Raw genomic sequence first — 54,176 nt, forward strand, 5'->3', positions numbered from 1 at the left:
TGCTGCGCTTCGGGGAAATCGACACCGGTGAAACTTTCACAATCGGGTTCTTGCGACGAATTCAGGAGAATCCCCATCCTGGAAAACTCTCCAAGTATCCCGGCTGGAGCAACAAGAATGGGTAATACGCTCTCCAAGTGCAACGAGAAGATTCCAGCCGGAGAAACACCCACTGAGCTCGCGTCCACATTGTGAGCGAGGAGCTCCACCACAGACCCCGTCTCCTCCAGGCGCCTCAAAGCCAATAACTTCGAAGAATGAATTCGCCCGCTTAAAAAAAAAGAGAAGACAGTCTCTGAGGGTCGACAGTCGTGCACAAGTTTTGCTCCGGGCGGTCCGAATCGGCGATATCTCGAGATGGCTTGATGGTTCGCTGTATGATCTCAAATGGGAGCCCGCTCACGCACGGAACTTGTAACCTCAAAGATTTCGGACAACAGCCACACGCAGCCTTGCCAGCCACCCTCTATTTATTACTATGTATATAAAGTTCAGATAATTACTTTCGGGAAGGAGCAGGGTCATGCCAAGTAGTTATTTTTCACCTGTAAATGTCACTTGATCATATCAGAGAACCATGAGAGAGTATTCATTTTATTCCTTTAAGGTCATGAATAAAAGAACCATGGGTGTTTCTTCGAGCAGGTCAACTTCCGATATAAATTGCGAATCGAAGTCTACTGGAGCACAGAAAGAGAGAATGCGGAGACCCATTCACTCATGGTTGTAGGTAACTGGAAAAATAGAGGAGAAAACACATCATAAGGAACGTTCTATATTCTATACCGTAACTCGCTATCGCGCCCAAAAGCAGAGAAAAACACACAAAAATCCCATTCTGTCACAGAGAAGAGGTTTCGGGAGCAAACGCTCCCGGTCGGAGCCTTCCCAGCGCTCGCGTTTGAGAAATACCGTTCAATATCAGGAGGGAAAGAATTCTCTTAGGGCAATAAGGCAGAAATTCCGCGGAAACTGATCGAATGGCGCATCGCTGATTGCATCATCAGCTAACCGGCTGAGGTTTTCTTCAGACAGAATACTTTTTGCTCATCGAATCTTCGAGGCTTCCAGAGTTGAGCTCACAGTAAACTCACGTTCGAGACTCCTGCTGATCGATTGGATGACGGGTACTCTCCGGCACTACGAGAGACTGGATTAGAGACGCCGTGCGTCTCTGGCAAGAAAGAATCGCACGTAGCACGGATCAGAACTCTCTCAAGATTTCTCGTAGCTCCACCGCAGATATGACCAAATAGAATTCTACGTGTATTTTAACCGGCAGCTGTGACGTCACAACAAAATAAAGACATCCGTGGACGAACCGATAGAGTCTGCTCCCAGCTCACCGACAGGAACCTTCCGCGGGTCGGATAACCTGATCTGGCAGAACTCAGGTGTGATCATTAGTTTCTGGAGTTCGATAAGGAGGATGGAGCGCACTGAGGACCTTCCCCGCTATTCATAGAAGCTTCGCTCTGCCGGTGCTCATAGAAGCTTTGACAGCTGTCGAGGGAGGCTTGAGAAACCTATCGAGAAAGCCGATATACTGTTTGAAGAGAATCACCGACAGAGCCGAAGCCGATTTCCCGAACCGTCAGCTCCATGACATACAATTCTAGACACGATCGATGAGAGTTCTCAAATGTCTATGCGGCTCCTCCGCCCCGATAAGTTAACCACGGTTTCGACTGATGCTCCGCAGTACCTGCCCCTTTTTATGCTCTTTGTTCTCGCGGATATAACGGTATGAACTCACAGAAGAAGTGGTTTTCGAAAAACAATCGACTCGCTTACCTCTTTAGGGACCGTTGAGGGGGGGGAGTGACGGCTTCACGTCACGCGAGCCGTGGACCTGGGCTGGGAAGGAAAAAGAATCTGTCCTTAGCTTAATGGCATACTTTCCACGACAACTTTGCGCTGGGAAAAGGGGCATAATATTTCAAGCATGAGCTCGTTCTCTCGAAATACGGTTTTCACTCACCTCTCGGTGCGAACAACGCGATGATCACTATCAAGATGCAGAGGAGGAAGGGTCCGTAACCCAGGAGAGGCTGGAATAAGTTTGTGGTCGTCTTATTTCTCCACATTTTCAAAGTATTTGGGAACTTTTTTTCATGGAGGTGGTCTGTCGTCGATCATGGAAATATCTCGTTATGACAATTTAGTGTGCACCTGAGTCTAATCTCATGAAAAGATGTGAAGTCAATTGGGTATCCTATGCGCTCCGGAATGAGTCACCTCGGCATCCTACGGCTCCGCAATAATTCACGTGGGTGTCCGACGCGCCCCGCGAAAAGTGACTTTGCAGTCCTCATCGTCCTTGGATGGCATAGAAATCACCAACTCTTTATTAGGGGTCGCGACCAAAAAATGTCAAGCCTACCGAGTTCATCGTTGTAGAAAGCACTCTTCTAGTACCCGGGAAATCTTTGAAAGTAAACAGGCACGGCCTAATTCAGGTCCCCCGCTACTGGCGTCAAGTTAGGGACGGTTGGGTAGAAGGCCTGACTTATACTACCCGTAGCCAACAATTGAAGATCCGTCATCGAACATGCATTCATTGTCCTCCCCGCTCGAACGACGCGCGACGTTCCAACAATATCGGAAGGTTTAATCGAGAAAACTCACCGCTTCGCGGAGGCTCTTATTGACTGCCAGAGTTGTTGACATCGGCCTTGCTCCGCTGGAGGTGGGGGTTCGACAGACAGCGGCTGCATCTTGTTGGCGGCTGGTTCTCGGCATACTGCTTTGTATACTTCTCTACCCCACCCTGTTTCCGGCTCTACCAGACAGCTTCCTAAGCTTTGGACGGTGAAAACCCCGTACCTGTCTTTTCCTTGTAGGTAGAGGCACTCGGGAAATATTCGAGCAACGCTATCAAAGTACAACTCCCCCCTGGGGCCGAGTAGGATCTTATGGATTTTACAAGCATCCCATTCTGATGCCACGTTTACGCAGCGGACAGCTGCCTCTAGTCCCTCGGTTTCCGAGGTTTCTCGGCATACTGCTTTGTATACTTCTCTACCCCACCCTGTTCCCGGCTCTACCAGACAGCTTCCTAAGCGTTGGACGATGAAAACCCCGTACCTGTTTTTTCCTTGTAGGTAGAGGCAGTCTTGACGCCGGAGATCGTTGGTCTCCTTGTCAAAAATCGATGACCAAGGACCAAGGATCAACTTACTCATCACACTCGAGGGCTGCGCTCGCGACGTGTGCCTCGTCCGCCCGCAAGCGACAGAATGCGCGGAGAATAGCATTGCACATTGGTCGTGTTTTCCTGTGACTTCACCCCTGCTTTTCGCACATTCGTCGTGATGCGAGAGGCTCTCCTCCCGTGCACATGCGAAGGACGTGATCGAAGGTTGATGTGGGAATCTTTGTCGTACTTTCGGTCTCCACTTCTTACACCTCAGGGTGATATCTCCATTCGGTGTATGCATCCCGTAACTACGGCACTACGACCCGTAGTTTACGGCCGTAGAATACGGGCCGTAGTTTTCTTACTACGGCTCCATTTTCTCGGAAACGGCTCGATATCGGGGGAAAACATATTGAGCTTTATTGAAGGTCTCGACCAGACGAACAATATTGCCCATGGCAGGAGCGGATCCAGCTTTTTTTCTTGGGGGTGGCCAAGTCATATTTTCAGGGGGGAAAGAGCCGAAAATGATGACGCGCCACCTCGCGGCCCATGCTTTTGTATAGGGATCGAAGATTCTTGGGGGGGGCCATGGCCCCCTGGCCCCCCCCCTGGATCCGCCACTGCCCATGGGCCTTTCCCCCGAATCCGGGAACCGACCCGTGTCAATTTTTTTCCAAGTCCGGTCGCCCCTCAGAAAAGAACTTATACTCCGCGAGCGTTTTCTCGTTTTTCGAAATTATCTCGGAAACAGCTGCATATTCGAGGAGAAGTCTCATGGGTCATATTGTTCGTCTCGACGTGAACTTACCGGCTTTCAAGTCTTCCCGTAGGATTCTCCGAAGAGCCATCCTTGTTTTGTCCCGGAAATTGTCTCTCGTGAAGGCGATTACCGGAATCGTTCGAGCCTAGAGCGAGGAATCGGGAAGCGCGTCGTATCGATCGGCGGGGTTCGACGACGATGACTTTTGACGTAGGACTGCGTCCTATGTCGCACTTTCTATAGACCCCTTCTCCTTCCGAAAGTAAACAAATGCAACGGAAGTGGTACATGGTCAATAGTTTCGAAATTTTACGACCGTCCTTCCCCAGAAGAAAACTATGATTCGGTCTCGTCCTCCTTCGGTATAGACTACAATGAAGATCCACGCTTCCTTATGGACCGGGTCCAAATTCAGTCACGTTTTCCTCAAAGACACACGGAAAACCAATCACCTGACACAGTGCGGCACTATTGCGGTCCCCTGCTCATGTTGCGAATTTCGTACCACATTTCGAACCACAGCCTTTTATGCGGTGTTTTCGTAACTACTCGACGCTCGATAAAATCGAATCAATCGATAATACCGTAAGGTTCTGAACGGTTGATTGTATAGTTCGATACATCTTCACCTGAGGGCATTTATAAGCTTTCACGCGTCTGCCGCGTGGCCTGGCTCCCTAGTAGAGAGATTTCGAGCGAGCGCCTTGGCTATCGCCATTCATTCATATGTATCTCATTTTTTTTAATTCGAAAAAATCACCAAGTTACCGATGAAATTGCTTTTACGCAGTCCTACGGAAATTCACTCTTCGGTCACGGCCTAAGATACGCCTGCGATCTTTTTTTCTTTCTGTTTTCCAACAATTGCAATGGGCAATAGTGAATTGTGTCAGTTGAGGAAACCGCAGCGAAAGCCCTAATCATAGCCATTCCGAATTCCATGGTGGTCGAGCCGGGATCTAGCGCCGGGATGGCTAGACTGACCGGATCAATCACTTGACGAGACTTCCGATTCGGTCGCAAAAGAGGGTTGGCAGAGCGCAAAGCCCATCTCCTACGGTCGGCCAGAATGACGAGGACCTGCATATTTGGATTCGGGGCTGAACTAGAAGACCCGTGCACAGAATCGCTCGCCACGAAGCTGAACGAGCCGGCGCTGTTTCTCGGCCGAGGACGCGGATGCGGTACCCTTCCTTCTGCCCGACTCTCTTAGCTTCCTGAAATAGCTCTTAGCTTCCTGTGCCGCATCCTCAAGTGACTGAACTTTTGGGCAAGACTACAGTGGCTCGGTCACTCAGAGATGTAAGCGCTTGGGGAATCTCGCCGCGCGCTCAGTTGATTTCCCGTTTCACAGATTCCTCTCTCGGAGAACATCCATGACCTGCGAGTGTTCATTCCACCGCGAAAATATTGCGCGGCTCGACGGGAACTGAGTGTGGGCAAGACGTTTGAGCTCGGAGTTTCTCGCAGCCGCTGCGACAAAGGCTGCATCGCTGCACTATCCGATTTGCCTATTTCCTCTGTTCCGTCTCCCCTTGCAGCCAAGCTTCGCACTCATCCTCAGTGTCAGTTCTTTCGACCTGACACTCAGTACGTCAGGGTCTCACCGAAGAGCACCATCGTCACTATGAGGCACGTCGCACCTTCGGGAACGGAGGAGCTGTTTAGGCTGTTGCATCGAGCCACCTCCTTCCGTCCAAGCGAATCTGCATGTGGCGTTAGCGGTCACGGAAACAACTCGACGAGTGGAGAGATGAACGTAAGGAGTATTCATTCGCCGTCACGATCGTGAATTGATAATGGAGAAGAATTCCCATGCCCCCCAGAGCTCGAGAACCTACGCCCGAAGAATTTCAGGGGCGTCACAGGCAATCCGAGTTTGCGAATCAATTACGCGGGAAGCATCAAATCGAGCGCCCCGAGCGGATGCTCGGCCGGCGCGGGCTTGCAAGATACCTCGTCAGACCCGTCTATGAAGAGCGCATCCTCCCGGAACGCGGTCACTTTTACAGGCTGGCTGGACGTCGAAGCTCAACGTCTGGTTTCGTATTCGCGCGCCACTCGCCGCATTGGGGCTGTTTTGACTCTCTCTCAGGCGGGAACGCGTTGCAACTTGCAAGGCGGTTCTTGTCCTAAAAATGACTATCCAGATGTCGAGACTCTAAAAGCCAGGTTGAAGCTGTTGCGAGCTGCCCAGGGGACTAAGAACGGCCGATAAGCGTTTCGCGGTAAGGAATTTCTGCTTATGGATGAAAGGCTATTGAAGTTCCTCATCGTTCCTTCCTATGGAACCTTCCTTAAAAAGCTCGTCCGAAAGAGCGGAGGCAGACCACTGCATCTTGACATGATTCGCTTGAGAATTTGCCGCCGGTCGGGTGCATCGAAGACGCTAGAGTCGAAATGGGGCACTCAGATCCTCTTTTCAACGTCGCAAAAGCAGATTTTCCGGAAGCTGAGAGCTTTATTGAATACCGAGAGCTTGAGAAGCATGATGTCACCTCGTGAGTCTAAGATGAGACGCTGACTCCATACCGGTGACTGTCCCCTGGCGATGCGCTTCGCTTCAGTCGCCATGGGCATCGCGGGTGATGCCTCCAATCGGGGAAACCCCGTGTGAATCTTGCCATTGGTGAATGTGAAGTGAGGACAGTAACCCACAAAACATCAATAGTGCTTCATGTTTCTCCCGACAGGCATTCGAAATTTTCATTGATTCGTCCTCCCTGGAAAATCCTCAAAACCACCCCAGGTTCAAAGAGTGAGCTTCGGAAACCCTGCACGTCTTTCAGAGCATAACTTCTTGATATTGGCGTTGATTACCCCGATAATATTCCTCAACAGATGAAGAGATCCACGCGTGAAGTCCCGAAAAAAAGAGGGTTTTCCAGACCTGCTCGACCGATTCTAGAGGAAAACCCAGCGGAGAATGATCTCTTCCCGGAAGGGTGGGTTATACGTAAGCCCATACCTCACCCGATTTTTCGGGTAGCTCATATCATCCCTTTTTTCTGGGACCGTCTGTATCCTCGGAGCATGCGAAAAATTAAGCCTATCAGGAACTCGGGGTAGCAGCCTACCGAACTTCGATGACAGCGGTTCGAGCTCCCGGGGCGATTTCGATGTCCCTGGAGCTGCTGTCTTCTGAACACAGTGTCACTGGTAGAGGTCTCGATCAGCTCATTGCGTGGGGGGAGGACGTTAGATTTCTCCTGAACGGAAAAAGAGGGTCAATTGAAAACGAAAAAATTGTTGCAGACAGGACCCGTTCGCTCCAATGATCGAGTACTTCGCGGAGAAAAAAAACTTAAATCCAGAGCTCAAGGCTCGTCTGACCCAATACATTCATAACAACGTGATGCGATTAGTCTCTGCAAGCTGTGTATCAGCCTCGAAACGGAATGAGCGATTCCCAGAGCCGAGCGACATCGCCGAGGTGAGTCTTCTGGAAATTCTGCCTCGACGACGAACTTCGGAGCGCAAAGATGCTGAGGATAGCGAAATATACCTCATATCGCTCGGAGCCATTCGGCAAACGATTGGTCAACGGCTTCCGACCCCGTCACGAGCGCTCTCTAGAAGTGACAGAAGACCTTTCATTTCAGGCCGCTGAGGAACTATTCCATCTGAAGATTCCCGGTGTTGAGGGGAACAACGTAGATTTCAACGCTTTCCCCGCCGAGATCAGAGAGTTCATGGAGAATCATCCCTTCGGACACTTAGGCTCTGACAGTGATACGCGATGCTCTGATTCGGATTCAGACTCGGATTCGCCGAATACGGAGCAACCGACGATCTCCGACTTTCAAGCGAAGCTTCGACTTGGGACCGAAGGAGAGTCCTCGACTCAGAATTCAGAACCTGCGCTTGGAGAAGAAGGAGCCGAGAAAGATGAATCGAATGAAGTGAAAGATTGAGACATCGAAGAGAATCGGAGCGTAGTCTTCTGCCGCTTCATTCAGTCACCCTCACAGGGTTATTACGGCGACTCATAATGCGGCTCCAACTCCGAAGGAGAAGCCCTTCGGACTCCCTCAGAGCGAATGGATTTGTAATCAATAATCATTTCGGAAACGCACTCTCTTGAATAAATGATCGTTCTCCTGCGCAGTAGAGGGTGGAATGTCCTCGAAAAACTTCACGAACTATGTCTCTCAGTCGGAGAGACATAGACGAGTCCCCACTCGGAGGTAGTGGGGGTCTCGTAGGTTCTATCATTCGGGAGAGCTGAGCGTTTCGCTTGGGTTCCCACAAGAATGCTACTGAGTCTCATTTCGGCAGGCTCTGAGGCACTTTAAGGTCCTCAATCATCACTTATTGGATTTGAGGGGAACAACACGCGGTAAAGTAGAGAGCAGAGTTGCGACCCGATTTCACACCGGGCACTGAAGATGAGACTGGAGATGCCCCGCCGGCTGTGCTACTTGACGCGACCCTTGGCGTGGAGCCTCGATAGCACGTGGTGGTGGTCAGGGAGCCCTCGTACGAACTCATGAATATGAATCAATTCATATTCAAGAGATGAATTTCCGGGGATTCGTGAATAAATTACATGGTTACGCGTCCAGCCTTCTCCTCAGAGGAGAGTCATAGCCGGATAGCCCACGACTCTCGATGGCGAGACTAATTATTGTTGTTCTGTTGTTAATGTAAGGGTCTGACACTAATCATAACAGAAAATCTAACGGAGGCGCGCTTTCTGAGTCCGCGACCGCCCGGGAGACGCCCGCTCCGGCAGCGCTCTCCAGCCGTGAGCTCATGCTCATCATGCGATTAGATCTGATCCCTATACGCTCATTCCAACGATATTCTCGAGCCGACTCCGAACGAATTGTGTCGGAAAAGTCGACCTTTGACGATCGAAAATTGTCGGCGTCGAGATACGGAATACAGCTTCCGTGGAGCATGGACATCATATAATGTATATTTATTTCCAATACTCATTTTTTTAAATGATTATTTTTATGGATGTAGCCATATCCATGAATATGGATTCGACGAGTTCGTCGCCTCGCCATATCCGATTTTCCATCGGAAGGGAAGCCTTTGCCGAGAGCTCTCATTGGGTGTACCATACGTACGGAGACTCATACCGCATGATTGTAAGCCTCAGTGGAGGTTCTCCCTAGCTTCAGCTCTGGAGCAACCCACGAGCGAGGGCACTTCTTCGCCCTTGATCTCACACCCAGGACGGCACGTTGATGCCCCGGAAGGGCTACCCTGAGAATTCACGCCTACATTCCTCACGGAACGAGTCGCTCTCGCTCTCCGTGATCGTCTGTATCCGAATCGATTGCGCAGATCGGAACCGATTGATCGAACGCGGTTGTCATTTGCGCGGAGACATCGTTTCAGTCAGTCAGAGACGCGGCGTCCCAGACTGTTGTCTCCGGCCGGCACCCTGTATTGGCAGAAGACCGGCTGATCGTCGGCCTGGTCCGCTCCAGATGAGCGGAGATTTCCATTTTTGCCGGCCATTTTCACAACGCTGCTCTGATGGATGAGACTTCAGCCCAATGGGTTCAGTGCTGAGCCGCTTAGATTGCAAGGCTGTAAGAGCCATAGGTGCACCTTCCCATCTGATCGTTTCCAGGTATCTGAGTAGCGAGGGAGAACTTCACCATCCAGCGCTCAAATTGGCGAGTTCAGAAATCCATTGTGGGCAATTTCCGAAAGAGCCGCCCCAGGTCGACTTATGCGTCGTTCGCAACGGATATGCTCGTCTGTCAACGAGCTCTCCCATTCCAGGAGGCAACAGGCAATTTTCATGAATAAACAAATTCCATCCAAACTCTCTCTCGCATTTCCTTTTCCGCGGTATAATCCATCTCTGCGACCGTGTCCGAGTTGAGCCGGATCGCTATACGCAGGTTCGTATTGGGCGGGGCACCAAGCTGGTATTTCCGGTCTCCGTAGACGCGGTTCTCGGGACTTATCGGGAGAGTTCCCTTGGACGAAGATTCCGCGAATATTGGCCTCCGAACCAGATGGATGCCGATGTTTCTGGGAAGCCTTCCGCGGAGCTGAAAACGGTCGTTGAAGCATTGCACGGACCGGAGCGTCGGCTTGCTTTGACGGCCACCCTTATCGCTGTAATTGGCTAAACTGAATGGATTGGAATAGTTTGCATTCTTGAAGAATTCCATTCCGCAGAATTAAATTGAGTTCTCGCTCGTCTTCTATTACTCTTCCGGCAGCCGAGCTCTCGCTGACCTTCAGTGAGCACACCGGTGTTTACACAGTCTCAAAATTCCCATACACAAACCAGAATGCAAATTCAACGCACACGGAGGCGAGCGAGAATTGGTCCGACTCCATCCGGCCTGTCAAGGGCTGTCGAACAGGTAGCATGAGTCACTTCACGAGGAAGAATGCTCTTGCGCCACAAAGCAGTTCTATATACGTGTTCTCTCGGAGTGCGACGCGACGTCACGTTACTCGATCGAACCGAAACTCAACGCGATGATCGCGTACGGGTACGCTCGATCGGAGCTATTTGTTTCTTTTTCCCTGAGCTCAATGACGGATTCCCTCAGACTGTTCTCGCTTCCCGCATGAATCTGCCGACTCATTATGGAGAGGAACCTCCGACCTGAGCAAAAGAATTCCGGCGAGATAGCGAAGCCACGTGACAACTTGGACCTGTTCGGTAGAACAACTCCCCCAGTAATCGAAATCCCGCGTAGAACTCCGGCTCAGAACCTCCGCATTGGTGAGCCTCCAGATAGGCGTGGGAGCTCTGACTCTGGCTATCGCAGACCTCGCCGATCACCCGGAAGATTCGTCGCATAGTATTTTGCGATTAGAGTGGACCTCCGACCTCACAGTCGGACTCAGTCAGTTTGGTGACGTTCGACGCTGCGCTACAATGTTCTCGCCGACGACAGACGGGTGATCGTGATTAGGTCTGATCCGCAAAGCAGATCAAGAGCGAGCAGCGGTAAACATCGGGAATCGTAGTTGTTCACCAGCGTGACACATTCTTCATGACGACCATAGAGTGCTCTCCATGCGGTAGAGCTGCCGATGCTCATCAGATGATGTCACTTTCCGGGTTCGCCGAGGGGGGTGCTCTCCTTATGCCCAGCCTCCCTTGACACGCAGCCGTGAGGGGAGACCCCCAGAAGAAACAGATTCCGTGAATAGCGTCGCCAAACTCAGATTGGGTACTCTGCAAGGCTGAACGGCTGATCATTCGATCATCCCTTGATTCGCTCAGGAGGCCAATTCAGGAGGCGTTGTGGGAATCGATAATTAATAAATCAGTTCTCGCGGTGTCGCCCACAGTGACTTCTCTACCACATCTTGAACGAGCTCTGCGGACTTACGTTCGCACCGAGAAAAATGCTTGATCTGAAGCGGACTGTGTCTTATGCGCCAAATTTGATTTATCCGAATCAATCCGTGCGAAGAATCGGAGACCGAGTTAGAGTAGAAGCCCATCTCGAGACCTACAGCCGCTCGATCGCACGATTTTTTTGCGGGTCTGAGGGCTGTCCGCAAAATAATTGTAGCTTCCGCAGTACTGACTGCATTAGCTCAAAGTGCTCTTCAATCTCACTCCGCTGCTTCCAGAGAGACGTCGCGGCAGGCAAGGAGAAGTCCGTAATCTCTCTCCGCGGCCTACGCTCGACTAGGCTCGCTCAGACACACAACGAAGGCCACCTGTAGCCGCCATCGCCATGAAGGTCTCCGATGAAGCTCCGCGGCGGGGTCCCCTCGACTCCACAACATCGGGTTTCTCGGCTGTCTCTTCGAATTCCCGGCGATCAAACCTTGTGTCAGGATCGCTCGTTTCGCTCCAACAGGGAGCGAAGTTCATGTGGCGGAAAAAATGGCTCATACCAGTACTTCACTCACAGTTTTGGTTCTCCGCGTGCTTTTCCCTAATGGCTCCGTTCTTCCCGAATCTGGTGAGAAACATTGTATCGGAAGCGAGTGCTAGGGTATCTGATTTCAACGGTGGCTTCGGAGCTCACCATCTCCGATAGTGTCGATATTTTGAAAAAGCAGTCCTCGTTTTTTCGCGAGACCTCCATTGAACGAGACATTTGTTCCAGTACAATACTTTCTAGCGTCTGTACTCATGACAGTTGTGGTCTTATTATTGGATGTGCTTGGCTCGCAATGGTGGAGATGTTTTTAATGCGATCAAGACCGTTCGAACATCGTCGCCGACACCAATAAGCGGTGGGAGAGAAACCTTCATGTCGGATATCTCATGCTCAGCACTTGGTGTCCGAGCTCTCTGATTTTTTAATAATCGGTCGAGTAGTAGTTCTCTGGAATCCGAGAAGCGCTACCCAGGAAGAAGGCTCAACTCTTTTCCTCTTTTTGCGATATCTGGGATATCTATGACCCGCTGGAGCTGATATCACTGGGATATACCATATACCACCGACAATCCTCGATATCGACATCGGCTTAGATCCCATGCGGACACCCCGAAAAAATGCCGAGACTCTTTTTTCCAACAAAAATTGCCGGAGAGCGTTCCTTAACGAAGAGCGTTCCAAATACGTGGGGTCCCCTATGGTGCCAAGGGCACTGTCGGCTTAAAATCTTCTGGGATTCGTTTCGAAAATGATTTGATCGGGTGGAGTGCCTAAGAGGCTTCGTGAAGATGACGGAAAAAAATCTTCATGGAATACTCTGCTGGGGTTACGCTCTGGACGAAGGCCATCAGGAATATGCAGCAAAAATGCGCAGAAAACAAGTCGCGAAGCATGCAGACCGTTTCTCGATCCATCTCCAGAAAGAGATCACGAAGTTCTCCCTCTGCAGGCTCAAAAAAGAGGTATCCGACAGACTACTTGCGGCTTCATATTTTCCGTGTTCAAACTTTTCATGTTCATCGGATCCTTCAGTTCCGAGAAATTGGTGAGTTGGGAGTTGATTAGATCGACAATGGACCGATCTCTCGGCAGGGCACATGCTCCCATTTCGAATAATTTTCGGCTATTCCACTGTTCCAGATAGACAGATTCGGACCGGTGCCACTCTACGTAGCTGGACTAGTAGGAACCTTCATCTTCGATGTGTCTATCGGGTGAGCCTCTTCACTTATTGTTGAGGGACCTTAACTCCAGGAAAGTTTGGGGGAACAATGTCCCCTTCCGGAGCCTTCCCTGCGAGTCGAACCGAAGATGTCGCACGTGCAGAATTGCCACAGAGAAGATTCGAACTTGACGGCTCTTAAGCTTCCACCCGGTCATTAAGGTCATTATGCCTTCCAGATCTTTGTATTGGGTGGGCGATCCGGATATATTTTTGGGGCTCGCGTTCCCGCTGGCTATTGCTGGAGGCTTCTTGGCGTGCTCGTATTCGGTGTCGATGTACTCAATGGTGACTGAACGATTCAGTGAAAAGCCTGGATTGATAATCGTAAGCGACCAATGTATCGATTTGCATTCTCTCCGATAGAGCTTACAGGAGCTTATTCCATCTATTCAGGTCTGCCTTTATCTCGCAGGCTTCAATGGAATTCCTGTGGGGAATCGGGAACATGGTAGGGACAATGGCTGGAGGCTTCCTAATCGAAGTGAGTAGCCCCGTAACCGCCGCTCTCTCCTTACTCCGTAACAATCTTACCGGTTGTCCTGTGCTCGGAAGCGAGAGACCAAGACGGAACTGCCCGACCCGATAGATATCTGAAAAAATCGGTAGTCGCCTTTCCACGCTTCCTATCAGTCACGCCTGCAATTGAGCTTGTTCCATTGTTGGTATTGACGCGGGTGAAGGAGAGGAAGGATTTACGACGAGCTCTGACAGCAGCAGCATCACGCGGGCTCCCACCTAAGATCTCGCTCCCGAATCCTACGCTCTTCTGTTCGACGATAGATCCCCATTAATCTCGCTAACGGAATGCGGAGCTCGATCGTGCATTGCTAGAAAATGGAGCTTGGATGCAGCCGCAGGGATCCGATGAACACGAAAGGATTCCAACTCGTTCTGATAATTTCCCCGATGAATTCCAGTTCTGGGGATTTCCTTTCCCATTCTTTGCGCTCGGCGTCATCATGATTCTGCTCATTCCAACGATTATACGGAATGGTCCGCTGCAACCTTCAAAGAGTATGAGAGACCCAATCGAGGAACACTCGGAATTGAAATTTCGACCGCGGAACTCCATCGCATTGTTCCGATCTGGAGCTGAAATCTTGTGAATCCCGATTTCAGATCAAAAAGGAATAGTCTCTAGACCGTCGTCGACATCTCTAGGCCGACAGAGTGGAGTGTCAGTGATGTCCAGTATTTCGTCGCAACCTGACCAGCCGGTCAGATACAAATACATGATCCTCCAACCACTGTTCATAATCGATATGATCACAGTGATGTTCTCTTGGATTGTCATGAGCTTCAACGAACCGACGCTTCAGACCTGGCTGTCCGGGCAGGTATTAATTAATCTATCGAGGCTACACCGATATTGAGCTTCTGAGAGGTCAATCGCAGAATATTCAGACAAAAAGAAACGGGGAGATAAAACTTGATCTGTTTCCCAGTTCCGTCTGACAGACTCAGGTATCGGCATCGTGTTCTGCGTGCAATACGCTTGCTATGCGAGTGGAGCTCTCCTCTCAGGCTTCGTTTCGTCTTTCGGGGTGAGTCAATCGCGATCTACCGCCTTTCTCGAGAGCTCAGAACACGAGTTTATCCGAACTCATGGGCAATCGATACAGACGATGTGCGGTCGAGAAAAATTCACAGACTGGAATTACGGCGCAAGGACAGGCTCTGACGATCGTTTCGCAATCGAGCTCTAACGAATCCGTGATGCCTATTGAGTAGTTCCGCCGCCCATGTTTGCTTAGTCGTGATTGAAGCGAATCTGGATTTTTTCGGACACGAATCGCCCCAGCTGACCACATAGCTATCGACTATTTTGGCGAATCGATTTTTCTCCTCTCGCTCGAAATCGTTCGCGAAAATTGAGTTTAGATTTCATCTCTGACAAGCGACATCCTGCCTCGCGTCATTGGCGGAAACTCGATGGGTCGGCGAAATAAGTCCTCGTTTTCTTATTTTACAGCAATCTGTGAGTAAAATGTTCCTCTCCTCCGTCACTGCCGAGGAATCGGTGTTAGAACTAACAAGCTCTGCAATTTAGTAGCTTCCTAATATTTTGTTGCTCAGCGAAGTATCTAATCTGACGACCGATTATGCCAAAGTATCACCTGACCGAAAACCGACCATGATGGGAATTCAATGCGATCCTAATAGCATGATGATTCTCGCGGTCTCCCGAGAGGACTCCGAACATATCCTCGTGCATGATGAGCATGAAGACGATAAGCCTGCCTGGGAACTGCGGGATGACTTTGAGGCACGACCGGCCGATTCTGATTCCGTCTGACCGATCAATTTCATTACAGCACGAAGAGTTCCTGCTCTTTCTCGGCCAGGTCTGTACCGCTCTGGCGTACTTGCTCATCGGACCCGTCCCATTCATCAACCACGAACCGTGAGTTGACGGGAGGAAGGCGGGCAAGCCTCAGGAACATCGTTCCGCATGGATTCTTCCCAGGGGCACTTCTAACTTCAGAGATATCCCTTATTCTTTCCATCTCGACTAGCTCCATGAGCTTCATCTACCTGTCGCAAATTTTCACGGGATTCGGGATGGCCGCTCAGTTCGTATGCGGATTCGCCCACGCCCTCAAGATATCGATGTAAGTGCTCGGCATGCTCGTGTCAGTCGTTGCGTCCACGATGAACCCAGAATTATACCTACTGCTTCCATGCATTCCGTTCTCCAGAAAGGCGGGATATCCAAAGAACATCAAAACTTCGGGTGTTGTGGCGAGTGCAACGTTTGTTTTCATGGTTCTCGGGTAAGTCGTTAGACGAAGCTGCTGCCCCCCCCCCTCCTCCCAGGCCGATCCCCCGAGCACCGATCACGACACAAGGAGATGCATTGTGACCAGTGATTACTATTTCACTAAAGATATCTATTTCGGCAGCGCTATTGTTACACCACCAATCGCTAGTTTTGTCGTCGAGGAGTTTGGCTACCGCCAGGGAACCATGTTCATTTTCTGTCCACTTGCGGCATGGGTGAGTCTCAACGGCTTGCTGCCGCAATTCGATTCCATGACCGAAACATTGTTCTCTGCTTTGTAATTCTTGAACAATAGGCTAAGTTTGATGGTCTCAAGAGTCCCCGCATATTCACCCGGGAAAGAAATCCTTGCTCGAGAAGTTCAGCATCATCGATTCTGACCTCGCTGATTCTCATTGGGTTTCGAGAATTCAGCGGGACTCACAACATTAACATACATACGTACATGTGTCTGAGATCAGAACTCGCAAAAGGCTCCTGGCGTCCACGAATTCATCACGGTTCTGTTTGCAGAGTGTGGTGAATTTCGGTGTCTTCATTTACGGATTGAAGGATCTAGTCAGTCGCTCACCTGATAGTGACGAAGCGTTTGCTTGAGACTTCCAGCCGTGGGAAGCGAGGTAAACCAAACCGAGGCCGCGGCTCCGATCCTCGGAGGATGACGACAAGCTCATTAGCGGCAGGATACTTCACTAGCGTTCATGTAGTCGATTCTCACGGAAGCTCCACAGACGAAGACGCACGGGAGAGCCGCAAAAATCATCTCTTTTGTACCTCGTCCGAGTTTTCCGGACATTTGATTCTGCCCTTCTGCACCAGTGACGGGCATTCCGATCCCCGAGCTGTATATAAGTGAATACGCGATCCGAAACGTCCGACCTGTATATTATTATTGCAAAGATCTTTCGATAGCAGGCCGGCCGATCTCGGCTCAATCCGGCTCAGCGCCCCTGCCGAATTACTTCCCTCCCTCAGGACGAATGGTTTCACCCGCCCCCTCCCCCCGCGTCATGCCAGGCTCCGATGGAAAGAGAATAAAACACGATCCGGCAAGGGTTTAAGGCACAGGGATCACACGGACCCCGGACTCTTGAAAAAAAAGGGAATTACATGCAATCGAGCAATACTCCTAATCGAGGTCCGAGTTTCCGAAGCCCACTTGTCTCCACAATGGTGATCCAGCTACGATAAAGATCGCTCCAAAGTTCGGCTCGGCACCTGACGATACCAACTCAAGAACCTTTGGTGCTGCGGATCATTTTCTCCATGGCATCCCATTGTTCGGAATCGACCTGTGACAGAAGATGTCTTGATAGTCCCGCGCCGATGACGCCTGATTTGCATGAATAAATCACAGGCGCTTGTCACTCGAACTAACCTTGCTGAGCTGGTTGAACTCGGCAGCAATGTAGCTCATCATACCGCCATCAAGCCGAATGACTTCCCCGTTGAGCCATGACGCGAAATCGCTCACGACGTAGGTGGCGAGATTAGCCAACTCCTCTGGTTCACCGGTTCTCCAGTTCGGAGGACCTAGTAGATCGATTTGTTCTTTGAAGAGACCGGCAGGATCGAGACGACTGAAGGCTCCCTTCGTGGGAATCGCACCTGCAAGGCGAAGGTGGTCCAATCTTGAAGGACTGACGGCATGAAGACATGGATCCGGTCCAAGTCTACGGGAATGAACGGCACATTCTTCCACATTCTTACCCGGTGAGATGACGTTGAATCTCATGCCGTACTTGGTCCATTCGGAGGCCAGACTTTGATACAGAGTCTCCACACCGCTTTTGGCGGAGGCGGACGGTACTACGTATCCAGAACCGTGGTTTGTGTACGTGGCCGAGATAGCCAAGAAGGAAGCTGGCTGCTTCGCTGCGATCAGTTCTTTTCCCCACCTGCGGTTCGAGGATGGTCGTCATTGACGTCGGATAGCAAGAGGAGAATCAATGCAGCTCCACAGGATTTGAACCGGGGGGCATCTCACATCGAGAGTCACGTTCGCCGTGCCGATTAGAACGATATCCACGATCGTTTTGAAGGCGTTCGGTGATAGTCGCTCAGAGGGAGCGATGAAGTTGCCCGCAGCGTTGTTCACCACGATATTTGGCAGACCAAGCTCTGCGACGCAATGGGAGACCGCATCCGAGACTTTGGTCGGATCGCGCACATCGGCTGCATAGTACACGACCTGAAGAAGGAAGCGATTGGAAATAAGCGCATCATCATATCCGGAATCTTCGTCCATCCCGGCTCTGGGAGTGACCCTGCGCGAACCGATCGAATCAGCCATCGTGGAGGAACTTCAGGATCCGATCAACTTCGACTCACCTTACCGCCGGTTTTCTCTTGGAGCTCCGCGGCTGCTTGTTTGAGAGTATCCTCACTCCTGCTCATAATGCAAGCACTAGCTCCACATTTGAGGAACATCTCCGTCATAGCTTTTCCCAGGCCTGAAAAGGGTGTGGGTAAGATATGGGACGGTCTGTACTGATGGGATTCCAGTCTGATTTTCACCCGAGGGAAAATATTCCTACCTGTTGCTCCGCCGGTCACAAGCGCGACTTTGTTCTTCAGAGCGTCCTTGGGCATCATTGGAGTCTTCACCGCGGAGTAGAAGCTCGCCATCCTTTTCGCAGAGCTTGGTATCATATCTGTCATTTCGCAATGAACTTCTTAATTGTCGGAAGCGTCCCGCAGTTTCAGCTCTGCCTACTTCACCAGGTATTACGGCCGGTCGATGCTTCACGATTCTCAAGGAGAACAATGTGAGCACGAGATCTCTTGCGGTGAAAATTCCTTATGGACTTCAAAGATTCCGCCCGTACTGTGCGCGAAATCCAGCTGACTGCCACTCGGTCGCAAGTTGTCATTTGATAGAAGAAAGCAACGAGATAAAAGGTTTGTTTAGGGTTTCTAGGAGTGCTAGAGACGAGTTCGACAGCGCGAAAAGCATTGGGGCGGGCACGAACCTATGCTGCGATTTGCTTGTAGAATCGCAAGTTTCCGGGAACACCGTGGAAGGACGAGCGCCCGGCAGGTCCTGAAAAGCACTCCCGCAGCGACTCTTGAATGGTTGCTGCCTGATCGCCCTTTTGTTCGCTCTTCGCCTCATGACAGAGACGTCTTTAAGATGCGACATGCTCTCCACTCTTCAACTCTGGAGAAGGGCCTCGGAGGGTTCCGCGCGCGATTGCTTTTCACTCCGATTAATTCCGCAATGAGAGAAGCGATTCAAACTTTCGGCAGCGGAACGATCGGTTTGACGGCCGGCCGGTCGATCGGTCGGTCAGCCAGAAGGCGAAACAGCCGACCGGCCCGTCAACCGGCTCAGACCGGCATGGGACGGCCGTTCACGGCTGCCGTCGTACGGTGTCGCTCGCACCTTGTTTCACTCCCATGTCAGAATCGAGTTGTTTTTCCGTAATGAAGCGGGGTTCCTGCGAGACCCCAATCACAATCACGGGCTTCATCTCCGGTTGCAATGGAAATGATGTATCTACGAAACCGATGGTTGATGATTGATGACACATCAGGCCAGACCTTGCATCGATGCTTGTTTTCCGGATCTTAAGGATTTCCTCGAGGACGTGACGTTAGGAATGAGTACACGAGAGATGATGGAATACTAGAGTCTTCTCAACCTCGACAAAAACTTTAATGCGGTGAGACACGGGTCTCTATGTACAAATATTCAATAAATCAACTCGTAACGACGACGTCACTGATGAACAAACCGCTCACTATCTACACATAAGGTATGAGGGGAGCTGCACAACTTGTGTATCTTTATGTTGAGGGCACATACGGTGAGAGCACATCTCAGCGAGACAGCGAACCTCAGCGGAACACGTAGGAACGCGTGTCCGTCTTGAACTCGAACCACTTGAATCGGAACGACTTTTCCAAGTTCGCCGAACATGATTTCCATAGCAGCTTCAATATGCGGTTGAACGTCCTCCTTGGATTGCCACCGGGGCTCCTCGACGTGCAGATAAATGTACTCGAGATTCTTGATTTCGTGATCTGTCGGGATTCGGAGATCGACGTGATGTTCTTGCTGTTCAACGTGAACGAAACTTTCGGTGGATTCGATGCTTCCGCTGCGAACTCTCACGTTAACGTTGGGCGGCATCATGGGTTGCTTGGGCGAGCCTGGAAGAATGACTTCTCTTCTTGGAATGCAAGACCTGCGATTCCTTCTCGAATCAGAGTTTCCCGAGTGTTCCTCCGAAGAAGGAACGAGTGACAATCTTTGTTTACATCCCTCGAGAGCAAAACACATGCACGGGGACCGCCACACGCGCGCGGATCGGCAGCACTTGGAGGTCTTTAGGAATTCGGCTCTCCTCTGCAATTCCGGCATTGATGCGCGAATGGCGCTCTTCGCCGTCGCAGTCAGCGTACACCTCCGGATCGTCGATCATGCACACCCTTACTCTAAGCCTATTCGTCGGACTCGGAAGGCTCTCCGTCGGAGATGCCACATGGATTTTTGACTGAGCCGGCTGTGTCGCACGATCGTGCGCCCACCGCCTCTCCGCCCGCAAAAGGATAGATCTCCCGATTTCCCCCAAACATACACACGTAGGTATCTGGGAGTGAGACGGGATTATCTCTCTTGTCTGACCTGAAAGTGACGCTTGATTACGAAATTCCGAAGAGTTTCGAACATTTCCTCCACACACGAGTGTCCCGATGGAGACAATCGTCCCTCAGAAAGAGCCCGAGTATCGGGAGAGATACGCCACTCATCGAATTCCAGCATTTCAGCTTCCCATGCGCCATCCATTCCCAGTCTAATCAATCAGAAGCGGATGAAGACGAACATCGAGTCGCACGACAATCACACGGAAACATAGAATTTCTCTCGCATTCTTCCTGTCAATCGAGCGACACTCTGCCGCTCGCTCGTCAGGACATTTATTGCACCTAGAATGTTGATCAAGGGGGGCAGGTTTTTAATTCATCCGAGCTTCATCAGTTCGGGATGTGCTCGCCCTCCTCCTCGGCTGATGCTCCTCTTCGATCGTAATGTGATGGAGTGATGAGATGAGCTCCAGTACGATGGGCGAATCTCCTTCAGACGACTCTCACGCCGCATTTACGAGCGGTCTCGTCAATGAGATCTGATCGGGACATATTCGTGGAGCAATTCCCTCTCCCTCTGTCCCACGGATTGAGTCGGGTGATCGACCCTGGAGGCGTGTACAACAATAACATGTGAGGAATTTTGATCACTTTCACAAAATGCTCCATTACTCGCTGTCGCTATCGAGCCCGGCCAGTTCCGAATCGTCCTGACCCATTGCCTTCCAGAATTGCGTGACGACCTGTTCGGCAAATTTCCTCCTCTCGTCTCCTTCAAGAGTTAACGCTCTGCTCTTGAAGGAGGCGAACTTGGCGAAGACCTCTTCGAAAGAGATGTCTGCTTCGGGATCGACTGGCGGATTAGCGTCGTCCGGTATTTCGGCTGGATTAGAGGATCCGGCGGACTCTTGCAGTGGCACTGTTCCACCCGTGATCAGATGTTCCGGTATTCTGGAGTTAGGTGGGAGCCTTTCTCGATCATGCATGATGAGATTCGACCAGGTATGCATTCGGAGCGCCTCCTTCATCCGATCGATTCCGCACTCGTCTTGATCCTCTGCCTCGGTCTCGATGAGCTCGAACTCCGAGAGACGTTCCTTGAATATTCTCTTGATAGCCTCATTTTCGCACAACTCGCATACTGCAAGATTGATCTCGGAGTTTTTGCATCGATTCCGCAGCTGCTCCAACTGCTCAGCGTTTTCTTTAAAATTATCACAGTTCGCGTCGAACAAGACTATCAATGCTTCGAATTGCGAGAGCTCGTCATCACTGAGATCAGTTGGGTCCTTGCACGCGAACAGATGGATATCTGCGGTGAAATATTTCGTTTTCACGTGTAGAGGATACGCTTGTAGCAAAGGATGATGTTGCACGGGTGCATCATTCGCCTCCAGCAATGAGGCTAACGATGACGGAATTTTTTCGCATATGGAAGTCACCAACACCCCTGTCAAGTCTTCTGGGCCCATCCTGCAAATAGTTGATGCTATCAGTCATCGATCTCAAAGTGAAGTACAAAGGCTCTTTGTCAGAATGAAGGCGTTCCGCGAGTTCGGCAAGGTGCAATAATCGAAAACCTTGGATTTCCCTATCGGAACTGAGAAATCAGCGGACACTTTGCATACATATGGGACACCAGATGAGCCTGGTCCACGAGTATCCACTAGGGTTCACGATATCGGTAGGCGTTCCAGGCGTGGTAGATAGGAAGTAGAAAGTTCTTCTCTGATTCGGCGCCACTGGAATAATCATGCATGCGGTTTCCCACCGAGGATATCTTCTCCAGAGTTTCACAACAGGCACGAGTCACCACAGCTCAACGCCACGATTCGGAACACTACTCTGACTGTACTTTTGAAACTCACCCGAATGGTTGAGCAAAGGAGGAACGCTGACAAGGATCGATTCCTGACAGTCGGAACCCGTCAGAGAAGTGAAGGAGCGAGAGGCATGGTGTTGACAAACAGCGAAATACTGCATCAATACGTGTTCGCGTCGCCGCACAGAGATTGCACCGTTGCTTTCTTATGCCCTACCATGACATCTCAATTCTCTAGCTGTTGGAGACGAACGTTGACACTCGCAGAGAAGAAAGTCTCGAGAATCCTGAGCTTTGAAAAATACTTCTCCTGAATCTTATAAGCCCGCCAAATTCAAAACGATGCGTCTGCTAACACCTGTTGGCGCTCAAACCGAGCGAAGCGCGATAGTGCCGATTAACGATCTGCACGGTACTCAACGGGAACTTCAAGAGGGTTTCCCAGTTGCGAGGTCAAGTTCTGGAGATGGTAGCCTCATCTTCTCGAGTGGACATCATCGAATACTTCACCCGGAAGCTTTCACCGCTCAGTGAGGATGCTTCCGCGATCGAACGCCTGTATCCAGAAGTCCTGGAAAATCTCAGAGGATTGTTCTTGAGATGTGTTCTGAATTCAGAGAGCAACTCGATGCTCGTCATGGGCCCGAGAGGTTCTGGAAAGTCTGTTCTAGTCAGAGCAGCGCTGAAGCTCTTGGATAAAGAATCCGGCACCAGAGGTACGTTTTGAGTCTTGACAGAGAGCATCAAAGCCCTCAGGAGAGGAGTGGAGGATTGAAACAGTGTGAAGAGAGTCCGCCTTGATTTCCAGGAAACTATTCCGTCGTGGAACTAGATGGAGTCGTCCATACCGACGATCGCTGCGCCCTTAAAGACATAACGAGGCAGCTACAGCTCGAGAACGTCGTCGGGGAGCGGGTTTTCGGAAGTTTCGCCGAGAATTTTCAGTTCCTCCTAGATTCTTTGAAGAGTGGTGTAGACAGGAAGAAATCGAAATCTTCACTGTTCATTTTGGATAATTTCGAAAAATTCACTCAGCACAAGAGCCAAACCCTTCTCTACAATCTATTCGACGTGGCACAGAGCCAACAAGCACCCATCGCGGTTGTGGGATTGTGTTCGAGACTCGACACGGTGGAGCTGCTCGAGAAACGCGTGAAGTCACGTTTCGCTCACCGTTTTCTCCAGCTGTCGAATAATTTCGACAGCGACACTTACGTCGAGACCGCTGGTATACTCTTGTCGATGGACACGGATAGATTCTCAAAGAAGACTGCCAATGAGTGGAACGCCGATATAGCGGAGCGGGTCATTCCGCAAATGAAGAACGCGCTCGTACAACTAAACGAGATCGACAACACGCTCAGAACCTTGGTGGACTCCCTACAACAGATGGTGCGGCGACTCGGTCCGGACCACCGCTTAGAGCCGAGCATCTTCGCGAAAACCGTTTCGCGTTTTACTGCTTACGATCCGAAACTAGTGGTCAGTTCGAGCATACCCGCTCTGCAAATGGTCCTCTTGGTCTGCATGCTGCGACTGAGCGCTATCTACGACGGGGAACCATTCAATTTCGAATTGTTGTATAAAGAATATATGCGATTCGTACGCAGTACGAAATCTTCGCTCAGCCATCCGAAAAACATAGTATTCAAATCGTTCGAGAGTTTGTGCAATCTTGAACTAGCCCAACCCGTCGGAGGTTCACTTGTCAGCCAGAAGCGATACCGACTCCACCATTTACATTTCTGCGCACAATTCGTCAGTGAAGCTGCCAGAAATAATGCGAATCTACCAACTGATGTGGCTCAATGGATTAGTACGACTCTTAGCGACAAGGCCCTTGGGATCTGAATCATTCTCACGATTTATTCTAGAAATATACATGCGCTCCAACCCCAATAAAGACAGCGTTCCTCCTCCCACGATGGCCTCGTTCCCTACGCTCGCAATGTATAAGACCCCGGTGGAAATGTTCTCACCAATTCTGAGAAGGCATGAGTCAGAGTTTTTGGGGTTCCTCGTCTATCAATGATTCGCAAGCGACTTCTCATTCTTCTCCTTCTCTCCCAGCTTGTCAGACTCCGAGAAACTATCGGGCAGGTCCACATTCAGTGTTTCCGGAAGGAACTTCAGTATGAGAGCCGCCAAGATTGCACAAGTGCCTAGGATAGCGAAAGGCACAGGAGGTTTCCACCGGAACAAGTCTCTCATGAAAGGCGCTATCATACCCCCCACTCGGCCGAAACAGTAGCAGCATGCGAAACCGAAACTCCGTGCCTGTGTCGGAAGAACCTCGAAGGTGTAAACCCATTTTATAGCGGTGGTCATGACCAGCAGGAATCTGCACGTCATGTTGAGTCCTAGACGGAGGACAAAAAGTTCTGGAGATAGCACAGCGAGAAGGGAAGCGGCCAAGGCAGCTAAGATCAGTAGAATGAAGAGGGATTTCCGACGAGCCATGTGACGGATGATGTAGATACTGAGGAGTCCACCGGGAATTTCTGCCGCAGCTGAGACTGAGAAACTGACGAAGCGACTTCCTCCCAATCGAGTGGCTAGGAAGGCGTTCGAGAAGTAGAACAAATTCTCTAAGAACCAGAAAGCGAACAGGAATAGAACATTTTTGCGGAGATTTCGATGTTTCCAGATTTCCTTCAGACCCGCGTTTTCTCCCGTCGCACTGTCCGCTTGAACTTTACTGAGCAGCGCGGGGACCATCGCTTCCAAATCCGGCACCTGGCGTCTATTCATCCGGAATATCTTCGTTAGGGCCGATTTAGCGTCGGATATCCTCCCTTTCGAGAGTAGCCATCGGGGCGATTCCTCCAGAACCACGAGCACCGGCAGCATAAGAATCGTGGACAGTCCGGCCGCAGCTTGAACGGCGCGCCAGTTGTCCAGCCCATAGGCGAGAAATGGTAACAGGATCATAGGGACGGTGAAGCCGAGCGAAAACCCTATGTTCAAGAGATTCCGATCCCGAGGAAGCGATATTTCAGTGAATAACGCCGCGGACGTGGTTTGGAGTCCGGAAACCGCAACCGCCTGTACGAATCTCAACATGTTGAAGATGTGTACCGTCGGGCTGAACGAGCCGAGCACGGCGAAAATGAACATGCACACCGAGGATACATTGAGCATGTATCTTCTCCCGTACTGATCGGCCAATCTTCCAATTATCAGCGCTCCGAAGAATTGGCCCACGAACGTGACGCTCTGCATTGCCGAGCGCATCCAATCGCGCCCGCAGACGAGATGCCACTCCACCAGCGCGCTGCTCGGCGCCGCTTCATCGTATTCCCAGTCCGCGCAGTCGACGGTTTCGTTGAACCAGAGTTGACCGTTCACAATCCGATGGTGCTGACATCGGCTCTGCTTTCCATCTTTTGATGGGATGGCCGTCGCTTTCCAGTGATCTTGATTCCACACTTCGCGATTCGGGGGCGCACACCAGTGGTCTACGTCGCCGGCGATGAAGTCGATACTGGTCAGAGTCCAGGACGTCGGGAAGGCCCGTAACACGGTGACCATCATCACCAGGAATTGGTATCTGCCGAAAGTCCCGATCAACGTGGAGACATCGAGAGGATTCATGGTGGAAACGGTACTGGTTCGCCTCCGGATACGATTTACAGGGTGCCACCTGCACAGTCCGATTCTCACATGCTTTTACGCTGTCAGTTCACAGCGGATCGACGCGGAACGCCCCTCCAGACGGGAGAGGTTCCATCGAAGTGGCTGCAACGGGTACCGAGTGTCTTCTCCGTCGGATGACCGATCCGCTCTCGCCACTCGGAATGTTTTTATTGGGGCAATGGAGCAAAAGACAAGAACGTATTCCCAATTCGCTGCCAATCGAATACGCTTCATGCTGCGCTCCGTTATTTGTCTGCTGGTCGTCCGTGGAGGCAAGCGGTACCTCTGAGGCGAAGAGATAACCGTTCGCGTACACCCGTAGGAATTCTGTCGACATTCCGTCATACGCCCGGAGGGGAGTCCGATTCCGAAACAGTTTCGGGAATTGTTTGATTGATTCCAATGCCCGATCTCGGGGGATTTATGCCGGAATGCCGCCATATGTCAAATCTATTCGAGAGAAGCCCTGACGGTCGCTTCCGGTACCCTCCTGGGTCCTAGTGGGAAAAAAATTCTTGCCAACGCGCGAATCTTTTTCATTGAAGCTATCAAGACCTACCGTATCATGAGCATTCACGAATTCCACCCGTCATGCAGTCCATTCGCTGAGGCCCGAGAAAAACAGTGCGACTCAGCTCGATCTCATTCCAGCCGGTAATCGATTACCGTATTCTTTCTGATGGCCGAGTTCCCTCCAATGGACGAGCACTTCGCATCATGCTCAGAGTGTGACGTGATGCTTCGGATTTATTTCAAGGAGTGTATACATTTGAAGAATATCGTATGTATGTACATGATGTCCATCAGTCTCGGGATTCATGTCAATTGCGCTATGATACAGCTCTTCCGTCTGTAAACAGTTGAGACATCGGGCGTTTTCCCTCAGGTATCCGGTTGGGACTAGTCTTCTCCTCCGTAGGTCGATCGTCCACTGGACTCATGACGAAGCTTCTATGTTTTTCCCGGGAAGACCTCTCTTCTGGAATGTTCCCCGAACCCCTGGAACGATATGCTCCCTTCGATCGAGCTCGGATGCGGAGCGGCTGACGAAGACTCGCTGCAGACGGTGTGTTCCAAAAGAGTCGTTCGAGGAAGGGGGATGCCTCTCGTCTGCATTATCACAAACTTTGTTCACTCCGCTGAGGCGGAATCAAGTGAATCCCTGGCTCTTTTCTTTCTTACAGGGATCATCGTTCGCTGTCGACGATTCCTTTGATAACAATTGATAGACCAAGGCTGCCTCGGCGGCTTTGTACACATCCTGAGGGGTGATCTCTCCGGCGATGATGCTCTTCATGGTGGCTTCCGTCCACTCTTGGGCCTTCGAGACAGGAGCGACCTCGTCACTAGGAGCCCGGGTCCGAACCCCATAACGGTTGCGAAACCTGGCGAGCCAGCCCTCGCTCGCTCGGAAATCGTCATGGCCGAGCTCACCGGCGTAATGCAGCGCTCGTTCCCGGAGCAAGGGTCCCGTGACGGGAATGTTTTTCGACCGAACGTCTTGTAGCCACATGAGGGTCGCTTTGTCGATGTCGTCGTACTGGGCGGTTCTCATCCTCCTACGTTTAGGGTCGAAGCCCGCTGTTTTCGCCTGCTCTTCCAGCTTCTTGCTGTCTTTGAGGATCGTCGACAAGGTCGACTTGCTGATTCCATATTTTTTAGCGACATCAACTTTTTTCTTGCCCGAGTTCACCTCTTCTAGAATGGATAGTTTCTCTTCTAAACAGAACTGTTTGCGACGCTTTTGTGTATCCATCGAGACGGTCGCGTCTGCGGTGAAAGATTCCATGCCGCTCAGACGTTGCAGCGGTGTGTCGATGTCTGTACTGGCAGAAAAATCGGTATTGGGGTCTGTACGGAAGTTGAGACGGGATGAAAAGTTTCGGAAGTGTCCGATTTCGAAGTCTTGATCCGAGACGAGGATCGACCTAGAAGGAGGCATGAACTTTAGGAGGGGCAAGACCGTCTTGTCTGGAATTGCAACGAGCGAAGCACCAGGTTTGTCAACGGAACTCGGCAAAGTCCACCCCATTTCTTCTTAAGTGCACTCTCGGCCTCCGTTTTCAATTTAGGGCTTTCTATCCGAGCGCGAGTATTTCGGACTTTATGACACGCGCTCGATGGATACCACCCATCTTGGAGGGTTTTATCTCACCAAAAGACTTACCTGATTCGAAAACTTGTCGGCTCCAGAACCGCCGCCTTGAGTCCACAATATTCCTCACCTGGAGGCGTAATCGCGATTAAATACTTCGAAAAGCGGATCCGCACCTCACGACGGAGCGGAGCTCCCAAGACTAGGGGCATGGACAGCGGAACAAACTCCATCATCCATTACACGAGATGGCTCGCTCATCGTGGGGTTCGATATTCAATTATTTCTCTCCTCGTGCAAGTTTCGAGTGGGATGATTCCTCCACCGGGATGACATCGCCCCCAATGGAGAGCTTGGTTGGATTGAAGTATCCCCGATCTCATCGCTTTAGGGAGGTGTGCGCGACAAGGAACGAGGAGCACATTCGGTGAGCATAAAATTGAACATTCAGGGAAGATACGAATTTCCGACTAGTGAAAAATCCTCGGCCGAGAGCCTCGTCAAACGAGATAGGACTTCGCTCCCAAGGAGCTTAGAGATGGGGTATCGATAGCCTAGCACAAGAAGGCGTCCCCTTGTCCCTACCGTAATCACCGAGTGTGGCCTTGCTGAGACAAAACCTCAGTGAGGCTCGTCCCAACTTCCCGCCAATGGAGCTTCAGCAGGCTCCAGTCAGCGATCGATCAAAGTAAATTCGAGAGGACGGTGGAGGAAACGGAAGCCGTGTCCCAATCTAAACTCTATAGCTCATGCTCCATAGTCTACTCACACGCTTCGTCCTCCGCAGCGGCTCGACGAGGTAATGAACAATGAACACTGAATATCGGAGCCGAAAATCGGGCACAGAAAGTCTTCCCCCTATCTTTATAGCGAAGTGAGGAACCGTCTGGCAACAAGGAAAGCAGCACCCATCATGTAGAAACGGAATCCATCCCGTACGATTAGACGGTCCCCCGGGATTTTCCTGGCTTCTCGTAGTACTTAATCACCTCCATGATAGGCGCAAAGCTCTCTGAGAGAAATCTTGCGGGAGGAATAAGAGATGCATAGAGGCGAAATTTGTTGACCGAAATGACGAAAATGATCTTGATGATCTCTGCTGAGGGCCCCTAGGCGATCAGGCGCTTACTCCCATTTACCCGAAACCCGATGTCCCATGACCGTGGGCCGTGCTTGGACAACACGATCGATCAGGCTTGGATCAAGGTTGTTCACGTCTAGATCATGCTTGGGACACGGCGCATCAACGTGGATCACGGCCAATGAGGCCTCGAGCGTCGCCAATTTCTACTAAGTCTCCGGAATGCAGACTTGCCTGCTGCTCAATATGTATTTGGAGTATGGATCGAGCTGGCTCACGGCCTGAGGGTGCTATTACGTTCGCACTCCCTCAGAATTCCAGCGGCTCCACCGCTTACCTGCTTTTGGGAAGCAAACAGGTTCGGGAGTGTCGTCGCGGCTGCAGGCAGACGGCCCATCACAACAAAGATGGCCGCACACACTGAATCGAGTTGAAGCTGAGCAACATCGTCCCGAGTGAAGCTCTACCGAAGCACATGTCGACTTGTGTCAGTGTCGAGCCTCACAGATAACGTGCTCGCGAAGGTCAGAATCATCGCCCGTCTCGCTTTGAAGCCGAAGATTTTTTCCCGTGTTTTTCCCGGTGCAGAGTCCCCGTCAGCTGTGTAGTGTCTCCGGTGGAGTTCGACCGTTCGTACGTGGAGCGGGAAGCATAGCCCCCTCTCTTTCCCGCAAAATCTTGCCAAGAGGCCCCTCGTGTTCGTTGTCGATCCTCCGTGCAATCACATCGGCAGCAAGGGTGTACCTGAGATTCGAAGTTCGGAAATCGAAGTTTATTCTCTCGCCTGATATACGATAAGCGTACGCGCGATCTCTCACAGCTGACTGGGGTCTGCCTTGTGTCGTGGAGGGAAGAGTCATAGGTCCAATGGAGAAATTTTGTCGCCGCCTCAATGGCTCGATTATATTCGTTGCTGGCAAGTTTTCCGATGTGGTAAATGTGCGGTTGGCCGAGCAGATGGTGTGATGGTCAGTTGTCATGCGGCCCTAATATGTCTTGACAAGGTTTCCCGATACGCTAGGTTATGATCAGCTGGAGAGCAAACGACAGTCCATCTATCCTCACTCTTTCATGATCTCCCGGATGTTCTCCTGGTCCGCCTGGTGCCTTGTTTTTTATTCCCGGTGAGCTTCACAGAGAATTAATCTACTTCTCGTTTTCGAAATCGTCCCCCAAGCCCAGAACATTCACTTCACAGCCGAAAGCTCCCGAAAATTGCTGAGCCTTGGCTTCCGAACTGCATTCCGTCACGACCGGCAGGTTTCGTCCGATAAAACTCACAACTCGACCCCGTCTCGCCTCCTTCAAAACGACCTGCGACATGAATCAGAACGTTGACCATTAGCTCGTGTTCATCGATTGAGTCACTGGAGGGATCCGCGAGAAGAGAAAGTCACGCAGGGTCCTCGCAATTGTTTCGCAAAATGAGCCTGTTCTCAGAAGACGAATTTCACTACCCCAGATGGACGAGGAGCCCGACAGTCTGTACCCGGGACGACTTCTGCATCAGGCGGCCTTGTGGGGAAACGCGGAACTCTTAGAAGATCTCCTCCATGGGGAAGAGATCGAACAGATCAATACTTCGGATGACTCCGGACGCACCGCGCTATTCGATGCCTGTACCAACACCGATCCCATCTGTGCGCGGATCCTCCTTCAAGCTGGAGGTGAGTCGATCGGCCTCTGGTCTTCCGCAGAGCGTTTCCTCGCTCTGTCATAGTGAAGCATACGATTCCAAAAACGTTTTCTGTGTTCAACAGCGGAGCCGAATGTTGCGGCCGGAGAGCGAGAGCATGGTCGTACCCCGTTGCACGTCGCGGCAGATGCAGCGAATCTGGAAGTGGTCGCTCTGCTCATCCAACACGGCGCGAATATATCTGCACAGGACAGCGACGGTCACACACCATTCGATTTGGCCGAGAAAGCCGGCCATATAGCGGTGAGTGGAGATGAGCCGTGTTCCGACCGACCGGATGATTGAATTGCTGCGTACCTTCCTCGCAAAGCCATGATAGCTTACCGACACGTACTGAGCGAATACTCTGACCTTCAGGTCATGGAAGCGCTTCGGAAAGCGTCGGAACAACAGGAACTGCAGAAGATGGGCCACTTCGCAGAGCTGTGGGAATCTTGTCTGGAAAACAATGTCGCGAAGGTCCGGGAAATTCTCACGAAGCTCGATCCAGACGCTGCTGAGGTGGTCAATCTGACGCTCGACGGAGGCAATACACTCCTCTACAAGTACGTTTCCGGAATACAGCTAGGAAGGAATCCGATGCTGGGTAGTATGACGTCGGCCTGAAGACGGCACTGAAAATCTGTTTTCTTTCAGGGCATCCGAAGACGGCCATGTTGCCTTGGTCAAGACTTTGATCGAGTTCGGGGCGGACGGGAGATTGCATCCCTTGACCCGACATTCGCCCCTGTATATAGCCGCGTCGAGAGGGAGGAAGGAAGTTGTGGACCTGCTCCTGGACGTGAGTAACGACGAGCCTTGCCCAGAGAGCGCTTCTGCGCGAATCTATTCGATGACTCGGACCGAAAACCTTGAATGTCCACCGAAAATAATTTGTTCGGTTTATTCCTCGGGAAGGGGCATAGGAGCTACCGGGCGTGCTACCGGGGCGGATCGCCCTCTCCATGGGAAAGTTTTCGTCATTGGTTTATCGACAAATTCGATGCTGGGGTCGTCGCCGGCATGCTCTTGCTCAATGATGGTGATTTGCTGAGGGACAGAGCTCGCGTTGAAAAAAACTGACGGCACGTACATCGTCTGTTGAGGTCCTTCTGTTGTCCAGTACCTGGAATAATATTACGCATATTGAGATTTGAAATCGAAACCGCTGAAACTCTCAGGGGGGGGCAACTGATCACCGCAACCAGACTCGAGGAGTCGTTCTTTTTTTCCCGGCGAGAAGCTACAGACATTCTACTCGAGTTATCTGACATCGATTCATAGACATTCGTGGAAAGAAACGTCGCTGCGGAGGATCATGCCGGAGTCAGCGGAAGCTCTGAGTTTCATTTATTCTCCATTCCTGCATCCACCGCTCCGTGAGGTGGATCAATGCTCTAGATTTGTCTATGCCACGGAGTCGAGGCTTCGCTCTCGCTGCATTGAATACTGTGGAGTTTTTTAGCTCAGCGGCACTCACCTTCCCAAATGGTTTCCGTTCAGCCAGACATAGCCCTTCGTGAAGCCGTTGAGCTTGAGATAAGTATCGCAAATGCTTTCCGTGATGACGAAGAATCCAGCGTAAATCCCGAAACCTTCGGTTGGTCTCGCCCGTGGGCCTTTTGTTGCTCCGCGAATTCGCGACTCTCCCAAACTCAGCCTTGCTCCTCCCGGGAGCTCCAAATCGGCCTGCGTGCGGGCGATTTGGAAAACTTTCCAAGGTCCGAGCTCGGAGTCCCTCATTGTCACGCTGCCTATCATACCCTTGCGGTCGGATATGCCAGCAGAGTCCGACATTCGTCCCTGGTTCTCTACGGCGATGTCTAGTCTCGAGTTATTCGAGAAATTCAAAGTGAATTCGGCCGTGTCCTGCGAGCGATCCACACGACCCTGGAGCTTGCCGTCCACGTAAACATAGCCCCGGTCTCTGACGTCGTTTATGCGCACCACCGCCGAGCCGCTCGCTGACGAGGGAACAGCCGTCGAGTAGACCACGATCCCGTAGTCGAGTCCGAAACTCTCCATCGAGCTCAGGCTCGGCGTCGTCTGGTACAGGCCAGCGATCTCCATGTGTCTTATAATGAAGTCCAAATCGAAGACTAAGGGTGTTTTTATCGGCTCGTGGATCATTTTAGGACCTGTTGCGGGATCTTCATCGGGGACATTCGGGAATCGTTTTTTCAGAACTCGTTTGACGTCGAAAAACTTCGGTGTCGGATCCCCAGCCTCGTCCAATAGCGCGTCCATGTCGAAACTTGTCGTGAATGGCGAGAACGACCCGCTGTCGAGTTTCGCTCCGGAGTCGAAATACCAATTGCTTCCACCGTGGAACATGGCAATGTTCACACTCATGTTCCGGGAGAGGAGCTCGTCGAGTCGCTTTGCGTAAGCCGTCCCGTCGGAGGTGTGATGGGCATGACCCCATACATCGGCATCGGCTGTAGAGAAGCCCGAGTTGACCAGCGGACCTGTACTTTGGTGGCGGCGCATCGTTCGGATGGCAGAGTCCGGATCGGCCGCGGGACCGAACGAGGCGGTGGCCAGACAGCCGGCCAGACTGCCGCAATTTAGAGCCTCGTCGGTCGGAACATCGGCGGTGACGAAAACGGTTTCCCTTCCGAGGAACTGCTGAGCGGTTCCGAGCAAGTGAGCGGTGTAGTTGCTGTCACAAGCACCGGACGATCCGTATTGATTCTCCAATTGCACTAGTAGTATGGGTCCTCCGAAGCGGTACAGGAGAGGTCTTAGTTTCGGGAGTAATACCGAGAACCACCGGTCGACCGGAGCCAGGAACGAGGGATTAGCCGTGCGCAGCTCCATTGACTTCGAGCTCAAAAGCCACCAGGGCATACCACCCATGTCCCTGTTCGAGTCAATGAAGGGTCCGATTTTAATGTTCACGAGAAACCCGATCCGTTGTGCCATCCGGATGAATCCGACGACGTCGTTCTGCCCGCGGAAACTGTACTTGCCGGGCTCTGATTCATGCGAACGCCACTCGATGCCCGTCTGGAGTACGTTGACGCCGCCGAGTTTCATTGAGTGCAGCCGTTTCTCCCACAGCTCGTGGGGTACATTGAAGTAATTCAAACTCCCCGAGACAAACTGGAATGGCTCACCATCTTTGACGAAGGAGTTCGACTGGTAGTCGATACTGAAAGTGCGCTCGCAGACGACCGACTCGTACACGAGGACTATTACCAAAAAATGAACGAATGACATATTCGATATCGGACCGGAGGCAAATGGGGACTCGACGCAGCCTCCGCAACGACTCCGATTTCGATACGCTAACTAAGTGCAAGTGAAGAGGTGGTGTCGCTGACGTCCGCGAGAGCCAATATCGCGGATTCTGGCGCTCGGACGTAATCCTCGGTCTCAAAGTTTCAATTACATCAAGCCGATAAGATATCGCTAAGCTCGAGCTCGAGACTTATCATGCTGGTCATCAAGGTCGATGGTGTTCGATATTCTCGCTTCATTGAATATTTGGACGGTGAGCTTATTCGTACTCGCTCCAAAATGCCAGCCACGCTATCCTTTGCTATCGATTCCCGGTCGGGCGAGTCCGAGTGCGCTATCGCAATGAAATTAGAAATGAAAACTCTCCGAAGGGAGGAGAAAACCCGCGGAATTTTTCGCGATGAGCCTCGAAGATTCCTTCCTGGAGTCTGGCTCAGGCTCGTTACGGTAGATCTGAGCGCGAGCCGATGCTGCGGTGAGGAGCGAACTTTCTCGTCGCGGAGCCATTAACGGACGAGAAAGGAAAAGGAAGCTCGGGCTTCCGAGCTCCCATCATCCGGACTAGCTAGCTAGCCCTTAATGACAAAGACTATGCTGGGACGGGAGGGTTCCACACCGAAATATCAGGGATCGCATCGACAATGTGACTATGCACGAGCTCTTCCTCGCTCACAAAGCTGTCAAAACGAAAAAGAACACGTACCGGTCGAGTTGATTTATTCGAAAGCAGTCGACCTTCATCGGTGGCCCTCGAACGAGGAATCGCGAGCAATTCGTCTTGCGGAAATGGAATGAGTCATCGGGTTGGACGACTCAAGCCCGACGTCGAATCGACTTCCAAGTTTCCAGCGAATCACGCCAAAAGCAGATCGGCATCGAGAATCGGAGTGATTTACTCCCATCGACTCGAGTCGCCGAAGCGCGGCTTTTCCGAAATCCCTCTCAGAGCCCGTTCAATACGGTGGGCTTGGACGACGGAAACGAGAGAGGTCCCGGTTGCACTCGCAGAAAGATCGATCCGGAGAGTTTCTTGATTGTTCCCCCGAACAAATCGGCTACCGGACTTTCTAGCTCAGGAGTCTCTCTCAAAATAAAGAGCATCCGAGTGTGCTCTATGTTGCGTGAATCGCAAGGAAAAGGATCCGCGAAAGCGCGGAACTCTTTCTGGCCCATCACGCTTGATTGATTCTCGCGAGGGCGTATCGGCCCGGTCCCGAGCTCGGGAACCCCGCAGCGGAAGCCGAAGACAACGGAGCCTTCACTCGCCGGATCTTTGCGTCTCATGCAGCGAGCCGTAGCATCGCTTGGAATCTCAGGAGCGCGAGTTTCTTTGGCGATTGGGCTCTGCGTCCGCGTTGTACCGGCATCGATGGGTGAAGTTCGAGCGTATTCGGTACAGTGCGTCGACGGGAGGATCGTGACTAGGGAGCCTCGTGGGCAGTTTTCCGCTTCTCGGAGGAGGTTTAGGACGAATGCTCTCGTGTCGCGACGGGCACCCACGGGGAGCTCGAGCTCGAAAGCCGACTGGAAGAATTGAATCTTCGGTGTTTTCGCTAGCAGTCGGAAGTCGCTGACAGCCAACGGGTGTAGGTCATTTTTTCCTCTTCGAGCCTCCTCTTTTTCGCTGTCTTTTCGGAAGTCATTTATACCGAGACAAAGTCCTGAAAAACTAGAGTGGCTGGAAGCGGTGTCAGAAGCGGGAATATTTTTCCACTCGGTCGCCGGCTGTCTGCGGGAACGTAAATAAGAATTCCATTGGGATCCTCGGCATTGTTTCCTCGGAACAGCCGACTTCGGCCGCAGGAACGGAGATCGTCTCGATCCGAGCGCGAACTACAGCAGTGTTGTAAATATCAATTTGTCTTGAAAGTAAAACCCGAGGCATCGAGCCCTGCCAGCTCGTGTGAATTCCGCCGCCTAAAACGAACCACCCGAGTTCTCTGCTGGATATCGGACACGAGCTGGACTGGATCGCGGGAAATTTCTTCGAGAGCTGTGCGACGATGAGGGGACGGGGAGCGAGGGAAACGAGCTGACAACGCCGGAGTCTTGAATCTTCATTCAGGACCGGAGCCTCCAATAGGAGCCCATGCGCTACAGCGGAACATTTCTCCCCGCCAAGGAAAAGCGCTGGATCGTAGGGAGCTCCTGTCGCATGGGATCCCTCCCGCTCCGCGAATCAGAGCTCCAAGAATCCGGATGGATCTGTGACTTTGCCAGAGAGTATCCACGTATTCAGAAATTCCGGAATTCACTCAGAGCTCATGCATGCATGCGGAGATATCCTACCAGACGAAGGTCGAAGTTCGAAGATTTTCCCGCCGTCGGATTCGGTCTCGGAAAATCTCGGATGCATGCGAGCCGATCTGTCGGGTGCATCCGGCTAGACGATTCTGTCGGAAAATTCAACACCTCTGTTCTGGGGACTATGGAAGTCTCCGATATCCGCGACTTCTCGCGTTGCGTCAACAGGCTCCGTTATTGCTCACAGAGATCCGCGCGACTCCTAGCGAAGATGAACTGCTGTTGCTGAAGCCACTGCGAGCAAGGAACCGCGTAAGCCCTCCTTGGCTACGAAAACATCATTATCCGCTTAAATGTGTAGTTTCGTCACAAGGAAGCCGACGCGTTGCGAAACTTTCGAACGACCAGAGGCGTGAAGGGTCGGTGGCGCCAGTTGACCGGAAATATCCGGTCGGATAAGCCTGTCGGGATTCGGAGTCTTCACGGAACACGGGCGCTTCGCCGACAGCTGCCATCGACGCACGCACGCCCCCGAGATGCGGCCATGTTGAGCACGTTAGCAATACTCCAGACCGAACTCACAATGATCCTACATATTACTCAACTGGCTCCGATTACGCGTTCCAAGGACGGACGCGCGAGGACAGGGGCGCAAGGACGGGGACGGAGCTATCCGATGCAGCCTCCGTACTCGTTCCTTGGCAGCGGTGATGATTCTTTCTTATTCTTTTTTTTCTTCGTTTTTGTCCCTTCGCCTTCAGCGTCGCAGCCATGGGCATGACGCGGAAAAATTCTCTTGTCTATGCTTGGCTGTTGAGGTGTCCGATCGCGAATGATTAATTAGCGGCAGCAACTCGTGCTTCCAGCAATTCCCCGATCTTGCCCGGCAAGCCACAGTCGAGAAGTGGTTAGCTATCCATGCCGCGGCCCTGAATGGTCACTTCCGAATCGTCGAGAAACTCTTCAACCATCAATATCCACCATCGATGAAGAACGCCTACAGAGACCCGTCGGGCAAATGGGAATTCACGATGCCGTTCGACATCAACGCCAAGGACGTCGCCGACCAGAGCGCCCTTTACGCCGCTTGCAGGTAGGATAGTTTCACGTCGGCCCCATGCTCCGCATTGTGGCCTTGTCTCAACTCACTCGGCTCTTCTTCCATGCCTCCCTCCGAAGACTTGGGGATCAACGGACGGTCGAAACACTTCTGAAATTAAAAGTCTGGGCGCATCGAGTCGTGTCCGATCTTAGTGATACATCGGTTCTGGAGGAGAGTCCTATACGTGGGAACAGCGGAAAGCTTCGGTCGATAATGACGAGATTGTCGATGGAAAATTCGGGTGAGTGATCGACTCCGCGCCCGGGACCGGCTCCAGCGTCCTCGTGATTCCGGGGCATATATGTACCTTCCTACCTACCTACGAGCGAGGTATCCCCTTCCAACAGGCGAGGAAATTCCTTCGGACTTGCGACAAATTTGCCCGTTGCGTCTCAACGACTACAATCGCTCGGATTTGGGACGCGAGGAAACAGCTCTACACGCTGCTGTGCGTAATAAGCACTATGCCATAGCGTCGGCACTCGCGAGAGCCGGCGCGGATCCCAACCTCGTCGCCAAAGGTAAGCCGAGCCGAGTTTAGCGGCTCGAGTAATAGCTTGCCCGGTGGGCTCTTGCTTTCACTCCCGGCGGCTGAATGACGAACTAATCAAATTCGCGATAATTGGATCCACTTCAAGCCGATGTGTTTATTCATCCATCCTTGGCGTAGAACAGTCGCGAAGGCCGCTGCTTCAAATTGATTCGTTATCGTAGACGGCTCCTGGACAAAGCCGAAGGCTAGTTGCCGCCGATTTCAATCTACGTCACGATCACTTGCACGGATGAGTTATCACTCGCTCTCGGGAGTCGAGTTTTGAATTTTTCCTCGAGTAGAGCCCGCCGGGAGCTTAGTCGCTCCCGATTATTCTGCGGATTCGCTTCTAACGAGCGACGACGCCATGCGGAAGGACAGACAGACAGAGAGCCAGGGAGCGAGTGAGGGAGGATGCGTTTGTAGATTCTTACTCGGAATCGATAACGCATGACGTAACGTCGCGGATCATGGAATTACGCCGCGTTCCGTGTCGAATTCGGATGATGAAAGCCATATTGCAGGTGAGGACGAGCGGAGCCCGATCGAAGATGCTTGTCGACATCGAGACAACCAGATGATGGATCTCTTATTGAGACATGGAGCCACGGATACTGATTTGGGTGGGCTGCGGGCGGCAGCTGCTGTCAACGACGACAAAGCCGTTGCGAAACTCCTTTCGCTCAAGGCTCATAAAGATAATGAGAACAAGGTACGCTCCGATTGGGCTAGCTTCGGGCGAATGCGAGACGCTTAATTAGTCCAGTGGGTAGACCGGTCGAACGAAACTGTCGCGACTTTCGCGCTCGTGTGCCCGCACGTACATACCATGACTAACACATGGGCCCCGACCCCTTAGATTCATTCGCGTTTCAATCAGGTGATTTTCCAATAAATTCCCCAATCACGGGCTCGAATCCCCATCTCTCTGGAACGGCTGCATCGCATGCGTTAAACGATTCTAAGCATGTTAGTGAGCGGAGGAAGAGGAGCGTTTGCCGCCCGGAGACTAAATAATTCATCTTGCTGCAGGTGAATAAAAAAGCTCTAGAAGCTCTGTCGGACTCGGCATACGCCGCCGCTCTCCTGGTGCCAAACACTCCGGTGATGATAAATTGGCATCAGCTCGGCTGCCAGTTCTCTCGACTTGACGAGCAATGGTTGATCGATGCGGGCATGGTTCTCAACATGAAGCTGAAACTGTCTCCGAATAGCCGGTTGCCGGCACTCGGTGCTATTACCAGATTGGACATCTCGGCTAACGAGCTCATAGAGCTCCCAGACTGCGTTTTCACGGCCATGCCTTCGCTGAAGGTTCTAACGGCCGCCCAGAACAAGATAGCGGCTCTGCCATCCGCGTTCTCAGTGGTGCACTGCAGCCTCGAAGAACTTCATCTGCAGGACAATCGGATCGAGGAGATACCGACCGTGTTCTTCCGATTGCCACAGCTGCAATTAATGGACGTCTCCAACAATAAGATACAACAGGTGCCTTCGGAGATCTGGCATTCGCCGAGACTGAAAGATCTAAATCTCTCAATGAACTTGTTGAGGGACCTCCCCGGTGCTCTTGGCTATCAGCAAGAGCCGATTCTAACCTATCAAGACCAGGAACTCGAAGAGCCTCCGGTGAAAAACGATCCATGCATTCCGCAACCGCTGAAACACCACACCAAATGGCGGGGCTGTTTACAGCTGGTCGACAGTCATCCCGAGGAGTCGACTTCGACTCGGGCTCTACAATCACTCAATTTATCGCACAACGCATTCGAATGGGTGCCATCGGTCCTGGCCTGCAATGCGCCTCAGTTGGCGAGGCTCTCGCTGGCCTACAACAAACTTATTTACGTAGGACCTCTGAACTGTTACCCTGCACAAATTCGACACTTGGACCTGAGCTGTAATCAAATCGGCGAATGGCTAGTTACCCCGACGAGTCCGCACATAGAGCCCTGTTCGGCCGATGCGCGTGAACAGCCGTCTGGAACAGGTAAGCCCCGGCTGCCTTTCGCATGCAAATGCCGTTGAATGCCGTCAACTCGCTCACGCGGCGCTCGATTCCAGGGAGCAACAAACATCGATGCGTCCACAGAGCTCACATGAGACTCGAGTCCTTGCGCACTCTCCTGTTGGGGAATAATCGCATCGCTCAAGTAGTCCTCTCGGCCGTCGAACGGGACGAGGAGAAACTCTTGTTTCCGAATTTGTCCATGCTCGACATGGCGAACAACGCACTGACCGTCATTCCAACGGCCATTTCCGAGCTGCAAGCGACGCTTTCCGTTTTGAACCTGAGCGGGAACATCGGCATCGTTCAACTTCCCCCCGAAATCGGACTGTTGAACAAGTTGTGGAATCTGAACCTGCGAGGATGTAGTCTACAGGAACCCTTACGAACGATGATCGAGTCGCGGAAATACAAAACGATGGACATCGTCGGCTACCTCAAGTCGATTCTCGAAGAGTAAGTGTCTCCGCTCCCCCGGAAACTGTCGCGGTTTCTTTGTCCGTCGTTCTCCGGCGCTTCCGGTCGAGCTTCCGTCCGGCGGTGCATGCTCTTACGTTAGACGTTGTGAGACAGACTGTCGGGCGACGATAAAAAAGGGATTGTATTTTTTTTCTCTCCAACAGCGCCCGACCCTACGCGAGAATGAAGCTCATGGTTGTAGGCACACACGGAATCGGGAAAACATCTCTACTGGAGGTCCTCCGCGGCGAGGGCTCCGGTCGCGCGAAGGCTCCGGAACATTGGGCGAAACGAATGGGAAACAAGAACATCAATCTCAAAAACTCCAAGGGGGTGTCTCTATCCACAGTTGGCGTCGACGTGGGAGATTGGGTTTTCGAGAGGAAGCCGGGCCGGGGACCGGTCCTTTTCCGAACGTGGGATTTCGGCGGACAACGAGAGTATTACTCCACCCATCAGTATTTCCTATCGAAACGCTCGCTGTACTTGGTCGTGTGGTCGATGCTCGAAGGGGAGCGCGGCGTTCGCAGTCTGCATCAGTGGCTGGTGAACATTCAGGCCCGGGCGCCCAACTCGCCGGTCATCATCGTGGGCACGCACCACGATCTCGTCCAGGAGAAGTTTCCCATGTCGTACAGCGAGGATCTCCAGCAGATGGTTCGGGATCGTTTCCTCCAAACGGTCGATGCGGACAAACGTGGTCTACCGAGAATAATCGATTCCATCGAAATCTCCTGCAAGACGAAGCACAACATACGCCGTCTCTCGGAGCTCATATACGATACGGCGTATGATCTCCGATCGCCGGGAAGCAAGGAACGCCTGCTGGAACAGAGGATCCCGGCGATTTACCTCGCCCTCGAAGACATCGTGCACCATCTCGGAGCCGAGCGCCGTGTCAAGGGCAAGGATCCGGTGCTGAAAAGCGAGGAGTTCCTCAAGATTGTGGGCGAGGAAATGAAAAAGCGATTCAACATGACGTTCCGCGACAAGTACGAACTGAACCAGGCGTCCATGTTCCTCCACGAAAGCGGCGTTCTTCTGCATTACGAAGACGCGACGTTGCGTGATCTCTACTTCATCGATCCGCAATGGCTCTGTGATATGTTGGCACACGTGGTCACGATCCGTGAGGTGAACCCTTTCGCACGACAAGGCATAATGCGAGTAGAGGATTTGAAAATCGTTTTCAAAGCGTCGACGTGCGCCCCTGCCGATCCCGAATCGTATATTCTCAGCTTGTTGAATAAATTCGAGGTGGCTCTCACATGGGACGGACGAAACCTCCTCATACCGTCGCTGCTGCCGACCGAAGATCAGATCCGGGCCGGTGCTGACGTCAAGGTTCCTGTGCGCTCTCGGAGCTGGGTGCCGCGGGGGCAGAAAACTACTTCAACGAATGATCTTTCAAGAAGCGGGAGCGTTTCTTCCGTTCATACGGAATCGAATCAGGGCACGCCCCTGCACCTCAGAGACTGCAGCACTCAGACCAACGTCATTAAAGACCTCGGACGAGAGATAAGTCGAATTATCATTCTCTCGTACCTGCCTTCGGGCTTCTGGCCGCGACTGATCACTCGAATCCTAGCCGACGATCTTATAATGGAAGCTTTGCGATTCTACTACGTCGCCCCTCCGGAAGCCCCGCCGTTGACAGCCGAAATGCGAAAATCCGCCGAGTGGGTATGTTGGCAAACCGGAGTCGAACTCCGCTACATGGGCGTGACGGTTCTGCGTATCGCTGAAGTTCTGTCGCATGTGCCAACGTTCCCCGACTACTTGGACTCGACAATCAGAGTCAAATGCGAGCAACACTGGGAAACCATCGACGTGAACACGTACACGATTCTCGGCGTACGATTGCCGAGGAATGCAATCAAACTCGATGTTTTGCTCGCGGCCGAAGACCCGAAGTTCGAGGAAACGAAGCTCCACGAGACCCATGTGCTGAAACCGAGTGATGAGGCTGTGACCCAACTCCTCTCGTTGGCCGTCGAGCGCATCGACACTTTATTGGAAGACTGGTACCCGACATTGGGAACGAGATTCGTCCACACGTCGGAAGGACGTTTTCTTGTTACGCGCTTGGTGCCGTGCAATCGCTGCGTGAAGCAGGCCCAAGAAGTGGCCACATGGAGACAGCCGCGACGTGCTCAAGTTGCGAACTATCAGAGCGAGAGCGGAGACTCAGGTCAGTGTTTCCCCCTTGGCCTACCTACGGTAGCTATTCCCTGCCGCCGCCGCCGCCGCCATCCCTTCCGTCCCACCGAGAATACGGCTGCGGCATCGGAATTCAATATCTGATGCGTTCCCGGCGCCGCATCGATTGGGCGTTTTGGGGGCGGCATACGTGATTTTTGAATTGTCTGTTCATCATTCCAGGAGTTTTCGGTAACGGCTCGTCTGACGGCAATCGGCGTCACTCAGCTCCAGTCATGCAGGACGAAGGCAATAGCGCCCCGGGCCCTCCAGACGATCGTCCGATTCTTCACTGTTTCACTGTTGAGGAATGCATTCTCGCTTCACACGAACATCAGGCCATGGTCACCTGTCAGGAACATGGCACGATTCTGTTGTCAGAACTTGCTCCGGATGCGGTAAGTGACGTTCGCATCCACGCATGACCTTGACAAGGAGAGTTGAAACGTATTCGGCTCGTCGGGTACGGAATTCGAGATGTCTTGCCGAAAGCGTTCTCTGAACAATCCGTGGAGCGAGTTCTGTCGAGAACGCACGATTCGGCGAAATCTATTCCTGGATCTTGGAGGAAAGAATGAATTTCTGAATTTCGAATACGTGGTAAGCAGCGCAATCTTTGGCGTGAGGCGAACCTCAGATTATCCCAACTCGCAATCACGGCCTCCATGAAGAGGAAGGAATTTCGATGGAATCTTTCTCGGATGATAGATAATTTGAAAAACAGGCCCGTCTCCGACATAAACGAGGAATACTCATAGCTTCCATTCGGTTTCCGCCTCATCGAACCCGTCCGTGGCGGCGAAAGTTTACTCCGGTGGTTCTCGTAGTTCGAATCATTCAAAACCTCAAGGAGTCGGCGTGGACATTTTTCGTCCTCGTATTGGGATATGGCAATCTCAATTAGTTGTCGCTTCGTCTACATACGCCCTCGGAAACGACGAACTCTGGAAACTCTGGGAGCGCTGAGCTCAGAATCGTATCCAACGTTCGTCGTTTCATCAATTGGGGAATGATAAGCCTGGAAATGGTATCAGTTCCTTGGAGGCTCTTCCGAGATCATCGTGCGGTCCATGGAGACTTCCCGGTCGAGTCTCGCTCACGAGTCAGGCCTTCTCCCCCGGGACCTAATGGCACAATGTTTCGCCACTTTGACAGTATGCAAATCCGTCGATGTGATAATGAGGCGTGCAAAGCTCACATCGAACACGTCGTATTCTAGCTTTCCTTACGCCTCTGTCGATGCTATTAACACCTCGTCTCACCAGCGGACATGCGTGGAAGGAGTCCAAGCCTTGCACGCACGCCTCCCTATTTCGATTTTTCGCACTGAAGCAGAAACAGAAACTACAGGACGGTCTCTCGTCAGGATGAGCAGCTAGTCACAATCTGCAATTCAAAATAGCCAGCATTAAGTAGGGATTTGTTAATCTTCTCCAGAGCTGTCGAGCTCTCCGGGCAGCGTCCACCGAAATCAGAGGCAAATTGCAATCAGAGCCCGGAGAAACGTTGTCCGACCGGTGCCTTCGATCTCGACCGACATTATTCAGTCGACATACTACGGAACTAGACAAACTAGCGACAGCTCCCTACAATAATAACAGCTCGCCGAGCTAGCCACAGCGAGAGAATGCCCCAAAAGGTCTGAATCGCGGGCATTACCCCGAGCTCGCCGAAGCAACCATTAAGTTGATGTTGTTACAGGTATTCATCGACATGAGTGGGCGCTTCCTGGTGAATCCGGATTGTCTCAAGCGCGGGAAAATGCTTGGCAGAGGAGCTTTTGGGTTTGTCTTCAAAGCATCCATGCGAACAAAACAGGTAAGAGGTCCTTAAGGAAACCTACCTCGGTGACTCGGGTCCCGAATCCCGCATCGCCCGCCGGATTCTCCATTGAGGGAGCTTGAGGGTCCATTCACGAGTAGAGCGAGGAGAAAAGGCGTTCCAGTTCTCTTCTGCGTCGGCCACGGCCAGTGGCGAATGACGAATCCTCCCGGCGTTCCCAAAAGAAGCGACTCGGAGAATATTGCTCTTGATCGTTAGTTGCGTTTACGAGAGATGCCTCTCTTCCTACCATTCGTGCTCAATGGTCGTCGGCGAGAAAAACCCGCGCAATGCTTTTCCCGATGACCCGATTGAATTTGTGCGGAATCGAGCGATGATTCGAGGAATCGATTCCGGAACGAGAACCAACAATTCAGTTGGGATGAATGTTCCCATTAGCTCTTCTCCATAAACTTCAATCAATGATTCCCATAGTTTATCCAAATCGTCATCTCGAATCGAGCATACACAATGGGAGTGCGGGGATTTATGATTCATTCATTTTTTTTATTATTCTCCTTTTGCGCCTCATTGTATCGTAGTATCAGGCTGGCTCTTTCTCGGGGCGATGGCTTTCCGCGCTCTGACTGAAAATCGTCTCATTTAGGGTTATCAAGACGTTGCGTTGAAAATGCTGCAGCCTGTCGATCCTGGTTTCGGGGCCCGCCAGAGTGACAGCATGGCGTACAAAGCCGCGAATTCGAAATGGCAGAGAGATCCCTTGCAGTACGCGGCCAAAGCGTATTACACCGCACGCCAGGAGCTCCTCGTACTCCAGGCTCTGAAACATCCCTGCATTGTGCCACTCATCGGTGAGTTGTAATAACTTTTTGAGACGCGCTTCTCCCCTCGAACATACATATGTGCCCGGCGATTACTCGGTCGGGCTGCCACGTGCAGGTGCAATCAGCGTCTCTCGACAGGAAGCGCCTCTCATTCGTTCGATAGGAAGAAATCATGGCTTGCAAGACGAACTTCGAGTTGTACGTCCGTGTTGATGATTGTGAAGCTTCCGAATACCTCCATATGAGCCGTTGTTCATTCAATTTAGTCTCCCCAGCCGTCTATCCTGAAAGGCGTATCCGAAACCTGGCTATCTCTGACTCACCACTGAACTAGACTGGATGCTAAATTAGTCCCGCATGGCCCGGAAGATGCGGGACGGTCGGCGCCGCTGAGGCGCAGTCGCAAATCCTGGCTCATCCACTTTGTTGCAGGTGTTTGCCCGCGACCGCTGGCTTTGGTTCTGGAACTTGCGCCGAAAGGGGCTCTTGACGCTATTCTCCGGGAGTATCGACGTTGCGGAGCCCGCGTGGATCCTTTCGCGCTGAGAGCCACTGCGCTGCAGGTCGCTCGAGCTCTGGAGTATTTGCACCAGCAGCGAATTATATACAGGTATATCGAGTTCGAGAGAGGACGCTCCTGTGACAGGAACACGCTGTCTGATCCGTCGTCGATGGAGATGTGTTGAGAGGCCAGAGGCTGAAGGAACTCATCCGAGGATATTTCAGGGATCTGAAGAGCGAGAATGTTTTGGTCTGGGCATTCCCCTCGACCAATCAACCCGAAGGAGCTGTCCGGGTCAAACTCGCGGATTACGGAATTTCAAGAGCGGCTCTACCAACGGGGACGAAGGGCTTCGGAGGTGAGAGTTGGAAAGCAGGCCGGGCTCGTGAGGCGTGTCCTAGTCTGAAGAAGAGCGTGGCTGCCGAGAATTTCTCAGGATAATGTCCAGAAGCGAGAACATTCGAGCGTCGCGTCTTCGGGTCGGCTTTTCCGTCGTACAAATGATGGAGCGGTCGGGACGACCTCAGAATCGTTGATGGATGTCCGAGCCGACTCCGCAACTCCTCTATTCCAGGAACCGAGGGTTTTATGGCACCGGAAATCGTGCGGCACAACGGCGAGGAAGAGTACACAGAGAAAGTCGATTGTTTCTCATTTGGCATGTTCCTCTACGAGATGATAGCTTTGAGACCACCCTTCGAAGGCAGTGATTGCGTCAAAGATCATATACTGGACGGAGGGAGACCCATGCTGAGCCACAGGGTGAGTGATGACAGCGATGACGGCGCCGGCGTTCTCTCTAATCTTTTCGGTTTGCGTCAATCGTTCTGGAGTGGATTCGCTACGCCGTGTTCCGCTGTCGTGCACAATTCCCGCAGACCATCAGGACTTCCGCAGAGCGCGTGGATCCGAGGAGATTCCGATTCGCTTTTCTAGACTCTGGCCTATCCGAGCGTTCAGCGAGGTGGATGCCGTTCGATATTTTTCCTCTGATTCGGGGATCGGGCACAACGAGCGTGCTTTTTTGGGACTACGGGAGGAATGCCAGGAACGAATGAGTGTTTCTCGAGCTATGTCACGTTTGAGTGATATTGGCATTGGAGCAGAGAGTGACGTCGAAAGTTTCTCGATCTCGCCGACAGAACCGAATCAATCATACGGGAGCGGCGAGGTCGGATCCTTGTTGCATTCATCCAGGGTCTGCGGCGGGAGTTTTCCTCGAGGTCTACGTCGGAGACATCGGTGTCGGCCGCGTGGGCGTTGAGAGCCTTTTCTCGAGGCTTGAATGCACCAGCGAGCAGACGATAAATTTTTCATCCGATCATCGTGACTTCAATTACGATAGCCGCATCAGTGACAGCGCTATTCTCACCGAGTCGGTGATAAGCGAATGCGGCTCCCCGCACCTTCTTTGACGTGTGCTAGTCGCGCGATGGAGGCAGCAGAAGCGGCAGTTTTGGCAAAATATCAACGCTACCGCAACAACAGCGGATTTTTCCGAGTTTGAGGACATGTTGGACTGATAAATATTTGATCGCTCTCGCTTTTCATGGCGCAGGACATTTCTGTATCTCGATGATGCATGTATCCGGGCTGGCAACATCTGCTCCTCTCTGCTCGCAGGCGGCGCGAAATCTTTCGCCGACGTCTTTTCAGCTTCCGCAACGCTGAGTCGGACGTCCCGAGGCCGATCCGTGCCCGGGAGACTCGCGTGGAACCTTCGGGAGGATTCCGAACTAGCTCGACTTTGGGGATTTCCGTTCCATAGGCACAAAGAATCGATGCGGACTCGACACCGCTGTCGACGGCAGCGGGTGACAAGATTAGTGAGCCGCGCTTCTCAAGAGATCTGTTCTCGTTACGCAGGAAGCTCAGACGACTCCCGGATACCAATTGGATCTCATGACGACCTCGTGGTCGCAACTGCCTCAGGATCGACCCTCAGCATCGCAGATCGTATCCATCGTGACAGCGCCGGAGTTCAGCCACTTTTTGGACTCGGTTTCCCTCAAATGGGACACCCTGGCCGCGTGTGCCGTCGACAGGCAGCTGTGGATGGCGAGAGTGGACGGGAAAGCTCAAGTTTTGAACAGCGATGGCGGCAACTGGTCCCAGCTGAAGGTAAGTGTTAGTGGCCGGAAGAGCTCGGAGACCGTAGCACCCACCCGCTCAGACTCCGGCGGGCGGCGCAAGACGCTGCAGAAGTCCGCCGAGGGGACAAAGCGACCTTCCTGTTTCAGAGACGGCCAGGATGATTCTTTCTTGTCCAGCATCGTTTGAATGCGGAGCTTTTTCGGCGAGCGGAAGTCGTCCTTCCATTTCCTTCAGAACCTAGCTCCCGTCGGCTGAATTCAGCAGGGATAATTAAGCCTTCCACGAGATCCGACCGATGGTTTGCCAGCGAGCGGGCTGGCTATTTGGTCAGGTAAAGGGGAGGCTGACCGACTCGCTAACTGACTGACTGACTGACTGTCTATCTGTCTGGGAGCGGGGAACGAGCGAGGAAAGAACAAACGACGCAAGAGGGGAGGACCCGTGAGTCCTTCCTCAGTGTTTTCCGCTTACTGGCTTTGCGGACAGAGAACAAATAAGACGGTTAGTTTTTTGGGTACACAGAGACAAGTTAACCGAGTGAACGACATCAACAAAGACGCGCGACATCCGAGTTTTTCCCTCGAACATCTGCGCCGGCGCGATTCGTCAAAATCGTCGAAAAAAAAAGGATGGGCTTCTGTCCGTGTTGGATTCAACGCGTTCAGCGCAGACCGTGCAATTTGTGACCTTTGCAACCAGCTCAGAATAGACGAATGCGTTAAATATAAACCCTATGAATCTACTCGCTGCGGGTAAGAGCCGCTGAGAGCGCTCAGAGGAGGCGAACCAGGGTGTGGGTCGGAGCAACACGCCCAACTAGCCGGGAGACAAGCCGTCGACAACGAACGCTGTTCTGGAGGAATTAGCACCGAAGATACGCTCGATCGGGAAGTCCGTTTCGCGCAACTCGACCGCTTCCTTCCTGAATCGCTCCCGAACAATAGATAAGATTTCGACCGGGAGCCATTACGCTGAAATTCCGGAATCATTGCGAACGAAAAGCGAGATGTTCGCGGATGCTCATCATGTGCTCTAGTGCTCGTCGGAGTCCACTCCCAGAGACACTTCCGATGGGGGTTTCCGATGTGGCGTACGAGAGAAACGGATTGCTCAAGGAAAAATTCCGCTCGGAGGCGTTCTACTCGACTCCGCGAGTGTTTCTCGTCGTTGAAGATCAATATTTCGTTCGTTTCGCAGCCGTAGCCGTAGAGCGCGGCGCGAACGCATTCCCCTGAAACACGTGAATGTTTCATTCGTCTTACACTTATTAAAAGTCCGTGCATAGCGCCGATTTCTTGCAGCATTGAAATTTCGCACCACGACCCTCTCTCGCTCTGAATAGCTCTCCGCGTAAGTGTTTCCGTGAGACCTCGAAGTCCGCTCGAGCTACTCGAGATCGGTGATGTTTGCCTACGGTTCCGACGCAGCTTTCGATTGGCGCGGTCGATCGATCGTCGGCCGGCCGGTCGCGTCGGATGGCAAAAGAATGAGAGGAACAAGGTGGAAACATGCGGATGATCACGACTCTGGCAAGGAGCTCAGGATTGCGGAAGCGGTCGCAATCGACTTCATCTGATTATCCGAAATCTAGCGCTCGATCGCATAGACAGGGTGGGCGTCGTCCTTTGGATGCCTCATCGTTGTGAACTCAATTTCTTAGCCCAAATCGGATTGGCGGACAATACCTATGGAAGCGGCCGAGCTTCCAAAGTCAGAAGCGTCTCGTTTGAAGATGAATTAGCGATTAGTTCAACTTGTCCCCATTCGATCGATATCTCCTTCAAACGTTCGGAGCGAAGGCGACCAAGGTCGGGAGCAGCTTGCGCGGCCCGGAACGGATGAACACGGCGAATGAAAGTTGATATTGGCTCCAGACGACAGATGCATTCGCAGCGTTGCTTGACCGGACCGATTCTCCTGCTTCAGCGTCTTCGTTTGCCTGCTCCGAGGTCCGATCGCCCGAGGGCGCAGAAACATCGGAACATTGTCTGATCGGTTCACTGGAGCCTGGAGAAAGGGACCGTCGTTCCTTGCAAGAAGTTCCTTGCTCGGAAAACTCAAACACGATAATTACGCTTCCTTCGCGAGGAGGATTCGCTTTTCAGCTTCCATCCTTTGAATCTCGGGCTCTTCGGCCCGGAGAATCCGGAAACCGGAGAGAGTCGGAGGAAAACACGCGGGATGGAAAAGGGGCGGGGTCGTCGAGTCCTTGAGCGATCTGAAGGAAATTGAGTGGTCAGCTGTCTTTTGGCGATCGTTTCGAGCAGTTCCATGGAATGAAATCTCGTGCCCCAAATTGAGTTATGAGCGCGAATGGCAATGTACTTCACGATAAAATGAGCACTCGCTGAGCTCGAGTTTTTGGACGGGACTACATACCTAGTGGCGAAAAGGAAAAACCTGTCCAGCCGCTCGTGAGTGAGTAGGTGCGCCGAGACCTTGCACTAAACGAATGACTACTCGTGCTCTCTGCTCTATATGGTGGAGACGTGCCGCGGCGTTCAATTCGTAGAGCGCACAACCGACGGCAGCGATATTTCATCCCGCTTTGTTCGACCGCGAACTGTTCTGCTTTTCGAAATAATGATTATTTTTCCTCGATTGTTTATTCTTCCTCTCGGGCCGACTGTGGTATTGACCGATGGGCTTATTCTTCCAGCGTCGATAGCTTGCCTTTCACAGATCGCTCACGTTGAGACAAATCGATCCAGCGGTTTGCGAATTAATCCTCTTCTCCGACGATTTGCCGATGCTGCACCGTTCGCTGGTTGTTCTCGATGAGCCTGATGCGGATCGGTGTCGGACATCGTCAAGAAGTCATCATCACAACGGAGCTGTCGGAGCATTTCACGTCCTAAGGAATTCGATGGAGCTGACCTCGGCTTTCGAGAGAGAGAGCGAGCGGGGCGATCGAAAGCCTATTCCTCCAAGGTTACATAACCGATGTCGTTTTTCTTTCAGATTGTGCCGGTGGAAAACGGCTGCGTGATCTCGTCTCTCTGTTTCGACGGACTCTCGAACGTATGGCTCGGAGACAATCGATCCAGGATTCACGTTGTCGAGTAAGTGGGAACGATGATTTATTTTTCTCCTCCCCTTCCTGCGATGGACATCGCCGCGTATGCTGTCGATTCTCAGATCGTTGTCGTCAGCGATGCGACTCCAGTGCTAACGGGAGGAGATTCGAACCTCGGATCCCGTGAACCAGGAGATCCGGATCCCAGGAGTCGTTTCCTCCATATTCGATGGCAGGAACGCTGCGGGCGATCGGATCGGCTCAGCGGATTATCGCTGTTCAGAGATGCTAATTTCTAAATTTCGGATGCAGAGCGCACACATACCTTCGCACTCGTGTCCTCGAAGTGCAATGCGATTCTGCCATCTCTCACATCTCGTTGTATCAGACTCACGACGAGTACATGATGGCAGCTGTCGTCACCGAGAAGAGACAGGTAACCGAAACGTTCCCGCAAGGATTTGTCGAAGGAGCTACGACTGTGACGGAAGCATTCGTAGGGCCGGACGGACGAGCGTAACGCTGACATTCTCCTCTGTAGGTGTGGTGGACATGTGTCAAATCGTGCGAGGTACGACAAGCACAGGATGAACAGGAGGAACAACTGTCACACCAGATGGATAGCCTCATCTACGAGGAAGCCTTCTGCTTCAATGAATTGCTCAAACTCGGTCCCGTGCTCAACACGAAATTCGTGAAAACCGCCGATCCCGACATGTAAGCAAGCAAGGAGGAATCCGAGATTTCCATTCTTTGAACAAAAGGAAGAGCCGCCGTGGGACAATCAACTTAATGAAGAACAATCTTCAGACTGGGCTCGGAATGCCGTAACTCAGCACCTGCTTGAAGTTTGCAATGAAAACTCTCTGGGGATATTTTGAGCTTACATCTCGAGTGAACAGCCGAGCTCGTTCGCTCACATTCTGATATAGGTACTTCTGGGGAATTGTCCTCGCTGTCAGAAACTTTCTAATGAAGGTTTCGCATCAATTAATCCAGAATCGACCTGTGGTGTGGCTGCGAAGCAGGAAACATCGGCGTGGTGCGGTTCGAGAAACGCTCTCCGACCAATCAGTGGACCGTGTCTCACACAGTTACTGGAAGCGACGTGGCGTCGATCGAAACGGCGCCCAGCATACCGGATGTCGTCTGGTCGTATACAAGACCAGGAAGCTTCATTCATCAGTGGGATTGCAAGAAAAAGACCAAGACACACAAGCTCGATTGCTCGAAACTCATTCCGTGCTCGGAGAGCATTGTGTCCATTGGATTGGAAGAGGATATCCGACGTAAGTAACAAGTAAACGACCGATCAGCTCCCGAGGTCCTCTGTTCCTCGCATCGAATCCTCTGTCCTATCCTGCGGCTAGCCGCTCAGAACGGAGATACCGCATCCGCTCTGGGCGCATCGCCGAGGAGGGCGATCTAGTTTCCGCGAGCCTCATGTTCCGAGTTCACGAATTCTCAAGTCATGCTGAGTGCCTTGAGAATTTACCGGGATGGTAGCCCGCGCTGGCAAGAAACTCTGCTCGACAGAATGCGACAGAGCAAATAGCTGCTCCTCGCGGCGGTCAGTCGGTTAGCAGACTCGAGCGCGAATCGCCGTAATGGTGGGATGGCGGGAGGCAGTTGAGCGGGCGAACGAACGAACGAACGAAGGATCGGATGAGAGAACGGTCGCGCGGACTGGGGGTGACGCAGCGCACCGGGCACTCACCGACTGTTTCCTGAGGAAGATGGATGACACTTGGAAGTCGGATTTAGTCCGGCCTTAGGTGGTTCTTTTTCTTCGTTTCAAAGTTCCTGAGCGCATGGAGGACAACGGGAAAAATACGAGCTCGTCCCAGGCGCGGTTCCGCTCCTCGGAACCGTCGAATTAGCTGGATTCGCTGTCGAGTCCTCTGAAAAGAGCGTGCTCGTCCGAGCGGTATCCGTGGGATTAATGTGGAAAATTAAATTTCGCTCCGTCGCGTTTCAGCTTCTCATTGTCAAGTGTCGGCGATCTCGATACAGGATAACGGGAATGATCCGCTGCTGTATGCCGGCACAACGTGGGGGTGCGTTGTGATCGCGCGGGCCCAAGGACTCCGACCCATTACAGTGTTCAGGCCCTTCGAGCAGGAGGTGCGAATCATTTGCCCTTTCAGCGTCGGACAAATGGTGGCGACGCTCGGCACAGGATACAGGTAATCACCCAGGGAGGAAAAACGACGTCGGGAGCGTCCCGGTCCCGACGATCTCCCCTCGATATTGCGGCCAGAGTCACCGCAAGTTTCGGTTTCGTTCGCCGGTTGATAGCTCATACACGGAATGTTTTCTCCGCAGGAGTCTCATCCAACGGTATTTGTGTTCGGAGGAGAAACACTCGATAATCGACGTGAACTACGTGCTTCTTTGGAATAGCATCAAGTGGGAGGACCAGAACGAGGATGTGTAGTTCGTTTTTCGGGGTATTACTATTACGGGAGAGAATGATAATAGAGAGACAAATGCGCGCGAAGTGTCTTCCCGAGATCACCGATCGGCGCGGCAGAAACGGATCGCTTCTGGTGTTGATCCGGAGAGCATCGCGACTCCCCCTCCCCTTCCGACATGCTTGCCATGGTGAGTGTTGTCCAAGATGTTTGTCTGCGAAAGCTTTACGAGCGGGAGCTCCGCCGCTGGTGATCCTCCCAGGGGCGAGAGGTGTAGGGCAAAACAATACTCAGAACACTTAGGATATATTTTTGAGGTTATAGTTTTCTTACTGTTGTACTCGAATCGCTGCGATTTTAAATTGAAGACTTTCAAATTGGCGGAAATGGTCGTGCACGCGCCAAGTGAATTCTCAGTATAGGTACTGTATATTCTTGTAAGCCGCCGAAAACTCAGTCCGTGAGAGAACTACGATACATTTTCCCAACGTACACCTTGTGAGAGAGTGATAAGCATGGCGGATTAAATTAAGGTGAATAAATTTCCTCTCCTGAAATCAATGCTTGGACTTCTCCATCCACCCTCGAAGGCTACACGGGGCGTATGCCCCGCGGATGCCAAATTCTTCTTTGAATCATTGCTCTCCAACTGTTGAATAATAGTGCTCATGCTCATGCCCGAATCAGTCGAGACGCTCCGCTCAAGGCCGTCAACGCTGGAGTACGCTCCTGGCCGAGGAGTTCGCTTCCCCCTCCACAGGGGAAGCATATCCACGTATCGCCTCCGATTCGAGCATCGCAATTCGTAAGGATCTGGAAGTATCGAGACGCTTTCTTGTAAATGGAGCTCACGTATGCCCATGAGCTCGGAAGTTTTCAAGCCCAGGACACTGAACGATCGTGGAGAAATAGCGCCGGCATCATCTCCCCCGAGGCATTGGAATCGAACGTAGAAGCTTTTGCGCGACCTGTAGGTGGCCGGAAGCTGTAACAGTCAACGAAGTACACCTGTGTGGAGACAGCCTACTTACCTCAATGGTCTGGCAAGCAGCATTGCGAGCTGGTCGGCCAGCAGTGGCGGGCGAGAAAAGAATGCGTACTGTAGCGCCACCTGGTT

At 52.1% G+C, this 54,176-nt stretch overlaps 9 protein-coding genes across 9 annotated transcripts; 4 read left to right on the forward strand and 5 right to left on the reverse strand.

Moving 5' to 3' along the window:
• The first annotated feature begins 6,010 nt into the window (after positions 1–6,010).
• LOC100905254 (uncharacterized) lies at positions 6,011–8,007 on the forward strand. The gene is made up of 5 exons (XM_018641177.1): positions 6,011–6,130; positions 6,596–6,660; positions 6,744–6,847; positions 7,158–7,335; positions 7,505–8,007. The coding sequence occupies exons 3-5, from the start codon at positions 6,744–6,746 to the stop codon at positions 7,814–7,816; spliced, it is 594 nt and encodes a 197-aa protein (XP_018496693.1). The 5' UTR covers positions 6,011–6,130; positions 6,596–6,660; the 3' UTR covers positions 7,817–8,007.
• Positions 8,008–11,552: 3,545 nt separating this feature from the next.
• LOC100908005 (MFS-type transporter SLC18B1) lies at positions 11,553–16,815 on the forward strand. The gene is made up of 13 exons (XM_029112686.1): positions 11,553–11,812; positions 12,684–12,779; positions 12,875–12,948; positions 13,136–13,283; positions 13,372–13,440; positions 13,877–14,034; positions 14,113–14,296; positions 14,405–14,503; positions 15,275–15,363; positions 15,476–15,571; positions 15,659–15,733; positions 15,863–15,956; positions 16,255–16,815. The coding sequence occupies exons 1-13, from the start codon at positions 11,582–11,584 to the stop codon at positions 16,336–16,338; spliced, it is 1,497 nt and encodes a 498-aa protein (XP_028968519.1). The 5' UTR covers positions 11,553–11,581; the 3' UTR covers positions 16,339–16,815.
• Positions 16,780–18,802, reverse strand: LOC100905404 (2,4-dienoyl-CoA reductase, mitochondrial). The gene is made up of 7 exons (XM_003747592.1): positions 18,714–18,802; positions 18,279–18,395; positions 18,073–18,194; positions 17,703–17,932; positions 17,452–17,639; positions 17,120–17,349; positions 16,780–17,033 (listed from the first exon to the last, which is right to left on the reverse strand). The coding sequence occupies exons 2-7, from the start codon at positions 18,391–18,393 to the stop codon at positions 16,974–16,976; spliced, it is 945 nt and encodes a 314-aa protein (XP_003747640.1). The 5' UTR covers positions 18,394–18,395; positions 18,714–18,802; the 3' UTR covers positions 16,780–16,973.
• A 2,029-nt stretch (positions 18,803–20,831) lies between these two features.
• LOC100908145 (uncharacterized) lies at positions 20,832–22,263 on the reverse strand. The gene is made up of 2 exons (XM_003747771.2): positions 22,200–22,263; positions 20,832–21,804 (listed from the first exon to the last, which is right to left on the reverse strand). The coding sequence occupies exon 2, from the start codon at positions 21,801–21,803 to the stop codon at positions 21,000–21,002; it is 804 nt and encodes a 267-aa protein (XP_003747819.1). The 5' UTR covers position 21,804; positions 22,200–22,263; the 3' UTR covers positions 20,832–20,999.
• Positions 22,264–22,537: 274 nt separating this feature from the next.
• Positions 22,538–24,065, forward strand: Orc4 (origin recognition complex subunit 4). The gene is made up of 2 exons (XM_003747772.2): positions 22,538–22,869; positions 22,962–24,065. Exons 1-2 carry the CDS (start codon positions 22,620–22,622, stop codon positions 24,002–24,004), a joined length of 1,293 nt encoding a protein of 430 aa, XP_003747820.1. The 5' UTR covers positions 22,538–22,619; the 3' UTR covers positions 24,005–24,065.
• LOC100908429 (organic cation transporter protein) lies at positions 24,008–25,747 on the reverse strand. The gene has a single exon (XM_029112664.1). It carries the CDS (start codon positions 25,745–25,747, stop codon positions 24,179–24,181), a length of 1,569 nt encoding a protein of 522 aa, XP_028968497.1. The 3' UTR covers positions 24,008–24,178.
• Positions 25,748–26,691: 944 nt separating this feature from the next.
• Positions 26,692–28,825, reverse strand: LOC100908705 (tigger transposable element-derived protein 6). The gene is made up of 3 exons (XM_029112645.1): positions 28,654–28,825; positions 27,957–28,014; positions 26,692–27,717 (listed from the first exon to the last, which is right to left on the reverse strand). Exon 3 carries the CDS (start codon positions 27,576–27,578, stop codon positions 26,940–26,942), a length of 639 nt encoding a protein of 212 aa, XP_028968478.1. The 5' UTR covers positions 27,579–27,717; positions 27,957–28,014; positions 28,654–28,825; the 3' UTR covers positions 26,692–26,939.
• Positions 28,826–29,655: 830 nt separating this feature from the next.
• On the forward strand, positions 29,656–53,082 carry Lrrk (Leucine-rich repeat kinase). Its single transcript, XM_029112698.1, has 26 exons — positions 29,656–29,881; positions 30,428–30,632; positions 30,726–30,904; positions 31,019–31,206; positions 31,298–31,442; positions 36,994–37,220; positions 37,307–37,470; positions 37,577–37,750; positions 38,286–38,473; positions 38,621–38,641; positions 38,794–39,751; positions 39,826–40,225; positions 40,393–42,419; positions 42,611–42,825; positions 44,129–44,245; positions 44,856–45,060; positions 45,466–45,643; positions 45,760–45,893; positions 46,110–46,297; positions 47,402–47,656; positions 50,591–50,691; positions 50,958–51,081; positions 51,187–51,362; positions 51,645–51,934; positions 52,624–52,831; positions 52,971–53,082. The coding sequence occupies exons 1-26, from the start codon at positions 29,858–29,860 to the stop codon at positions 53,080–53,082; spliced, it is 7,203 nt and encodes a 2,400-aa protein (XP_028968531.1). The 5' UTR covers positions 29,656–29,857.
• On the reverse strand, positions 31,527–33,906 carry LOC108864850 (beta-galactosidase-1-like protein). Its single transcript, XM_018641168.1, has 2 exons — positions 32,121–33,906; positions 31,527–31,766 (listed from the first exon to the last, which is right to left on the reverse strand). The coding sequence occupies exons 1-2, from the start codon at positions 33,860–33,862 to the stop codon at positions 31,544–31,546; spliced, it is 1,965 nt and encodes a 654-aa protein (XP_018496684.1). The 5' UTR covers positions 33,863–33,906; the 3' UTR covers positions 31,527–31,543.
• Positions 53,083–54,176: the final 1,094 nt, after the last annotated feature.

The sequence above is a fragment of the Galendromus occidentalis genome, unplaced genomic scaffold (assembly GCF_000255335.2).
Source record: "Galendromus occidentalis unplaced genomic scaffold, Mocc_1.1 scf7180000077524, whole genome shotgun sequence".
Classification (NCBI taxonomy): domain Eukaryota; kingdom Metazoa; phylum Arthropoda; class Arachnida; order Mesostigmata; family Phytoseiidae; genus Galendromus; species Galendromus occidentalis.

Bases quoted from the DNA above. Each gene is read 5' to 3' on its own strand.
- LOC100908145 (XM_003747771.2), bottom strand. From the start codon at position 21,803: ATGGGCCCAGAAGACTTGACAGGGGTGTTGGTGACTTCCATATGCGAA.
- Orc4 (XM_003747772.2), top strand. From the start codon at position 22,620: ATGGTAGCCTCATCTTCTCGAGTGGACATCATCGAATACTTCACCCGG. The intron at 22,870-22,961 runs GTACGTTTTGAG...CTTGATTTCCAG, and splicing joins TAAAGAATCCGGCACCAGAG to GAAACTATTCCGTCGTGGAA.
- LOC100908705 (XM_029112645.1), bottom strand. From the start codon at position 27,578: ATGGAATCTTTCACCGCAGACGCGACCGTCTCGATGGATACACAAAAG.
- Lrrk (XM_029112698.1), top strand. From the start codon at position 29,858: ATGGCTCGATTATATTCGTTGCTG. The intron at 31,207-31,297 runs GTACGTTTCCGG...GTTTTCTTTCAG, and splicing joins GGCAATACACTCCTCTACAA to GGCATCCGAAGACGGCCATG. The intron at 37,221-37,306 runs GTAGGATAGTTT...CTCCCTCCGAAG, and splicing joins GCCCTTTACGCCGCTTGCAG to ACTTGGGGATCAACGGACGG.
- LOC100908429 (XM_029112664.1), bottom strand. From the start codon at position 25,747: ATGAATCCTCTCGATGTCTCCACGTTGATCGGGACTTTCGGCAGATAC.
- LOC100908005 (XM_029112686.1), top strand. From the start codon at position 11,582: ATGAAGGTCTCCGATGAAGCTCCGCGGCGGGGTCCCCTCGACTCCACA. The intron at 15,734-15,862 runs GTAAGTCGTTAG...CTATTTCGGCAG, and splicing joins TTTGTTTTCATGGTTCTCGG to CGCTATTGTTACACCACCAA. The intron at 15,957-16,254 runs GTGAGTCTCAAC...TTCTGTTTGCAG, and splicing joins TCTGTCCACTTGCGGCATGG to AGTGTGGTGAATTTCGGTGT.
- LOC100905404 (XM_003747592.1), bottom strand. From the start codon at position 18,393: ATGATACCAAGCTCTGCGAAAAGGATGGCGAGCTTCTACTCCGCGGTG. The intron at 17,933-18,072 runs GTGAGTCGAAGT...TTCCTTCTTCAG, and splicing joins AAGAGAAAACCGGCGGTAAG to GTCGTGTACTATGCAGCCGA. The intron at 17,350-17,451 runs GTAAGAATGTGG...TTCGCCTTGCAG, and splicing joins ATTCAACGTCATCTCACCGG to GTGCGATTCCCACGAAGGGA.
- LOC108864850 (XM_018641168.1), bottom strand. From the start codon at position 33,862: ATGTCATTCGTTCATTTTTTGGTAATAGTCCTCGTGTACGAGTCGGTC. The intron at 31,767-32,120 runs GTGAGTGCCGCT...ATATTATTCCAG, and splicing joins AACGGAAACCATTTGGGAAG to GTACTGGACAACAGAAGGAC.
- LOC100905254 (XM_018641177.1), top strand. From the start codon at position 6,744: ATGAAGAGATCCACGCGTGAAGTCCCGAAAAAAAGAGGGTTTTCCAGA. The intron at 6,848-7,157 runs GTGGGTTATACG...AAATTGTTGCAG, and splicing joins AATGATCTCTTCCCGGAAGG to ACAGGACCCGTTCGCTCCAA. The intron at 7,336-7,504 runs GTGAGTCTTCTG...CTTTCATTTCAG, and splicing joins AGCCGAGCGACATCGCCGAG to GCCGCTGAGGAACTATTCCA.